This window comes from Adiantum capillus-veneris, chromosome 20 (genome assembly GCF_014529385.1).
Source record: "Adiantum capillus-veneris isolate H3 chromosome 20, ASM1452938v2, whole genome shotgun sequence".
Taxonomy (NCBI): Eukaryota; Viridiplantae; Streptophyta; class Polypodiopsida; order Polypodiales; family Pteridaceae; genus Adiantum; species Adiantum capillus-veneris.
Window position 1 is genome coordinate 128,587,231 of NC_140950.1, and position 72,089 is coordinate 128,659,319.

The 72,089-nt window shown below is 40.8% G+C and overlaps 1 protein-coding gene across 1 annotated transcript; it reads right to left on the reverse strand.

The window, feature by feature from the left end:
• Window positions 1-18,396: 18,396 nt before the first annotated feature.
• On the reverse strand, window positions 18,397-38,707 carry LOC147433223 (importin subunit alpha-1-like). The gene is made up of 10 exons (XM_086492857.1): window positions 38,356-38,707; window positions 21,311-21,407; window positions 21,140-21,231; window positions 20,925-21,056; window positions 20,553-20,738; window positions 20,302-20,465; window positions 20,146-20,224; window positions 19,423-19,551; window positions 19,221-19,348; window positions 18,397-19,142 (listed from the first exon to the last, which is right to left on the reverse strand). The coding sequence occupies exons 1-10, from the start codon at window positions 38,563-38,565 to the stop codon at window positions 18,770-18,772; spliced, it is 1,590 nt and encodes a 529-aa protein (XP_086348983.1). The 5' UTR covers window positions 38,566-38,707; the 3' UTR covers window positions 18,397-18,769.
• Between the last annotated feature and the right edge of the window lie 33,382 nt (window positions 38,708-72,089).

A 72,089-nucleotide genomic window follows, 5' to 3' on the forward strand; every position in this document is an offset into this window, starting at 1 on the left:
CTTATGAAGCATGGCATGATAGAAAGCCTTCTATTGAGCACATGCGTGTTTTTGGTTCTTTGGAATATGCTTTGGTGCCACAAATGTAGTGCAAAAAATTGGATGATAAGGCTGTCAAATGTATTTTTGTTGGTTATAGTACTAAAAGCAAAGGTTACAGGTTGTATCATTCACAAACAAAGCGTATCTTGGTCTCACGAGATGTTGTGTTTGTGGAAGATTTTGTTCAGCCCTTGTTGTCATGTACTAGAGACAGTTATGTAAGCTCACATGACATTGATGACACTTTGTTGCCTCTTTTTAGTGGTGGAAGTTCAAATGTAAATTCAATGAGACAAATGTACAACCTATGGGGGTTTTTGAAAATGTTAGAGATCATCCTATCACTAATGCAGATGTGCATGATGTACTTGATGAGGAAAGGGCTAAGAATGAGCACGCTAGAGGTATGCCTAAATAGTTGGTGCATACTTTGCGTGATAGTAAATTGGATGCACCTTTGTCTAGTCTTACTCGTTCAGGTTCTCACCATGCATCTTATGCATTAGATTTTTGTTCTTTGGTTGTGTCTAGCTTACATGATGTTGAGGAACCTTTGCCTTTTGATGAAGCACGGAAGTCAAAAAATTGAATGGCTGCCATGCAATCTGAATATGATGCACTTATAGAAATTGACACATGGACTTTATGTGATTTGCCTCCTGGAAAAAAAGGCCATTGGTACGAAGTGGGTTTACAAGCTAAAACCCAAGCCAGATGTTGAGACTGATTGCTATAAGGCTCAACTTGTTGCAAAGGGTTATGCACAACAAAAAGGTATAGATAATGAAGAGACTTTTGTTCCACTTGTCGTATGATTATTGTGCGTTTTCTATGTGCATTGGCATCTCATTTTGGTCGGGATGTACGTCAGGCAGACATTGTTACTTCTTTCTTGGATGGTGCCATATCTAAGGAAGTTTATGTAATGCAGCCTCACGGTTTTGTCATCAAGGGGTAGGCTGATAAAGTGTGGAAATGTAAGAAAGCTTTGTATGGGTTGAAGAAATCTCCTTGTTCTTGGAATGAGAAGGCTGACGCTCATTTGGTCAAACGAGGCTTTTGTAACGGTCCAATAGAAAGCACATTGTATGTAAAGCGTGAGGGTGATGTACTTCTCATTGTCATTCTCTATGTGGATGATTTATTGATCACTGGACCAAATGAGAGACATGTTTCTGAATTTAAGGCTGATTTGAATGCTACTTTCAAGATGAAAGATTTGGGGATGTTGCATCATTACTTGGGTATAGAGTTTAAGCAGTGTGATGGTGGTATTGCCTTGTGTACACATTACATGGAGACATTTCTATGTAAGTTTGGACGAGGATTGCAAACCTATTGCCACTCCCATGGAAATAGTTTTGAAATTGAGTCTTCATGATGCTGGTGATCATGCCAATGTCACTCTTTAACAATGGATGCCTCATTTATGTATGCAACATGAGGTGAGATATTCAGTTTGCAGTCTCACAGGTCAGCAAATTCATGCACAGGACAGGGTCTAAGCATTGGCATGCTGTCAAGAGGATTTTTTGCTACTTGAGTGGCATTTTACATCTTGGCTTGTTTTATCCCAAGGGGGGATCATTGCTGCCCAATTTACATGCTTTTTCGGACTCAAATTGGGATGGTTGTCTTGACACACGAGTGTCCACAAGTGGTTTTTGTTTCATGCTTGGAAGCTCATGCATATCATGGTTGAGCAAGAAGCAACCTATCGTGGCCACTTCCAGTTGGCAGCCTTCACAACTACGGTTGAGCGTGTATGGCTCAAACGCCTTATGGATGATTTTGGTGTTGGCAGGACACTGCCAACACTATCTACACTGACAATCAAAGCGCATTGCAGTTGTTGCGAGAAAACCAATTTTTCATGCTCACACAAAGCACATTGAGGTGCATTACCACTATGTCAGGGAGAGGCTCTCAACAGGAGAGATCAACTTGGCTTATGTGCCAACACAGAACAACCTTGCAGATTTCACAAAGGCATTATCTCATGAGAAGTTCAAAGCTTTCCGCAAAGCTCTAGGATTACTCCCCTTTGTGGACTAATCATGTCCTCAAGGCATGTCACTTCCCTATGCTCTATGTGCCAGCTCTCGTTCACCGCATCATTCCCAGGGGGATTTGTTACCATATACATGTGCTAGTGATGCATGTGAACACACTTAGGACCGCCGGGGCATTTTTTCCCTCACTAGGAGGTTTTTCCCCCGTGCATTGTATATACACCCATCACTCTAGGGCTAACTTATCTTTCTATTGCACAGTAAGTAATACAATCTCTGTTGTGTGCCTTGAGCTTCCTTCATCTTGTTCAAGCTGTGTTGTTTTCCTGCAACCCTAATTCCAACATGACCGGCCTCAATTTCTTTTGCTTCTTGTTTTTCAATCCCCAATACTTTGTGTGTACTCATGTTATAGCTTTTTTTTTCAATCTTTTAGACAATTTGTAAAGAGACCAATCAACTCCTAGACCAATTCTACCCTGATCTCTTGGCTATCCCCCAAAATGATTGGATAATCTGCCAACTTTGTTGGCATTACTTGCATATCTAGAATAGCTTCTTTCTTAGCACATAAACAAGAATGACACCCAAAAATTTTACACGTACACTATCATTCATTCTCACACTCAAAATTGATTGATGAGTGATGCATTGTAAATCCTAAGTCATTATGCAATCGTGGGCTCCATCCATACACATTTTTCTCACCTTTCTTCCATGGATCTGTGAATATGCAATAGGCAAAACATCTTCTACCTGGTGAAGTTGAACCACATGAGCATCACGCATCTTCACCTTTACTCTTTGCACACTTGCTTGCTTATGCCAATTCCTTCAAATCATAGAGTTCAATTCCAAGAACTGACCGTAGGTATTCTTAACCAACTTTTTTTTCAAATCTTCACAACGTTGTACTCCATTTTTCCTTGAACAAACTCAAAATTCTCCTTCCAAACTTCCTTGTTTTTGCCCTTGCCTTTTCTTACTTGCTTGACTTGCCTATTTCCATTGAGTCTTTCCCTTTATCTCCATCTTTCCTTGCTCTTCCTCCTTGTGAAATGTCCTGTGCCTTTTATTTTCATATTGTTAGAAATGATTTCTAATTATTCATCTTCTTTGATGACTTCCAAGACTTGCAAAAGCATGTCCTTGTTGTCTCTCCTTGCCCGTTGCATCAAATGTTTTGTTATATAGTCTGCACTACAAGATTCAAATTATCAAAAAATTTCAATTAATCTTTGAATTTCTTGATGAAGGCGATCCTATATCCATTCTTGCATTTGCTTTATTATCTCTCAAAGATCTAATCTAGCTACCATGCTTCTTTATCTTACTTCTAGAATTCCAATCTTTCTCAAAACCCGTAATGTCTGTGTCTTCCAAGTAAGAGCTAAAGGTCTCAACCTAATCCTCTTCTTAGACTTCTTTTCCTACTCTAATTTTATTCCTCATGCTACTAGATCATTGATACATTTGTTGGATTGATGACCTCAAAATCTTTTTGACTTGCTGTTAAAATTGTTGGAGCTATTGAGAAATCAAGCCCTCATGTCATTAGGAAGAGAATGGGGTCTAGAAGGGCCTCTTTATTTGGTAGTTTAAGGGAGTCAAACTTTTAGTATCAAGAAAGCAATCGAATGACATCTTTTGAACTCAAACAAGCAAAAACGGCTAGTTTAATTGAATTCAAATTTTCTTCCAAAATTGAAATTTTAAATCTAGTGATTAAAACCATATCATGTAGTATATCTATGGAAAGATTTTAACATGCAGCTCATAGATCGATAATCTCCATCATTCAAATTACAAATAGTATGTAGGAGTTATGGAGCCCACCACTTTTTCACACATGGCATGCACCTATTTGTCAAAATGTGAATCCCATACATAATCTCATGGAAAATTAAGAGTCCCTCCTATAGCCCACCCTCTTCATCATGTCTTGTCAGAAGCTACAAATTCCAATTGTTAGGCCAACATTGATTTTCTTGAGAAAGTAGTAACCAATTTCCTCGCATGATCTCACCAGTTTCATAGGGGTTCTCCTCATTAGATCCTTTTCATTGAATTGTTGCACAAATGTTTCTCACAATGTATAATAGCTACATAACTTGGATGTTAGATACTAGTAGTAACAATTCCTGGCTCTATCCTTCAAAGTCTATGGAAAGTAATCCAAATAGATTGATGATCTTATATTCTTGAGTGCTACCCATTTCTCAATAGATTGTAAATGAAAATCAAGTTGTGTATAGTAGCCACATGGTGAATTGGCTATCCCATTTCCCTCATGAGTATGCGATCTTTTGCTCAAGGCTTGTTGGATAGATCTTTAAATGGTTCCTTCAATATTAAAAATTCTCCTCTCTCTCTCTCTCTCTCTCTCTCTCTCTCTCTCTCTCTCTGTGCGTGTGTTGAAGCATGAGAGAGAGAGAGAGGAACCATAGAGGATAATGGGTCCACTTTGCAATCCAAAAGACTATCTGTAGCACTGGGCTATTACTTGCTACACACGAATGAAAATGGTCAAGACTTTACCTAGCAGCCTTTCACTTAAAGGCCAATGTGCCTTTAAGTGATATGTGTAGATTCTATATCTCTACACAATGCCCATAAGCACTTGATAACGAGCAAAATTCTTAGATGATAGACCTTTTGTAAGAAGATCTATAGGGTTGTCATCAATGTGACTCTTGACAAGGCCAATGCACTTGTCCTCAAGCACATTGCAAATGAAGCAATCCTTAAGAACAATGTGTTTCATATTTGCATGAAACATTGGATTCTATGCTACTTGAAGAGAATTTTAAGCATTGCAATGCAAGACTTGAAACTTTGTAGTAAATGAACAAATCTTCCACTAGATAGCTCACAATATTTGAGACAATAACCTTGTGTATGAGAAAATATTTTACTGGATGCCTCATAATATTTGAGACAATCCCCTTGTAAATATGGAGGAAATGGAGTCACTAATCAACTTCTCCCCTTCCATATCAAAACATTTGAGCACTCTGCATGTAATTCCCTTTAATGGAAATATAGCAATCGGAATGTACATGAAGATGGAGAAGATAGAAAAGCTTAAGAGCACACTACATAGAAAGTAATACTTATTACTGAGTGTGCTAATAGAAAGATAAGGCTTGATTTAATAAAAACCTTCTAGGGAGGGAAAAAGGTGCCCCCTGCAAACAACAAGGTTAACACACACACGCGCACACACACACACACACACACACACACACACACAGAGCATGTGTAGAAAGAAGAGCAAGAAAGAAGAAACAAGAAATGGGTGTAAAGTCTCCCCATGCAAAATTGAGCATGTCCTTCTTGCACATGTTCAATTTATAGATTAGGTCCATGCTGAAAATAGCTACAATTATTCACTTGGAACATAAAAAAGTCTTTGCTCATAATGCTTATAAAATTAATACTTTACTGTGAAAAACATTTAACTACTCCATTGGCATAAACTATGTATAGATGTGTTTGCCATCAATGTCCAAAAATTGGCTGCATCATTGTAAATTGGAGGCCATCGACCACATGTCCTGAACTTCACCACTCATTGATATGCTAAACAATAAGACCATGCAACGAGATCATAATAGACATATTAATCCTCATTGAATCATCAATAAAATATACCAAAAATAAAATAAAAAATCAAATATCCATTTCTATTACATACCAGTAAAAGACACTTATTCTTAGATTGTTACCAAAAGAAAACTAACAAAAGTGGTGGCCAACTATTGACTAGCTACTTGTCTAGTAATTGGTGTTGCTTAGACACAAAAAGCTACACCAATCAATGTGCTAACTAAACTAGTGAATCTACACTTATGCTCAATTTTTGCAAAATGAAGTGTGAATTGTAGGCAAATCAAAGCAATAGGGAGGTGTTGGTCCAAATTAGAAAAATTCTTAGTCGTATAAGATCTAACAAGGTCCATGATCGTACTATTGATTGTTTTAGTTTGATAACATTTCAAGGTGAAAGCAAAAGAGAAGGCTATCTTAAGTCTTAGTTCTTAGTAAGTGCAAAAGTGATTGCGGCCATCTTGGTCAAAATGAGTGACTTTGGGAAATCCTTGTATGGAGAAAATGTCTTAGGAAAAAATCTAAAGCTCGAGGTGAAGATAAGGTCTTCTTATAAGGCACATAATATGCTCGCTTGCTGAAACGATCAACTACGTTCTAGATCATGTCATTTTGATAGGAGTTTTGTGATAAAATCCACGAAGATTTTCTCCTAGGGACCACTATTGGGGCATTAAAAGGCCATAATTTGTACCATGTTATCTCCAAACTCTTATGACATATCAAACATTCCAAAAAAAAAACTACATCATGCTTTATGTCAAGCCAAAAGAAACGATCTTTACATGCCAAAAAAGTGGATTGAATGCCATGTTGACCCATGCAAGGTGGGATATGCATTTCATTTATTGCCCATTCTCTAAATGGCATTGTGATGTAAAGTTTCTCTTGAGAATACGGAAACCATCAAAGCCATGTTGGCACCCATAAGGTAAAGCCTTGAAGGTTAGCTCAAATATGTTGTAAAGGCGTCCAGTTTGTTATCTTCCGAACCTCAAGGTTCGGTTTGGCTTGAGGCCATTCTGTATTTCTTTCGATGATTACAATACAATTCACTCACGATTGTGAGTTTTGCCAAAGAAAAAAAAAACCATTTACCAATGTGTAAGACCCCAAGGGTAAACCATTATTTTGATGCATTTCAAACCATGCATATTCAAAGTGATATCTTTAGAATGGGTGTCATACTTGGAATGGAATGATTGAAATTCAACTACCTAAATATGATTCAAATGAACATGAATTAGTTTTTAAAAGTTTTGATTTACATTGGGTTTTCTATTGAAGATATCCGCTACTACATTAGCTTTATTAGGATGATACTAAATCATAGAGTGAAAATTTGGAATGGACCCAACCTATTTAATATGGCAATTTGAGATGCTCGATTAGGTCAACAAGTGTTTAATTGTTTGTTGTTGTATTTTATTTAGCAATTCAAATCCCATGAGTAGCATTTTCAATTGTTTAAAACATATACTAGGTTCCATAATTCTTTGTCATATGTACTATATTTGATGGTTTTGATTTTCTACTTTCAAAGGAATTAGGATGGTTATGCTACATGAGAATGTCTGAACCGCTAGCATAAGCGACAACCACAAAGGATTGCCTAATTGGCGTTTCTTGCAAGGCAAGGTGCTTATAGGTGAAGCACTATGTGAGATATTTATGATAAAAGACGACCAATTTTAGAAAAGCCAACCTTAAAAACGTACTAATTTTGGATGGAATCAATCTTTTTTAGATCAACACATACATTCGTTTTGGACACTATATGGCTTAAATACTCAATTTTGGTTTCCAAAAAAACTGCTTTCATTTGACTTTGCATATAGTTTATGGAATACACAAATGACCTTTCCTTTTTGATTGAAAATTGAGGTAGTGTTAAAACATACAATCACAAAGTCTTGACAATCAAGAAGATCATGTTAGTCATATGTGAAAATGTGGCCGGTGCATTGGTAAGACCAAAGTATAGAATGTTGAATTTGTAGTGGCCAAACTATGTCCAAAAGATGATCTTAAAGGTGTCATCAAGAATGCATGCATATTTGGTGATAGCCAAGTTTTAGGTTAATTTTGTTGCACATCTTTGAAGTCCTCAATCTATGAAGAAGGTCATCAACATGAGGTATGAGGTAATCAATGGTAGCTTTCTTTAACGCCCTACAATTGATGCACATGCAAAAAGGTTTTTTCTTTGCAATAGTAGGATAGGGGCACCAAAAAGGGAAGAACAAAAATGAATTGAGTTACTTTTCTAAGATTTTAGTGATTTATATCTGTATATCTTATTGGTGTAATGGACTATACCTAAATGGGGCTCTATCTGGGGGTTGAGAGCCTGCAAAAATGTTTATTGGTGTAATGGATTATACCTAAATGGGGATCTATGTGGGGGTTGAGAGCATGTAACAATATTTATCTTTTGGTCTATATGAAATAAAAGCTTGGTACTTCGGTGAAAGAGAAGACTCTTTTGATTCCAATTTTTGTGACACAGATCATGTACACTTTGTCATCTTTCCTAAGGGAACATTTCGCTTATGGATGCAAGATGAGAGGAAAATTTCAAGCAATACATCACTAAAAAGAGAAACATTCTAATGCTTAAGTGTGAATCTCATCACTGTGTGTACTACAATCAATGTGCGGTCTGTGTTGATTTGTAAAAATGGTATATGTTGACGGGATGACCTTTAAGTTATTTTTTCAGCAAGTTTTTAAGAAATGAAATCGTATGAGCTACCATCATCATGAAATATAGATACACTTGCCATTTTTTTTTCTTTTGGTGCAGCGAACCATGAATTAAAATTGACTTACGTGGATCTTCTTGTGGGTGTTTGTCTATCCAATGCACGATGAATTCACCAAAAGGTTCTAGGTGCTCCTCAATGTTTTTCATATGATCCACATGCGGTCTCATTGATGCTTGTTGCTTAAGGGGGACATTGTCTTGTATATGCCCATACTGACGACACTTGTGATGCATCCCTTTTCAAGTAATCAATACACCCGAGGTGGAAAGCAACAAAATATCCATGGACAATTCTATAAATCACCTAGTTAGTAGTAGTAAAAATCTTTAGAAAACTAGAAATTTATGAGCAAGCACTCTTATACCCAGTCTAGTACTGTCGACCAACAAGTTTTATTCTAAATTGCCAAACCCCCAAAAGCAACAAGAGTGAAGAAAAACTTTTGAACCTTATTTACCTTCTAGCTCTAGGCAGACATTCAATCATATAGACAAAAATGTGGTTCAAAAATTATCAGTGAGGAAACCAACAACTTCTATTGCGATAATCAAAAGATTTTCTAATTGGCCCCAGTAGCTTCTATGTAGTTTATTAGGCCCAGACATACCAAAGATGGCAACGAACCAGTCCATCCACACCTGAATGGGCAACCATATAGCAATAAGGAAACCGCCAATGTTCATAAAAATCACATATGCATTTCATTATTCATGTATATATATCCTCAAATAATAAGAGATAGCCAACTAATCCTATTAATAGGGTAAACAAAGCAATTAAAATTAGATAAAAAGAGAAAATCTTCACAATACAACAACATCTCATCTAGGTAGCCAACACACTATGGGTGGTAACAAACTGTGTGTTCATATAGCCAACCGACTCAAAAAACATGTCAAAAGAATTATTAGCAACTTTTGATTTACAAGAGCCCCACTAATCAACCAAATTCTTAATCAAGGTAAGCAACCCAAAATAGGTAAAATATGCCATCACCGTTTTTTATTTCAAGTTCAAGCCAAAAATTAAGAGTTATGAGGAGGGAAAGCTTTCATACTTTATATTTGAGTCAACCGATTAGAGAATCATAAACATATATTTAAGTTGTGAGCGTCCATTGGCAAGTACTTAATCTTTAATTGAATAGATAACCCATTCCATTAATGAAAAAATCCTTTCACAACAGCGTAACTAAAACCATCGCGTTAGTTGCCAACAAAAGCAGGGTTTTCATCTCATGATGTTTTATTCATGGTGACATCCTAGGAGCCGACAGGTCCATTCTAAGGGAAAAACAAAATAAACTGAGTATTTGGACAAATTCTCACAATATTTCCCACATTGTGACTTACCTCAACATCATGAGCTTCTGTGAGGGAGGCGCCGCATATCTAGCTGGGTACGATTGGGGGCAGGGGGCCACCAGCCTGGTGGGGGGGCCGGTGATCCCCTGCCCCCAATCGTACCCAGCTAGGTATGGGTGCCTCTCGAGCAGAAGCTCATGATGTTATGCATTGTATGAAAAACACTTGAGAAAGACTCGGTTTTCCTACATGAGAAATTTTCTAAATCTTCTTGTGATAGAGAGGGGTATGGTTTGCACCAAGCAGAGGTATAAAGTCCCTACATCTTAGTAGGCAACATGTCTCACCAAATACCACATGGGTATCGAGGGGAGGGAAAAATCTCCCCTAATTATGTAGTTCTTGGTATCATGAGAACATGCCAAAAATATTGAGGATTTCCATATACCAACTGGGAAGCCATAGTGAAACATACCCAAGCCATTGAAACCAAGTAAAGTAGTAGTAAAAAGGAGGCAATTTCTCGACCCAGTTGAAAGTGCATGTGTGTGTGTGTGCGCACGTGCACGCGCACATGCACGACTAACCCCTAACCCAACAAGAGGCTAGTCCACACAAGTGGAGCAGTAGGCTACCACTTATGTGGATAGCCTACTACCCACTCAAAAGGAAAAAGAAGAAAGAATGCTTTTTACCCCTTTTTTTTTTTTTGGGAGGGCGGGGGGGTTGTTTGGGAGGCGGCAGTTTAGGTAGGACAAACTATTATTTCTATTTCCTTAGCTCTATTAGCTCCCTTTTTCTCTTCCAAAATCCCGTATGTTTGTAAGATTGGTTCGCCCCTTTGAACAAGCAGTGGAATAAACAGTGGTTGGAAGCTCGATGGGTGGAGGTCATGAAGAACATTTGGAATCCATAGTGGCCTCATTTTATGAAGATATTTATGGAAGGTATTGTGGGGGGACTTTGCCGATAGGTATCAAGATTCAGGCACGTGGCATCGGGGGTCCGATAGATGTTCAAGGTGCAGATTTGCTAGCAAAGACCTCGCCCAGCTTTTCATGGAATGCCCGACAATTCGAGGTCTGGCAAAGGGAAGGTGTGCAAATGGATTCAAAGAACATGGAAGATAGGATTCTTAAAGAAGGATTTGTGCCTTGGTGGAAAACAGTTTCAAAGTTCAGCACTTCTAATTTGTACTCAAATTATCATCTTCGGGAGTATCAGGAAGGCTAGGAACTATCGCGTCTTTGATAGCGACCTCTCTGTGGCTAGCTTCTCAAAGATTATACAAGAAAGTAAGGAGATAATATATGTGGTAGGTAAAAGGCACAACTCAAATGATTGGCCTAGGGTGACCCTCTCCATCCGGTCGAGCCTTGCTGTGTAAAGAAAATTTGGGCTTTTGGTAATAGTTTGTTACTAGGTATGTCCCTCAAGGCTCGACAGGAGCTTGAGGCTTGCTGTGTAAAGAACTTTTGGGCTTTTGGTAATAGTTTGTTACTAGGTATGTCCCTCAAGGCTCGACAGGAGCTTGAGGCTTGCTGTGTAAAGAACATTTGGGCTTGAGGCTGATTTGTATTTTTCTTGGTGACATTATGATACAATCACTCACAATTGAAAGTAGAGTACATTGTGATTAAGTGGCGTTTCATTCTCTTGCTTGATGGAACAACTTAAGCTCCTGTGCAAATTTGAGCTTTCCAAAGAGAGCATAATGACCGTGGAGTACTCAACTGAGTGACACAACTGGGAAGGGAAATTGGGATATTGGCTTGCCTTCATTTTGCCAGTTGTCTAGTCCTAGTTTCTTATCGTCTCTAGTCTATGTAGAGATAGAAGACTTGCCATAGCTAGCTCAAGGATCCTTGGCTAGCCCCTTGGCTTAGTGTATTTGGTATCTAGGGACTGATTCATTGAGTGTATTATGCTAGATGAGTGGTGAATACCCAAACACTCCCATTGATGCGCTTTATACTCATATCCATAGCAACCACATTGATGGAGTCACCAATGGGCATTGCTCTTGGTGCAACAATTTCCTTATCCTCATGGCACACACATCCAATTTCCTCAAGCCTATGGCTAGTGAATTCAAAACCAATGTCCCAAACATGTGGATGTCTCTATTTTAGCTTAGCTAACATAAAATGATCACGGACACTAAATTTGGAGAAAGCTACTATATTTGGCACAGATCTTAGACATCATCTCTTCGCAGATGGGGGGTAGTTTGCATGCTTGTATTGAGGAATAAAGATCAAGGTTTAATTCCCAATGACATCTCTCTCTCTCTCTCTCTCTCTCTCTCTCTCTCTCTCTCCAGCCCCCCTGCCCTCCAGCCAATGTTTAAAAAAAATCAATTTCACAAAATACAAAATTGCATTTCAAATAGTAAACTATCTACATTTTTTACAATTTAACACTATATTCTTAAATATTCAGAGCGGATTTTCTCCTTTTCCCCCTTCCTTCAACCGGCTATTTTGATTTGTCAACCGGCCCAAGGCTAAGTTGAGGCTGTGAGGCACACTTTTCTTGGAAACCCCCCCTCCCCTCTTCCGGGGTCCCTTTCAAGCAGGGGAAGAGATAAGCCCACATCAGTCCTAATCCGAAGGAAACACATTTATAGACGCTCTAACAAGAGCACCAATAAAACAGACACAAAGAAACCTTGTAGACCAGCTGGACACACTCCAGGCCGGCAAGCCAAGTATTATAAGGCTCGCCTGCATGTCACAGGAGGCTGGCGTGTAGGTATAGAGAGCAAGAGAGAAGCCTCTGCATAAAGCCACAGAGAGCTATGGAGGAGGGTAATGATGCTCTGCCCGAACAATTCGATAGCAGTGAAGGCATCCCAACCCTGCTAAGCTTGATGATGAAGAGTGATGGCTCGCTGAAACAGTTAATGAGAGTCACCTCTCTGAAGAAGGGGGCTCATCTTCATGCAGAGAGTACTCAAAGCAGTCATACAAACGTGCCTGCGGAAGTGGAGCTGGATTACGTGGCTCCGACAACCTCAAGCTTGCAGGAGCCCCTCGCTTGCAATAGCAACAACACCCGCATGGAGGATAAGGGCAGAGATGCTGTCCCCAGGAGCTTCTCCATTAATCCAAGCTTGCAACCTTCCACTAGTGCTGCCTCTACCTCCATCCACTCTGAAGATGTGAATATGTCCCCTATCCCTGAATTGGGTTCACAATGCTATACCTCTGCCGACGACGTCCTGCCGCCCTCATCAGATATCGGCTCCTCCCATGGACCCATCACCACACCTTCCCGCCACACGAAGAGCTCCGCCAATCCTTGTGATAGGTTTCCACCGGCCTATCGAAGCCCCCGTATCCTCGACAAGAGACGCTTCTACATCGGGCGTAATAGATTCAAATCTCATGCTATCAGACAGCTCTTAAGAAGGCAAAAGAGGAAGTCCATGCGTCAGTTGATGAGTGTACTGAACAAGAAATCCTTGGATTCCAATGCTGGGTTGTCTCGCGCTATCTATCAAGTACGATGCTTGTGTTGCTTCTGTGTGTATCAAACTATCTAGAATATCTTTCTTATATGCCATTGGTGATCTTGGTCAGGGTGGTAGGTTATACTCATTGCAGTTCCCTACAATGGGTGTGCGTGCTAGTGTGTGTGTGTGTGTGTGTGTGTGTGTGTGTGTGTGTGTGTGTGTGTGTGTGAGAGAGAGAGAGAGAGAGAGAGAGAAGAAGAAGAAGAAGAGTATTTTAACGTCGTAGGAAACTATCCCAAGAGACGTTAATGATCTATCCGACTAGGAGAGTTGAACTCAAGACCTGTGTGTGTGTGTGTGTGTGTGTGTGTGTGTGTGTGTGTGTGTGTGTGTGTGTGTGAGAGAGAGAGAGAGAGAGAGAGAGTTGACATCTCTAAGAGGCCAATGTTGCTCTCTTTGAAGGGAGTGTCCCTTTCCTTGGAAGATGTACCTGTGTGTGATTGAGGAGCCTTGGCATCTTGGTCCTGTGGTGCTCAATAATATCTCCAAAGAATGGCAAAGCCCAAGACAATTTGAGAGCTTTTCTTGGCAAACTGATTGAAGTGAAGAGCATTCTACACTGCACGGACATTAAACTTTTAAATCATAGCAAGAGAGGGAGAAAAAACAAAAGGGAAAATCATCAAAATCCTCAAACTTCGTGGTAATTCCCAAAACACCCCTCAAATTTCAAAATATTCTTGTACTTGGATTGCTCCAAATTTGCTCATTGTTCATTCTTTTTGTGGTAGAGATTTCCCTTTCTGGGTCTTTGATGAAACTTTTTGATAATGAATTCACGAGGCATTTGTGTATCTCGAGAGCACACGTATCTGAGTGAACTCTAGTTCTATCATCTTCTATCGAGGGAGAACCAAACTTCTTACGAAGACGAAGAGTTGTTGAAAAGGAAAAAGTATGGTGATGTTTAATCTCACAAGGGGTTTTTTGGAGAAAAATTTGCAAAATATGAGGGGTAATGTTTCAAATTTGAAGGGGTAGTTAGGGAATTTCCACAAATTTTAGAGGTATTTTGGTCATTTTTAAATTAACGAGTACAGAGAGTCGTGAAGCTACCCATCTGATAAATATTATTGAATATTCATCAACCACATTGGCAAGAAGAAAGCAACAATGGAAACTACAAATTACAATAGTGCTCTTACTACTACAAGAACAATGTAACATAACAATATCTAGACAATATCTAGAGGTAGCCCTACAAACACGTAGCCAATCTGAAGAAACAAAAGACCCAAATCCGGAAATGTCCTCCATGGCATCAATAGCTTGCAAAGCAGGTATGGTTTCATAACATGTGAGCACACGTGCAGGCTTGGACAGGTGACGGTCCCCTATACACACGAGTGCTCAAGGTCAGAAGCTAATTACATGGCTCAATAACAAAAAAGCGTTGAGTATCTTGTGGATAACAATCAACACCAGTGTGCCTCAAAACCAAATCCATCAAACATCTTGCAATGCTTGATGCGTCCAATATCCATCTCATGGTTCTTATCATATATGTGGTAGTGATGTGTATGAACACACTTAGTGATGAGTATGTCCTAAGTGTATATGAACACACTTAGAACCATCGAGACACTTTTTCCCTCACTAGGAGGTTTTTCCCTCATGCATTGTATATACGCCCATCATTTAGCGCTAACTTATCTTTTTATTTGCGCACTAAGTAGTACACTCTCTCTTGTATGCCTTGAGCTTCTTCATCTTCTCAAAATTGTGTGAGTATCCCTACGACTTCAATTCCAACAATTGGATATCACAGCACGTTGCCTTCTCCCAAGCATAGTCGCTAGCATTGCCAACATCTCATGCTCACTTTCTCGGAATTGGGTGAGCTTTGGTGAGCACCAACAAGTCAAGTATTACTTCACGTAAACTCATTGAGCTTGGTGTGCTCAGGATTTTGCTTCAGGATTCTGCCGGCCTCTATTTCCACTACGAGCATGACTGCATAGACAATTTCGTCATATTGTGCAAAATTTTTGTTAGTGCAATTTTTTGCAAAACAGGTCTCTTATAGTCCTCTTCGGGTTGTGCTATATAGCATGTATTAGTCCTACTTCTTTTTTCCTCTTTCGGAGCAGTTTTCACATCAGGTGTAGTCACTCCCCATGGCTCACAACAACACAAATGTTTGCTATTGAGGACAAATTGGATGGTCTTGTTGGGATGTTAGAGATGCATAGGCTCATGCATTGATTGTATTATTTGTGAAGCGCACTATTACTCCTCACATTTACTTAGCAAAATCAACCAAACACGCATGGGATATATACTCTAATTGGTCTTTATACAAATTGCATTGCTACATAAAGAGTTGAAGTCCAAGATTATGCAAGAGCAAGATAACATGGACACTTTTCTTGATGATGTCAAAGATATCAATGAGCAACTCATTTCTGCACGTAAAGTTATTTCTGACAATTCACTTGTACAGTCTATTCTCGAGGTATTGCCGGACTCTTACTAGACTTTTGCTAGTACTTGGAGACTTATGACCCAAGGAAACCCTCAAGTTGTCAAGTTTGATGCATTACGCACATTGCTGTTACATGAAAGTCACTTTCAAGAAAGAACGGGACTAAAAAACATGCAATTGAACAGGCTTTTGTTGTTGTTCAAAGAAAAGGTGGTAATAGCAATGCAACCACTTCTCATGGTTCTTCAATGAGTAGTAGATCACGTGTGTTTAGTGCTTCTGCTGCCAGCAACTCGTTTGGAAATTCTAGTGAAAAAGGCAAAAAGAAGATGCATTGTCATTATTGCAAGGCTAATGATCACTTGATAAAGCAATATCTTAAGTTAAAGGCAAAACAAGCCAAGAAAGAGGCTAGATCTACCACTAGTGCATCTATAGTAAAATCTTTTGTTAATGCGATAGTGGATATTTAGTGCAGAGTGTACTTATGATGCTTCTGTCCATAATGCATATATGTTGGTTGTTACGGAGTCACATGTTTGGTACTTTGATATTGGTGCTACAAAGCATATTACTTCGCATCGGGATTTGTTTGTTTGCCTCTTTTCAAGCTATCCCTCACGGGAATACGGTCACTTGTACTAACAAAGCCTCTTATCCAATCAAGAGAGTTGAAAAGATCGTCCTACCTGCTCCGAAGTGAAATTCTTTCACACTTATTGATGCACTTCATGTACCAAGGATAAAAAAGAATCTTTTGTCTATAGCTGCACTTGTAAAACTTGTTCTTATTGTCAAATTTATGGATAATAGATGTACAATGTATGATCTCAATTTTGGTGATAAAATTGTTGCATCTGACATTTTGTGCCATGGACTGTATAAGCTCACTTTGAATGACAAGTGTGGGCAAAATTTTGCAAATGCATTTATGGATTCAAAGGCTATTTCAGATGCCAAACTTTGGCATGCATATTTTGGACATCTTAATTTATCTAGTTTGTTGCGTTTGCCGATATTTTATATGGTTGCTTCTTTGCCACCTTTTAAAGAACCTTCTAAGCATGTTTGTGAAGGTTGTATCTTGGCTAAGATGCAACGTTCAAAGTTTCCAAAGGATGGTTCAATAAAGGCTACATGCATATTGTAACTTGTGCATAGTGATGTTTGTGGGCCTATGCAAACTCCATCCTTGGATAATTACATATACTTCGTGACTTTCATCGATGATTACTCAAGGCATGGGTGTATCTGCTTAAAGCTAAGTTCGAAGTGTTCATGTGTTTCAATCAATTTGTGGTTATAACTAAAAATATCTCTAAATATAATGCACACCCCCTATTCGAATCGAGGAGGGAAGTATATGTCTCATGACTTGAATGGATTTCCGACTAGGCGTGTCACAAAGCCATTGCTTTGTGAGAAGTTTGAAGACGTGCTTCCCTTTATCTATTAATCATGTCCTCAATGCATGGCACTACTCAATACACTATGTGCCAACTCTTGTTCACTGTGTCACTCCCAGAGAAGATTTGTTACCATGTATGTGGCGACTAGTCGTGTATGAATACACTTAGACCGTTGCAACACTTTTTCCCTTAGAAGGTTTTTTCCCCATGCATTGTATATACGCCCATCACTCTAGGGCTAACTTATCTTTCTGTTTATGCACTGCACTAAACAATACTTTCTATTGTGTACCTTCAACTTCTTCATCTTCTCCAAGTTGTGTGCGCATCCTTTCAACCCTAATTCTAGCAATGGGAACCTTGCTATATGCTCTCTTGTTGCTACATTAAAGAAAGCACTGACACGCACATGAGCACATAACCAATTTTAGCTAACAGAAAATGTCATCTTCAGACAAGGAAATTTGCACATTTTAATTTTTGTTAAATTCCAAAAAATATTTGGCAAGAAAGCTTTCACTGAAACAAAGTAAGCGGTTTTGCTGGCGTACTACAACTTTAGCATCAACTTTAGATTCTCTAGTAAGATCACACATCAAGAATGCGATCTACCCAAACAACATCTTGACTGAAGCTAGTAAAAATTGAAAGCAAAGCAGCAATCTACAAACTTGCTGTGCAACAATGCGGTACATTTTGTGCATGAGGGATTACAACTCATCTAGTACCATTTTCCACAACTTTTATTCCAACCTTCAAGTGTAAGACTAGCACGTAAAACACATGATGCAAGAATCTGAAATCAGATCTATCACAACCCCCATGGCTTCAGATTTAACACTAGTACTTTTAAAAAAATAGCCACTTTTGTGGCTTTAAGAAGCTTTGGTTAAAAAATACTTCACCAACTATTTAGATGTCTAAGCAAATAATCCTCTCTGGAATTACAGCGAGCACATAGTATGAGTTCATAAAAAATGTCAAAAAAATAAATCAAGGGTTGCAATTGTCTTTGCATGGCCATCTCTAAGGACTAATTTGGTAAAATGTGTATAATTTTACTGAATTGACTCAATAGCTTAGACCCCTTCTTCTTTTTTTTTGAACACTCAAATTTCCTTTAAAAATCCCTCGATAGGATGCAATGAGCCTATCACACTTCTATGCCGCTTATATAAAGACTGGCAACATTTTCTACTTGCCCAAACTAAATAGTAAATTACAATTTTATGAAAAAAAGGGCTCTTTTTTAAAAAGTTAAAAATTATTTTTAGCATTTTTAATTCAAATATGACTGTCAGAGTCTTAGACACATCGTAAGAGTCTATCGTAACAAGATGCTTCAAGAAGTTTCATGAAGTTTTTATGTCATATGCAAAAGTTAAAACTTAAACTACTAGAATCTAGGCATGAGCCACTTTAGTGGCCCATTACAAGACTAGTGATATATATCTATAAACTCATCAATTTGGGCCAAAAACAATGGCCCTACATTGCGTCGCCGACTCAAGCTCATTGCAGAACCTATACCGAAGAAATTTTATGCACATACGAGCATACCCTCAACGAGTTCTTTTGAGGATTACAAAACTTATCCTGCTAGACAATCATTATCGCAGGACTTGGTCTGTGAAGTCAAAAGTGAGCCCATCTTAGTAGATCCACTGTAGAAATTAGACAAAATCACCCAAAATTGAATCCTTCGGATGGTACTGCTTGGGCTCCATCAAAGCTGAAAGTGGTTTGGCCAGCACCACTGGTTGCAGCTGTTTGATCTTCGTCCTCTTCAGACCAGTATGTTTCCAATAACTTGACAGCTTTTTCATAAATATCTGAATTGTCATGCATTTGCAAGTTTTCTATCTTCTCAAGCCCATCAGCCTCGTCAATATACTGAGCATACAAATTCACGCCACCCGTAATTCCTAACTCCTTGTCTGCTTCCCCAACTTTTAGTATATTCTCTAGCCCTTCCAGGCAGACCGTGATAATGCGTGTGTCAGGGCCAGTCAAAAGCTCACATAAGGGCTTGATGCAGCCTTGACTCACGAGATACCTGCCATAGAGAACCACCATAAGAACCTTGTGTTTTCTGTTTCAACAATTATAAACCAGCGACGACTGTAAGAGATACTTGATCTGCTCATTAGTTCCTCCAGAAGTCGAATTTGAAAGAGCCCAAGCAGCCTCTTTCTTGATTTCAAACTCTGCACTCCCCAACAGCGTCACCAAAGGAGGAACAATGTTTGCATCGATCACAGCCTACATTCTAAGAACCAGTCAGCCTTAATCCTACAGTCAACCATGTAGCTGACCTTGAAGCCGATCACTTTCACCTGAATCTGCTCCTTATTTCCAGCAGTAATATTTGAGATTGTCCAACAAGCCTCCTTCTTGATACTCTTGGTATGATTATTTGAGAGCAGGTTCAGGAGGCAAGGCAGTACATGATTATTGATCATGAACTGTAACAAACAAAGTATGCCATTACAAAATAATACTGTTTGCTGGAATGACCTATCCCACTGAAGTAATTACGACCCCCCTAGTCCAATTAGTTAATAATTAGTGTGTAAATTAGGAAAAATGACGTGTATTAGTGAGAAATTAGGGTGTGTCGTCGGAAAAACCACGCTCTTGCTTGGTTCTGGACCCCCTCCATAGGTGCACTATTGGCCAAAGAAATGGGTGGTCTAAACCAGGGCTCAAACATTTCTCCTAACCGAAGAAAATAAGGGCACACTTGAAAGTTGAAACTCTTCCGCATTTTAGGTCAAAACATGAAGCAATTGCTGGTATTTACACAAACTTGTAATTTTTACGAGTTTTCTTGAGGCAAGCTCAGAATCTAGCCAGGATATTGAAATTTTAGCTGGATAAAAATGGCCTCCGATGAAACACATGCAACACATGCCACACCAAGGAAACACAATTACAATTGCGCACGTGAACTCTGGCACATGAGCTGATTGATACACACATTTGCAGCAGGCATGTATTCGACCACATGCAAATAGTGTTCACACCAGTGCACAACCAAAGAGATCAAGCATACTCACCTGGGTTTGTGCATCATCTCCAGTGACAATATTGCCAACTGTCCTCAGTGCTGGCACCAAAACGGATGGAGAAGGATGCCTACAACACATACTCACTATAATGTGATTCAATCCTTCCCTACAGTTTCCATAAAAAGCAATACCAGAAGCTCTTACAGTAACAATTCCACCAGCCTACGACAGACTCCAGCTTCAATCACCGCTTGAATTTTATCATTTGTGCCGTCTGAGAGATACGAAAGAGCCCAACAAGCATCTATCAAGACATCCTCATCACTTGAATGAATCAGCCTTTCAAGAGCAGGAAGAGCAATTTTTGTCTGGACAAGAATGAGCCCTTCAGTTCTTTCCGCAGTTTAAGAAACCCCAAAAGAAATCCAGTGCTACAGTCAATCAAGTAACAAGACCTGTTCAAAAGGTGGTGGAGGCTTGCCACGACAAAAGTTTGAAAGAGTCCAAGTTGCATTCCGGAGCATTGAATGCTCAGCATTTTCATTCAATTGACTGAGAAGAGGTATCATCGCACCATGGCTGAGGACTAGATCTCTGCATTTGGGTGAGTCCCCAGCAACATTTCCCAATGCCCATACAGCCTGTAAAATATGCACATAATTAAGGGGAAACTGTATAGCAAGCACACGCTCTCAATCTGCAGGGTACAGCTAATCTAGCTTTTGTAGAAATAATTGAATATTGCAGGGTACAGCTAATCTAGCTTTTGTAGAAATAATTGAATATTGCAGAAAAAAATGCAGCAGTGAAAGAATCATGATTAATACCTGCTCACGAACATCATCTCCAGGTGCATGAAGAAGTCGCACAAAGATTGGAACAGCATTATGATCTATAACAACCCTAGTATGATCTGAGGTTCCAGATGCAATATTAGTGAGCGCCCATGCTGCCTCAAACTGTATACAAAGGAAAGTGAGGACAAAAGCCTTTGTGACAAACTATCAAAGGGCAGATAAAACATGCAACTTAGAAAAGAAACCTGCAACTGAGGGAGCTCGTCTCGAAGCAAAAACTCAACAAAACGAGGAACCACGCCTGAATCAATGACTTCCTGTATTGGAGGACTACGCACTGAACCAAACACTCAGATCAATGCTTATCAGGCCACAGATCTCTCTCATATAGCAAAAGGAACTTCCACTTTACTGACCTATTGATAAAAGCTTTCTGAACTGATAGGTAGCATCCACTTGTACACTGGGATCTTCAGACCAAACACCATTAACCATAGCTGGCAGACTCTCCAGCTGACACAAGCCAGAGAATGAATGTTCACCAAACAACACAAGCGCTGAGTACCAGTTCACATTGGTAAGACAAGAAGGTGAAGGTTCACTTTATCATTCTAAAACAATAAAATCAAAGGGAAGTCAAGCCATGTAAGGATGTGACATGAAGGGGTGACAAGGGACTCATTGACAAACTAAAAACAAAAAAGAATTCAATTGTTCACATGAAAAGGTAGGTCCAATCAGTGTAAGAAATATTTAATTTTAGATGTACGCCTAACTCTCTTCTCTGCTTAAGGCTTGCTTTAGAAGCCAACAAGACACTGTTATAAAGCTAGCCCACATTACTAAAATATAAAGTGCCAATTTCTCCACTAATGAAAACAACTAAAACTAGAGATACAAATACATTCAGCACAAATATGAACTTGCATTAGAAGTTTACTATCAGTACCCAATTTCCAAATAGCTTTTCAAAAACAAGTTGCCAATAGCTTTGCAAGCAAAATCGTACCCATCCCACATGTAAAAACAACTAGATCCATTGTTTTACGTAGTTTTCTTAAAGAGTGCAACAGGCCTTTACTCACTGTTTTTGTTTCCATTCTGGTTCCCCTAAACACAGAACGGGGCTTCAACTACTTTAAATTTTCTACCAGATAGGCATGAGGATGGTATTACATGACGGTCTCGACAACTTCAGAATGTTGAGCTAGATGGGACTTTATTACACGTTGTTGGGAAAACAAGAGCAAGGGGCACATCTATAGCACCGTCACCCAATAGCGCTCAATGACACAAATGCAACACCACAAACCGTATCAAAAGAACTCCCACAATACCACAAATCGAAGGTAACCAATCACACGCTCACCCAACAGACCACCATAGAAACTAAGAAGCACCTACCTTGGAATGGAATTATAGCACACGCCAACCAATGCACTTGAGAAAAAGAGCTCCCCCCTTCACCAATTGATTCTTCAAAAAACACAATTTCAAAGTGTACATAGGCCACAAAACATGCTAGCTTCCACAACTTAGCCTACACCAAATTGCTTGTGGGCTACCATATGCTGTACCTTGCAGGAAACAGACTGTATCTCCCAAACCACAACCTCAAAAAATCTTTGAATTTTTTGCAATAAAAGTTCTAAAGACCAAAAATTTCAAATATATGCTCCATGTGAAAAGTTGGCACAAACAGCAAGCTGCCATGAAGCGACTACACATCTAAAAGGCTAGCCCAGGGCAAAAAATTGCATCAAATAGCATGGAGGAGGCACAACGACCCAAGACCTGCAAAATTCTAATATTTGGCTGCACTTTTTTATGTTTGTACATGAGTTTTAGTTATATGCAAGTCATACTTCAAAAAACTCACTAGCAGGCACTTACAGCAACCCACCAGTTGGCGCTAGTCAAGCGACTTGCACTGCATGTACATGTGCTTGCTAAAAAGCCCACAAAAAGAAAGCCCACACACCCTTTTGACACACAACGTCATGTCCATATGTACACATTTACAAATATCGGCGGCGTGTCCAAAATGCGCACAACAACGTAAACTATGCTTTGATGTCCTCGGTAGCAAAGGGCAGAGAACCTCTTACAGTTGAGAAGACCCTTTCACAACCGAATTGGAAGAAGGCCATGCAGGTAGAGCTTGATCCACCGAGAGGAATAAGACGTTCCATGGACAACAAAGCGGAAGGTCATTGGTGTCAAATGGGTCTACAATATAAAGTACAAATCAAATGGCTCGTTAGATAAGCACGAGGCACGGCTGGTTGCCAAGGGCTTTTCTCAGAGACCCGATGAAACGAAAGATGAGAGTGGATCTACTGGCTACACGGACTGCCTACAGACACGCGTCAGACGAACCACCCGACCATAGCCACCATCCGGTAGCTCCCCCGTGTTGGGGCCAGTGTCCGAGGACGTAAGTATGCACATGTAAGACCGAGCGTCCAATACCATTCGGCCTCACCTCCTCGAGGTGACCTTGCATACTCCTAGCCTCGCGTGCTAACCACTGGCACTCTGCTAGTGGGGATCGATAACTGCAAATGAGGCCTTGGTCTCCCTTTCATAATAATGGCTGGCCACACTAGCCGAGTTCATACTACGTCCGCCCGAACACGGGACGCCCATCTCGACGGCGTCTGGGCTAGATCCTTTCTCCTATGAGCGGGACATAACATACTTCCCCCCTTAAGAACCATTGATGTCCTCATCAATGAAGTGGGGATACTGAGCTTTTAGAGCTCTAACTGGTTCCCAAGTAGCAAACCTTTCAGATTGACCCTTCCATTTAATTAAGTACTCGTCATAAGCCTTTTGGCGCGAATGACGGGTACGATGATCTAAAATTGCCTCAGGTTCTCGAGGAATATACTCAGTTTGGATATCTTGCCATACATTTTCCTCGATAGGCACAACAACTTCGGCTTCGCCCAGTTTTACTTTAAGGCGGCTCACATGAAACACTGGATGTGCACTAAAATCCGAAGGAAGAGCCGGTTTATAGGCAACTTGGACAATTTTCTTATCTAGCTGAAAGCTTATAATGCTTTCCTGTTCGCATGGTCTTGGAATCCTTGGGTATCTTCAGATAGACCCATTGTCCCACCTCTAGAGTCCTGGGAGATCTCTTTTGATTAGCATAAGTAGTGACTCGATCACGAGCCGTTCTTATATTATCCTTAGCCAATCCGAGCATTTCTTGCATGTCATAAAAGAAATCACGAGCCCGACGTTCCTTGACGTCTGATTCATCCTCTCAGTTTGTCCGTCGGACTCAGGATGGTCAGAAGACAACGTACTCAACTTCGTCTGAAGATGAGCAAACACACCTCGCCAAAATCGGCCAGTGAACTTAGTATATCGATCACTGACAATATCCTCTGGCAGACCATACAGCTTATAAAGCTGATCGACGAATAAAACCGCCAACTCATGGCTTTTTACTGTTGACTTCGTAGGTATAAACTTCGCCATTTTTGTGAGTCTACCGACCATAACCCAAATAGCGCTAAGAACATCGTGGCATTTGCACAAAATCCTTTGTCGAACCTCATCGATTTTCGGCACGCAGACTTTTTCATTTATGAACAATAGTCCACCTTTAATGGAATATTGTCGCTATCTCGTCTCTCTAGCACGACTCACTTGGGTCTCCAGATCACCCAAGCCTGTACGCGAGTCATGCCCCGCTTCGACCTCGTTCCATATCTTGCCAAAATGGCCATTGAAACGACATAGCCCTCAGAGAGAGAGATAGAAATCCGTCGAGATTTCAGCCATAGACAAGGCATTAACCTCAGAATCCTGCTGAGTGCATCGGCAACTCGATTGCTGAATCTTTTTCTATAACGGATCTCAAAGTCAAACTCTTGCATAAGCTCAACCCATCTAGCCTTCCAGCCTTTGAGATCACCCTGATCATAGACATAGCGCAAGGAGTGATGATATGTCCATGCAACAAACGTAGAGCCATACAAGTAGTGCTGCCATTTCCTCAAGGCGTGGACTACGGCATAAAGCTCCTTCTCATACGTTGGAGTAACGCATCTCAACGTCAGAAAGCTTCTTACTTTCAAACGGAATAGGACGTCCATCTTGGTATAATGCCGCACCAATGGCATAATCACTAGCATCCGTTTCAACCACAAACGGTTTGCTAGGATCCACAATGTGCAATATTGGAGCAGTAGTCACCAAGTGCTTTAGTGTCCGAAAGCTCTCGTCGAGACGCTCATTCCAGACAACGGGGAGATTACCTTTACAATGAGGACCCGAAGTCTTCGACCCTTTCACCCCTCCCTTTAAAAGTTGCGTAAGCGGAGCAGCAACTTTAGAGTAATCCTTGATGAATTTGCGAAAGAATCCTGTAAAGCCTAAAAAGGACTTTACTTGGCGCACATTCTTCAGAATGGGCCAATTTCGCACTTTATCCAATTTTTCAGGGTCGACGCGAATTACATCGCGAGTAATGATGTGACCCAATTACAGAAGCTCTTTCTTGAAGAATTCACACTTGGAAGCCTTAGCATAAAGCTTCTCAGTTCTCAGTACTTCGAGAACTGCACGTATATGAGCTAAGTGCTCAGACAAACTTCGGCTGTAGATCAAGATGTCATCGAGAAATACAACAACGAAGTTTCCTAGAAACGGTCTCAGCAGATCATTCATCATCTGCTGAAACGTAGCTGGAGCATTGGTCAAACCAAAAGGCAAGACCAAAAACTCATAGTGACCATAACGCGTATAGAAACTTGTCTTAGGAATATCTTCCAGTTTGATGCGTATTTGGTGATAGCCTGATCGCAGGTCTATCTTCGTAAAATACAACGCTCCATGGAGCCGATCTATCAGATCGCCCATGCGCAGGAGCGGATACTTGTTCTTGACAGTGAGCTTGTTCAACCCCTTGTAATCCACGCAGAAGCACATAGTGTTATCCTTCTTTCGAGAAAGTAACACTTCTTTCGAGAAAGTAACACTGGCGCTCCCCACGGCGATTTACTTGGCTGAACAAAACCTCTGTTGAGATAATCTTTCAGCTACCGTTGAATCTTGTCCTCCTCGGTTTTACTAAACTGATAGGGTTGCTTTGAAAGGGCTAACTACCAGCCACCAACTCAATGCCATGATCTACTCCTCTCAAAGGCGACAAGCCAAGAGGTAGATCATCGGAAAAAACATCCTTGAAATCAGTCATGATTTCTCGGATAAGGTTAGATTCGTCGGAATCCCCAAGTTCAACAGAAGAACATGAAACATTTTTACGAAATTCATTAACAGAAGTACCAAACACTAATGAATCAAACTGAGCAAATGGTACACATTGATAAAAGTCAACATCAGAAGACTTTGTATCTTTATACATTTCCAAAGCAATAACAACTGGTATTGCAAAATCATTATTTACAGAATTTTGATTACAAAGCGACAGATACATGAGGCATGTCCTGCTTAACAAAAACAAGAGAGGAATGTACATAGTCTATATACAATGAGTCTTGTTTATCATAGAACCATGGAATTCCTAAAATAACATCTGCTCTATCCAGGCGCATGATGTGGAAATCCAGGTTCTCTTTGTAATCAGATAGCTCGAGCGACAAATCTGGAACCATCCGATTCCATACATCCGTATCCTCGCCACGAGCCATCTTCACGCGATACTCATGGTCACTGTCCCGCGTCCACAGGCTCAGTTTCTGCACCAATTTTGCATCCACAAAATTGTGTGAGCTTCCATTATCAAGGAGTACGGTCACGTGGTGACCATTGATCTTCTCGGGAAAACGGAGAAGATCGTGCTTATCAAACACTTTGGTGCTACACATACAGTTAGTGCATGAACTGTGCGTTAAATGATGGATTTCAAATAAACATGAGCTTACCAAAAATTTGGATATTAACTGCTAGAAAGGCTGCTAGTGGATGGGTGGGTACAATATTACTTTCTTCTCTTATCTTGTAGAGCATCGTGGCCTTAGCCACAGTATCTTTGACATCTGTCGAAGGTTTACCTCTGAGTAATACCCTACGGTACTCCTCATGTAGGCCAAGGATATACATGTGGACAGCATGTTCAGAGTCCAAATTAGTAAGGCAGAGGGCTTCCTTGAAGGCGGTAGTATATTGGTCGAATGACATTGTTTTCATCGACAGGCTCTGAAGCCTAACGTATGTCTTCAACGGATCCTTTCTGGCGAAGTGATTAAAGAACTTCGCACAGAAATCAACCCACGTCGCGGGTCTTTCTATCATGTTACACCACCAAATGAGTGCGGCACTCTTCAAGTACTGAGGGTGGCAAATTCAAATTTTAAAAATGGGCGGCAGATTCAAATTTTAAAACAAGTGGGCGCGAGGCCGTTTGGGGGTGGTTCACACTAGAGCTTGCAAGACTCCTAAGAGGGAGGGGGTCTTTTTTTCTATAAAAGCTCACCCTCACCCCTCACACTTTCATAGCACTCACTCTCAAGCTTGAGCCTTGAAGCCACTCTCTCGAGTCTCACCCTCCCTCTCAAGCCTGAAGTGTCGAGCGGCAAGCCACTCTCGAGTCTCACTCTCACCCTCTCTCTCAAGCGTGAAGCCACAAGTTCTCACACTCCATCCCTCTCGCAAGCTCTCAAGCTTCATCCCTCTCTCAAGCTCTATTCCTCCATCGCATCCCTCTCTCAAGCTCCATCCCTTCATCGAACATCCCTCTCTCTCGAGTTTCAAGTCTCAAGGCTCAAGCCTCAAGCCTCAAGCGCCATCAATATGGCACAAGCTTCCACATCACATGAAGGTCCCTCGGTTGTTAACAGAGGAAAGAAGGCTGTGTAAGGTGCAAGGGAATGAATGTTGAACTTTGCTCAAGATGAGTGCTCCGAATTGTGCTCAAGGATTCCTTTTACTTACGGAAGGGAGAGCCTTCCGTTCCTTTAGTGAGAGAGTGCAATGAACACAAACAAAGTGAATGGACATTGTGCGTGCTAGTGTATGAGACTGAGAGATAGAGAGAGAAGAGAAATACGACACCAGAGACGTTGTAAAACCCTCCTCCGAAGGCCCCACTCTCTATGGCGAGAGCAGTCTACTTATGATTGCACAAATCTCTACAATTCTTGGACTTGCCGACGATGTCGACGACGATGAGGACAACGACGAGATGGGCTGAAATCTGAAAGTGCTAATGGCTGAAATCTGCAAACCTTTATCTGCTGAGGTCTGACTCTATGTCGATGACAATGTCGATGGCGACGATGCGCTGAAAACGCAGATGCTGAAATCTGCGTTTTACGGGCTGAAACTGTAAACCTTGATGGATCCCATCGTGCGGCGAGGAACTGCTGCGGGAAGGTGAGATCTGCGAGGTTCAAGACTTGATCTGCAGTGTCTAAGGGCTGAAAGCTGAAAACGCTGATGGTTCTTGAAGTTCCGTCGCGGAGAATCTGCAAAACGCTAGAGTGTGAAACAGATGCAAAAACGCTAGGGCTGAAAATCTGCAATTCTGACGCCGGTTGTCTTGCAAATGCAAAACGCTAGGCTAATCTGATGTTCTGCTGTTGCCGGAATCTGCAAGTGCAAATCGTTGGTTGATCTGGTCCAAAAACGCTAGGGCTTGGGGTTCTACTGAGAAGTTGCCTATTGAGCGTGTGCTCCTGCTGCCTTTTCTGCCAGAAAGTGCTAGCGCTAGGTTTCTATTTATACAAACTTACTCAATTTGCCCTACCTACTTTCCAACAGAAGTCACTTAAAAATAATAAGTGAAAAATATCAAAAATAGGAAAAATAGGCCTATGCACTGTAAAAATGCTACTGATGGGATCTGACTGGAATCTGATGGTCATGCTGTGTGCAACCAGAGGATATGCATCTAATCTAAGTGTCTGAACATGCACGGTCTGCGAACAGACTCACAAAAGTGCCAGATCACTTCCTATTCTAGACTGACTTGACTAAACTGAACCCTGGTCATGTTGTAGCTTGTCCACGGACACATAGGGTTGGATGTGTCACGTGACAGGATGAGCCTTCATGGTGGGATGAGGTGCATTCCGAAGTCTTGGGCAAAGACGATGGTGCAAGATCATAGACGTGCAAACTATATGGCTTCCTCTGCAAATCCGGGACAAGCAAGGTTCGAGCACACCTCCTTCACGTAGTGGGGGAGCAAGTGAAGCATTGCAAGAATGTGACGGTTGAGAAGAAGAAGGAGCTTGAGACCATTATGAGAGCCAAAGCAAATAATCGACCCAAACGGCAAGCCATTGACCCCAATCACTTGGTTTTTCCTTCTTCTACCACTCATTCGCAAGCTTCCGTTGGAGGTAGCAGTGTGGCGGCTCAAGCATCATTTCAAACAATTTCACCCTCTCTTCCCACCCATTGTCAACGAGCTCTAGATGCGTCATGGGATCCAAAAACGAAGGAGGATGTGGATGCCTCCGTTGCCTGCTTTTTTTATCACGACCATATCCCTTTCATAAAGGCTCGGTAAGTTCCAAGTTTTCAATGCTCATACATATTATGACCATAACTAGTATGTCCGTTGTCCATTCAACATTGTCTTGACTCTTGACCTTTGTGACATGTACATTGTATAGGTCGGACTACTTCAAGGCCATGTGCACAAGGATTGCAGATTACGGGCCACCCTACGTGCCACCCACGTCAGAGGCCCTCCGTACTACTCTTCTTGATAGAGAGAGAGTGGGTGTCTGTCGTAGAGATCATTGGCCCAGAGGTGGTGTTGCAGCTTGTCACGGATGGGGAGGCATCAAACAGGGCAGTCGGCGCCATTTTGGAGGGCATGTATCCCCGCATCAAAGTGTCATTTTGTATGGCACATTGCCTTAACAACCTTTTAAAGGATACAGGGCGCCTACCTTGGATTTAGCCACTCATTACAAATGCGTCCAAGCTAGTGTCCTTCATCAACAATCACAATCTCCTTCGTGCTGCATTCTTGAAGCGGTCAAGGGGCAAGGTTCTCTTGAAGTATTGTGAGACCCAATTTGCCTACAACTACCTAATGGTTCATCGCCTATGCGAATGTCAGAGTGCAGTGCGGCAGACCCTCATCAGTACGGAGTACACTTCCTCATCCTACGCAGGTTCAGTCACATGGATCTTATGTGCACGCAAGACAAAGGATCCCCAATTTTGGGAGTCATTGAAGACTATAGACAAAATGGTGCAGTCTGTACTCCACTTGCTTCGAGTAGTTGTGTCACGTGCACATGGCTCTTTGTGCCACGTGGACATACTTCATCGACTTCCAGAGCCAGTTTTCCTCTTCTTCCTAGATAGGGATGTCTAGAATCCTAGGAGAATTAATACCGGCAATTTTGTGAGTCTGTTCGCGGGACCTACATGTCCGGACAAATCCATTAGATTAGGTTTTCAAGTTTGGAACCCTCTTGCATAAATGGTTTGTATACGCGTTCAGATGTTATTACACTACGGTGGGCATCTGGCATGACGAGCGTGTAGTTCTAGGTTAGAGGAATCTGACGTGCCAGACTACACGTCGATCGGATTCCCAGGTGGGCAGATGTGCGACAATCTCACCAAGTTTGGACCAATTTTTAATAAATCGTTTTATGATTTATTGTTGGGAAAACTGGTGGACACTTGCCCTACCTAAGGCCTAATAATTACTTAAGGCCTATTCTTTCCCTATAAAGACACCCAAGGAGCTAGCGCTATTCTCATTCTCTCAGGGACTGCACAACAGCCAACGTTTTAAGTTTTCAGCCCATCGCCGTCGCGGTGTGGGTGAGCTCTAACCTTCACGGCTGCGGTCCGATACTTCGGCAGCCCATCGAGCCTCCTCTCAGCCATTCCCTCGCCAGCATCGAGTGCTCACATTGCTGCCCATCATTGCCGTCATCGAGATCTGCGTTTTCAGCCTTGCTCTACACGAGAGATCTGCTGCGTTTTTCGTCGCAAATCTGCGTTTTTGCAACCATTATTCAGCCCTTTATTCCTCTCACATCGGGAGCGCAAATCAGTTGTAACAGACTTGGACACTCCAAGTCAAGAATCAACCGCGACAGCACCAAATAACCACTTCAAAACAATTCACAAATCACAACAGATTTGCACTGGCCCGGCGGAGTTCCGTGCCTAGAGATATTGGCCCCAAAGACTGTCGCCCCTTTCGGTATTTCTTTTTATATTAATCAGTTCAAAGTACAAGAGAGTGGGTCGGGATTCACTCTCAGACTCTGCGTCCAGATGCTCTGAGAAGTGAAGCCCTCACCATGTATTTAAAGGTACAAGGGATGCCCAAAAGCAAAGCCCCAAAAGCTTTCCAGTTAAAAGCATAAGAGCTCAAAAGCTCTTCTCTCTCAAGCTCTTCTCTCTTTTTTTTATTAAAAAAAAAGCATCTTCCTTTCTCTTACGTAGAGTAAAAAGCAAGATTCGCGTCGCCCATCATTAAAAATAAAAAATTAAAAAAATCTTTTTTTTTTTTTTAAGCCTCCGCGATTTCCGAAAATTAGGGTTTCTATTGTCCGCCACGTCATCACTTTGTGACATACCCCCCTCTTGAAAGCATTGTAATTGACCGCGATTACGCCTGCAAAACCGACAAAAGCCATAAACCATCTTAGCAGACACTAACTGTTAGTACCTACGTACTAGGAACACACATCTAGCACATGTACAAAATCGACAGTCACATCACAGGACATCACATGACATTCAACATTCATTCGGATCTTAGACCATGATTTATCGGCAATGTAGCTAGCAATCACATCTAGGTCCAATCGGGACCTCATCGATATCCGATTGACTAACCCCTATTGCAACCATGTCTATTCGAGATCAAGTAGACCAAAATGCTGCAGTCATTTCGTCTATCAGTTCCTGCACTCACAAGAAGTCAAGAACAAATCAGTATCATAATCAGGAACTCCATTTCATAAAGTCATCCAGCAGAATGCTGTCAGCTCTCAATATCCCTGAAGCTCAAAGAGACATCAGTGACTTTTAGTATCAAAATCAAGGCATCTGTTGACAAAGGAGCGGAGTGACTCCCCTCTTGTGCATCCCACTGCACCAGATCTCTGGCCAAGCTGAATTCTGGGTTCCGTTTGGAGTAGACTATGCTAAACCAAAACATCGAGGTAAAGTTTCACAATCCGAGGAGTATCTGCTAGGTCCTCCTCCTCCATCCACTTCGCATCAAATGCAGGAAAGTTCTTGAACTTAACCAAGAACCGCCTTTGGACTTTACCTTTCTTCGTATCTGTATGTGCCAAAATCTGTTCAGGAACAAGGGTCTCCTCGTTCTCTTCCACTGCAGGTTGCTCATGAGGCTCCCCATCATCAAGCACATCACCCTTAACAGGTTTCAAGAGACTCACATGCAATGCATTGTGAATCCTCCAAGTATCTGGCAATTTCAATCGAAAGGAGACATCATTTATCTTGTCAGTAATCTGGAAAGGTCCGTAGTATCACATACTAAGCTTTGGAAAAAGCCTCTCCTTTCCCTTTTTCTTTCGTAGGCGTGCCTTCTCAAAACGTAAGAGCACCCAATCATCCTCCTTCAATTTCAAGTCGCGACGATGGCGATCCACTGCCTTTTTTTGTTGTTCTTGAGACTCCTGCAAAGTCTCGCGAACCTTGGCAAAAGCCGTATCCAAATCTCGCGAATATTCATCCGCTTCAAATATCTAATCTTTCGTGCTCAGGAAGGATGGAACCTTCGTAGCACTTTCAACAATCTCACATGGCGTCTTCCCCGTCGAAGAGTGTATCGTGTTATTATAGGCAAATTCCACCAAAGGCAAGTTCTTTTCCCATTGAGTCTTCTGATCCGAGATACAAGACTTCAATAAATCTAAAATCACTGAATTGGCAATCTCAAATTGCTCGTCAGTCTGCAAGTGGAACGATGACAAGAACTACAGCCGCGTGCCAATGTTCTCCCAAATTGCCTTCCAAAACAAACTCATAAATCTGGGGTCTCTGTCGGAGACAATCGTCTCAAACGTGCCATGTAATCGGAAAATCATCATGATCATTCTGTGTTCTCGGGAGATCAAAAATGAAATCCATTTCAATATTTTCCCAAGGGCGGGTGGGTATGGGTAAAGGCTTCAACAATCCCTGTGCCTTATGCCTGTCAAAATTGACTTTCTAGCATACTAAGCAGCTACGCACAAACTCTTCCACATCCTTTTTGAGTCTTGGCCAACAGAAGTATCTCTCTACCCCCTTCATGGTGGTAGCAATGCCGCGGTGACTCGTAAAAGGTGGACAGTGGCATTCAGTCATAACCTTTTCCCTCAACGGCTGTGTAACGCTCAACATAGTCTTTCTCATTAAGTAGCCTTCCCGAAGGGAGTATCCGATTACTGTCTCCCCATCCCGTATCCGTGTGAAAATATCTGCAAAATCTGTATCTGTGGCATACTGATCGACCATATCCTCGAAGCTCCTATGATGTATCGCGGATTCACATGTGTGGTATTTTGACAGTGGTGCTACAAAGCACATTACCTTACATCGTGAATTGTTTACCTCTCTCGAGTCTGTCCCTCATGGGAATTCGGTCACTTGTGCCAACAACGCCTCTTATCCAGTTCAAGGAGTTGGAAAGATTGTGCTCACTCCTGCTAATGGCAGTTCCTTCACACTTGTTGATGCACTTTATGTACCTGGGATCGAGAAGAATCTCTTGTCTGTATCCGCACTTGCTAGACTTGAACTTGTAGTCAAATTTGTGGATGACAGATGTACAGTTCATGATCTCAGTTTTGGTGATGAAAGTGTTGCATCTGGGCTTTTGTGCCATGGGCTGTATAAGCTCACTTTGTATGACAAGTGTGGACAAAATTGTTGTTGCAGATTCAAGGGCTATTTCAGATGCAAAACTTTGGCATGCACGTTTTGGTCATCTGAATTTTGCCAGTTTGCTGCGTTTGCAGAAATCTGATATGGTTGCTTCTTTGCCGCCTCTTGAAGCACCTGTCAAACATGTTTATGAAGGCTATATTTTGGGTAAGATGCAACGTTCTAAATTTCCAAAGGATGGTTCAGTTCGGGCCACATGCAGGTTGCAGCTTGTGCATAGTGATGTTTGTGGGCCCATGCAAACTCCATCCTTGGGCAATTACCGGTACTTCGTGACTTTCATTGATGATTACTCCAGGCATGCATGGGTATTTCCGCTTGAAGCGAAGTCCGAAGTTTTTGTGTGCTTCAAACAATTTCTGGCTATGGCTGAAAATGTCTCGAAATGTACTATGGGCACCCTCCGTTCCGATCGAGGGGGGGAGTATATGTCTCATGAATTTAATGCATTTCTGGCTAGTCATGGGATAAAACACCAATGTATAGTGCCTTATACGCCTCAACAAAATGGTGTTGCTGAGAGGAAAAACAGGTCACTGACGGAAATGACACGATGTATGGTCAAAAGTCAAGCTTTACCGCATTCTTTTTGGCTTGAGACCATCATGTGTGCCACTTATGTACTTAACAAGTGTCCTACGAAAGCTTTGCAGTCTATTACTCCATATGAAGCATGGCATGATAGAAAGCCTTCTATTGAGCACATGCGTGTTTTTGGCTGTTTGGCATATGCTTTGGTGCCACAAGTGCAGCGCAGAAAATTGGATGATCAGGCTGTCAAATGTATTTTTGTTGGTTATAGTGCTGAAAGCAAAGGTTACGGGTTGTTTCATCCGCAAACAAAACGTATTCTGATTTCTCGGGATGTAGTGTTTGTGGAAGATTCTGTTCAGCCCTTGCTGTCATGTACTAGAGACAGTAATGTAAGCTCACAGGACATTTATGACACTTTGTTGCCTCTTTTCAGTGGTGGAAATACGAATGTAAGTTCCAATGAGGCAAATGTACAGCCTATGGGGGTTTCTGAAAATATTTTAGATCAGAATATTACTGATGCAGATGTACATGATGTACTTGATGAGGAAAGAGGTGAAAATGAGCAAGCTAGAGGTATGCCAAAATGGCTGGTGCACACTTTGCGTGACAGTAAATTGGATGCACCTTTGTCTAGTCATACTCGTTCAGGCTCTCGCCATGCATCTTATGCATCAGATTGTTATGCTTTGGCTGTGTCTAGTTTACATGATGTTGAGGAGTCTCTGTCTTTTGATGAAGCACAGAATTCAGAAAATTGGATGGCTGCCATGCAATCAGAATATGATGCACTTATAGAAAATGACACATGGACTTTATGTGATTTGCCTCCTAGAAAAAAGGCCATTGGTACGAAGTGGATTTACAAGTTGAAACGCAAACCGGATGGTGAGATCGATCGCCATAAGGCTCGACTTGTTGCAAAGGGTTATGCACAACAAAAAGGCATAGATTATAAAGAGACTTTTGCTCCCACTTGTCGCATGACTACTGTGCGTTTTCTATGTGCATTGGCAGCTCATTTCGGTTGGGATGTACATCAATCAGACATCGTTACTGCTTTCTTGAATGGTGACATATTTGAGGAAGTTTATGTAACGCAGACTCGCGGTTTTGTCATAAAAGGACAAGAGGACAAAGTGTGCAAATGTAACAAGGCTTTGTATGGGTTGAAGCAATCTCCTCGTGCTTGGTATGAGAAAGCTGACACTCATTTGATCAAACAAGGCTTTCGTAACAGTCCAACAGAAAGCACATTGTGTGTAAAGCGTGAGGGTGATGTATTTCTCATCGTGGTTCTTGATGATTTGCTGATCACTGGACCAAATGAGAGACATATTGCTGAATTTAAGACTGATTTGAATGCTACTTTCAAGATGAAAGATTTGGGGCTGTTGCATCATTATTTGGGTATACAGTTTAAGCAGTGTGATGGTGGTATTGTCTTGTGTCAGAAAAGTTACATAGAGACATTGCTATGTAAGTTTGGACTTGACGATTGCAAACCTATTGCCACTCCCATGGAAAGAGGTTTGAAGTTGAGTCTACATGATGCTGGCGATCCTGCTGATGTCACTCTTTACCAAACTGCTGTTGGCTGTCTCATTTATGTATGCAACACGAGGCCAGATATTCAGTTTGCAGTCTCACAGGTCAGCAGATTTATGCATAGCCCAGGGTCTAAGCATTGGCAGGCTATCAAGAGGATTTTCCGCTACCTTAGTGGCACTTTACATCTTGGCTTGTTTTATCCAAAGAAGAGATCATTGCCGCCAGACTTACATGCTTTTTCGGACTCAGATTGGGCTGGTTGTTTTGACACGCGAGTGTCCACAAGTGGTTTTTGTTTCATGCTTGGCAGTTCATGTATATCATGGTTGAGCAAGAAGCAACCTATTGTGGCCACTTCGAGTTGTGAAGCTGAGTACAGGGTAGTCTTCACAGCTACGGTTGAGTGTGTATGGCTCAAGACGCCTTATGGCTGATTTGGGTGTTGGACAGGACACTGCCAACACTATCTACACTGACAGTCAGAGCGCATTGACAGTTGCGAGGAACCCAGTTTTCCATGCTCGCACAAAGCACATTGAGGTGCATTACCACTATGTCAGGGAGAGGCTCTCAGCAGGAGAGATCAGCTTGGCTTATGTGCAAACACAGGACAACCTTGCAGATCTTTTCACAAAGGCATTGTCTCGTGAGAAGTTTGAAGCTTTCCGCAAAGCTTTGGGCTTACTCCCCTTTGTGGACTGATCCTGTCCTCCTCAGGGCATGGCACTTCCCTTTACTCATGTGTCAGCTCTCGTTCACCGCATCACTCCAGGGGGGATTTGTTACCATATACTTGTGGTAGTGATGTGTGTGAACACGCTAGGACCGCCGGGATAATTTTTTCCCTCTTTAGGAGGTTTTTTCCCCCGTGCATTGTATATACGCCCATCACTCTAGGGCTATCTATCTTTCCATTGCACACTAAGTTATACACTCTCTATTGTGTGCCTTGAGCTTCCTTCGTCTTCTCCAAGCTGTGTGTGTTTCTCTGCAACCCTAATTCCAACAATCATGTTGTGTGCAACCAGAGGATATGCATCTAATCTAAGTGTCTGGACATGCACGGTCTGCGAACAGACTCACAAAAGTGCCAGATCACTTCCTATTCTAGACTAACTTGACTGAACTGAACCCTGGTCATGTTGTAGCTTGTCCACGGACACATAGGGTTGGATGTGTCACATGACAAAAGCAATTTCAGATTTCAGCCCGTTAGCTTCGACGTCGTCATCATCAAGCATCACAGCATTTAAAACCATTGTACCAGACTTGGTGCAATCTAAAGCAAATACCTCTCTAATAGAAAGGGGGACCCTTGGAGGGACGTTTGGGACCCCATCTGGTGTCGTATACTCTCTCTCTCTCTCTCTCTCTCTCTGTGCACTTTCTCACAGTTTTCCACTCTCTTGTTTTGGTCATTGCAGAATCTCTCATTAAGTCAAGGAAGACTCTCCCTTCCCTTCAGTAAAAAGAACCTTGAGCACCCATGGATCACTCATCTTGAGGTTGCACCATCATTCACTTCTACTGCACATTACAAAAGGGGCCAATGGAGCCACTCCATTCCTCTGTCACAAATTACCTAGATTAAATAAAGTCATTAATTTTTCTAAGAGATTTTACGAGAGATTTTAGGAGTATTGATAGGTTGACAATACTCTGCAGAACGACTTTATGAAAAGATGTACATTGAATTGGAATTTCTTAGATTGAACTTGTTTACATGTGCTCTTTTATGTGTGTTTGTTAAGTGTATATATTGGAAAGATGAAATGTCTGCAACCTTTTGTTTGATGAATGATTTGATAAATTTAGTGCATCTAGACATCTGTTACAAATCAATGAGATCTGGATGTGATGGCTTATTGAGTCTAGAATGTAATTCTAGTGCATCAAGATTTCTATTTGGATGAGATAACTGGATACTGTTGTTAGTGTATCAAGAGTTCTGGATGAGATGAGATGACTAGATTGAATGTTTGCATCTCGGTATTCAGTGTCAACTAAGTATTTGATTTGTAAAATTCATGTACTGTCTTGTTCAGAATGGTCATTGGCATGTCTGCTGTCTTTTTTGGAATGGTCATTGACATGTCTGCTTGAAAAGTGAAAATGGATACGAATCCGATACTGACGAGATTTAGAAGATCAAGACATTCGTGAAAAGATCGACGCGGTCTGTGGTGTATAATCACCATCCATCTCTACCAAAAATACTTAAACTCCAAAATCCGTTGCCCCGACTAATCACCAGGTCAGTCTCTAGTCCAGAAAAACATTAGTACCCAAATCTAACGTGAGGTCGGAAGCTGATGCCCTAATTTCTACAAGCCTGGTCCCATAGCCCAGATCAACAGCCCACCTCTAACTTGAAATAGAGGAAGCTTGTGAGCTTGAAAGTAGCTTGAATCTGGAATTCTATCACCAAAACATACATTTGGCAGAAACAAAATATCCCACCAATCCGCAAGAAAAGGAACAAAATTTCCTTGAAAAACCAAATTACCCTTTTCTCTGTTGTGCTAATCTGCGAGCTGTTGACGAGTTGTTGAGGTGGCAAACCCTCTTTCCTTTTCTTCAGAAGACTTTCTTCTCGTTTGCTCTTGCGAATCTCCACCATATTCTCTTCTCTCTTACGGCGGGCCTCATCAGTATCCACCGCAACCTTGTATGCCTTCTTCCGCACCTCTGTGCGAGCATTGGGCCGGAGAGACATGACTGCGGGAAGGAGGCGACCTTCTGGATTGAAGAGCTAGAAGATCGTAACAAGTGCTAAGGAGCAGAGAAAGTAATTACGGTCATCAGATAGCTACCATGAGCGATAAGAGTCTCTTCCTTGCCCGACCAGTGTGAAAAAACATGACGTGATATTTCACACGCTTTTTCGAACTTCGAAGTTCAAAGAAAATACATGCAGAAAGGATCATTTCGATAATTTTGGATGCTCGTTTTAGGTACGTTTCTCACGCTCGCAGGGCAGGGTGAATTCCCTGCATGCGAACGCACTCTTACACAACCTCCATCCAAAGTGTTCCATTAACCTAACTCTCACGCGCTTTTCAATGAAGCCTAAACCGTGGCATACATGATCCGTCGGATAGGGTCAAGTGAGATTACTTTTTTGGTCTGAGTTTACCTTTGCCTACGCTATATGAAAAAAAAGGGGTTGTGTTATGATGAGTGCATGGCTAGAGCATCAACCACCGAGGGGGGGTTGGGCTCAAGTCGGGGCTCGAGTCAATTGGTTGGGGGGGGAGGGGGGGGCAATTTCGGTACCTTTTTTTGTTATGTACCTCGCTCTCGAGGTTTTGTGCATCGATTGTGGCAATCGTAGATCCTATGGCTTGGGTCTTTAATAGTGACCAAGAGTGCTTGGCTAGTAGCTATAGATCCTATGACTATAGGCCTCATCCCTTTAGTGTCCAAAACTGCCCACTGCTAACTAAATCTGTGTATGCTTGATTGACCTTTTTGCAGCAACTATGGTACATTTTGAAGATTTCTCTCTAAGAATCATTTTTCGTTATAATGTCGAATTAAAGCTCATATAACCGAGAAGTCAAACCCACTTTGGCAAAAGTTAAGAAATTTTTTGTTGATGTATGTTTATCACAGTGATCAAGGTGTCTTTCAAATTACTTTAACCATATGTAGCGATGGTATTGTATCCACTTATGCATGGTTTCTCTCGTATGTGTGTTGGAGGTAAGCTTGTACACGTATTGATATGCTCAAAGATGAAGTAGTCCATGACATATTTGTATGTTCACCCCATTTGGCTACGAGGGGTATAGATCATCTATCCTCAACTTATGGCAACTATGCACTCTCTATCACATCAACTCCTCCGATCATTGGACATTACATGCAACAAAAGGAGCCATGGTGAACCTAAAATCAACAAAAATGCGCGCACACACACACATAGATGCAACATGTGTGGGCATGCACATAGATGAGGGCATGTGTAGAGACACAGAGCAAGAGAGAAGACACAAGCAATGGGTACTCTCTCTCTCTCTCTCTCTCTCTCTCTCTCTCTCTCTCTCGCTCTCTCTCTCTCTCTCTCTCTCTCCAAAAAAAAAAAGAGTGAGCCAATCCCTCTTGCAGTGTTTTTAATTTATAAGTTGGGTCCATGCTCAAAATAGCTACAATGATCACTTAGATATAAAATAGCGATTGCTCATAACGAGCTCCCAAAAATGATAGCTAATGATCCAAAAGTTCTAACTAATCCAATGGCATAAACTATGTAAATGTGTGCTCATCATCAACATCCAAAAAATGGTGGCACCATCACAAGATAGAAGCCATCATCAACATGTCAAGCACATAGCCACTAATTGATATGCTAAATTACAACACCATACCATGCGATCATAATAGACATATCAATCCTCATTGCATCATCAATAAAATCAATTCAAAATAAACAATATATAATTAATTAAATATTCTTTTTCATTACATACCTGGTGATTAAAGGACAAGTGTGCTCCATTGTTACCAAAACCAAACTAACAATAGTGGTGGCCAATGTGAGGCCAAGGGTCCAAGCACGACCTAGTGAGAACCAGTGCGAGCCCCTCTATTTATTATAGAGGGGAATGGCTAGGTGGAGCATAAGGTTTCTAGATCCCTAGCCTTATATTGGTATCAAAGATCATAATATCAAGAAAGTTGGGCTAGGGTGGATCAACGAGACTAGCATTCACGATTGTAGCATTGATGATCACACTAGTAATGTGTGTGTGTGTGTGTGTGTGTGTGTGTGTGTGTGTGTGTGTGTGTGTGTGTGTGTGTGTGTGTGTGTGTGTGAGAGAGAGAGAGAGAGAGAGAGAGAGCGTGTAGAATCAAAAAGTAACTTGATTAATGAGTAACTAACGACATGCATACAATCATTGATTAGGGTTGGAAAGTGTATGCAAGAGGTTGCTACTTATATAGTAGTTGCTAGTGGCTAGGTGCACCTCTCAAGGGTCACAGGTACCTTTTCCCAAGGCTCAGGGGCAACTCTCCAAAGGTCAAGAGTGGCTCCATACAATGTGGAAAAGCTATGATGATTGGGATGGCATTTGGACTCTTGTCCGACTCGGCTGCCACATGCCAGCTACGCCCTCACATGCTTACATTCTTACTGGAGTGCTTACTATACAAGAAATACTTCTCACAAGGCAATCGTCGGTGCACACCAAAGGCCACAATCCCAACAAACCTCTCAGTACACTTTGGACTAGACTAGTGACCAACTACAAAGAGATCAACTATCTCGAAGACCAGACCACATGGGTTATAATAACTCTTTGGACTATGATGCCAGAAGACACCTCCCTGGACTAGGACCAAGATGTTCTCCACAAACCAAGCTGTCCACCAAGATGACTCCAAAAAATGAGGTTAGGGCTCACCCATATACAAGTCTCCATTGTCACTGCCAAGTCATGATACATTGGCTTTATGTTCATCTCTTCTATGGCGTTGTTGTCTGGATGTTCTTGTTGTTGCTACATGGTTTAATCTTCGAGCAATCCTTTGCTAAGTGTTGGGGCTTTCTACACTCGTAGCATTTCTTAATACCTTTGTTTGATGAAAAACTAAATGCAGAGGTTGGAAAAGAAAAACTATGTGCAATGGAAGTTGATGGTGGTCCTCCCCTTACAAATTGCTTTTTCTTCTCTCACATAGTCCTTGATGGAGCGGTCTTATCACTTGGAGACTCTCCAAAGACAGTGTGTGTCTCCTCACATAGCACATGGTGATATCATCTCCATAAATGAAAATGCGTGCTTACATTGCAGTGTAATGTGCCATGGGTGCAAAGATTTAACTTTAGATTACAAGAAATTTGGAAAGAGAATCTTTTGAAGCTCAAGAAGATTTGAGGCCGAAGCTTTTGATGCCTTTGAACTTTGAAAAGAAATTTTGAGCTCCCTTTGATGCTCGAAGTTGAAATATTTGAAGATTTGAACTCCCTCAGGTGCTCAATGTCGAGAAACCTATCTTATTTTGTAGCTTCAATTTGATGGAAGCCTTATTGCTTGAATGTTTGAGACCTAATACACCAGTAGGGGTGGATCTTCTTGGAGTATCCCTACCAAGCGGTCCATGACCTGTGGCCATGCCACCCTTCCTCACACTCCTCCAATGTTCATGACCTCCTCATGTCCTACTGTAGAACCAGAGCCTAGGGGTGCATTGAATATTGTGAGAAGGCAATTGAGTTTTATGAAGTGGAAGTAAATGTATTTTCCCTTGATAAGAAACTAAGGGAACTCCAATAAGTTTTCTACATGCCAAAAGCACTTCATCTAGGTTAAAATAGATCGGCATGCCTCAAAGCACTTTTCTTAGGTTAGTAGCATGCACTTGTGCCAACAAGAAAACTTTTTTCATGTGAAAAGCCTTTTGACCAAAGGATTTTGTCCTCGAGGAAAATATCTTTTTGATTGCAAAAAAACACTTTTTCTAGTCCAAAATCACTTTGACTAGGAAGAAGCACTTTATCTAGGCAAGAAGCGCTTTCTAAATCTCTTTCTTTTGGTTAAAGCACTTTGAAAATGCGAGGAAAAGCGTCCAAGCAAGGGCATGGCAAGGGGCTATGAGCCCATAGGCTGGGGAAAGGGCCTTATATATCCCAAGGCTATATAAAGGCGTGGTTGGGTGGATAATGGCAAGCCACTTCCTTTGTCCTCTCGCTAGCATTAAAGCCAAGACGACCTGGGAGAGAAGGGGACGTGGAAGCTTTCCCAAGAAGAGGAAGTTTGCATGCATGCAAAGCAAAAGAGTGGTCGAGGAGATTTGAAGTGGAAAGTAGGTGGAGTAGGGGTAGTGGGAACAAGTTCTTACACACACACAAAGGTTGATTGCAAATGGTGAGTTGAGAAGCTCACGGAGGTAATCCAGAGTAGGGGAGAAAACTTTGTAGCAGCAGCTTGCTCACAGAAGGTCGCTAAAGGGTAATATCAAGCTCTCTCTCTCTCTCTCTCTCTCTCTCTCTCTCTCTCTCTCACACACACACACACACACACACACACACACACACACACACATGCACACTATGCCATTGATAATGGGAGCTTGGTTTTGCACTCTGTTTGAATTAAACACACTCAAAGGTGCCAAATTCACCCAAGAGCCATTCTTTCCAAGAAAACAAGGCTGAGCCTTGGCAGGATTGAACCTTATAGGCATTAAATTCACAACAAAGCAAGCAAGGACCAATTCTCATAACTAGAAAAACACTCAAAAACAAAAAAAATCGTAGATTTGGATGTTCCTGCATTGGAATTTGACTTTTGAATTCAAGTTTGAATTTTTGGAATCCGATCGACATTGGCGAGAACCTCGCCAAGCCAAAGGGATCCAAATTGGAGGGTCACCATAGCTACAAGTTGACTTTTAAGTGAGGAGTAATTTTTCCAACATTGTGATAGCAATTGATATGCATGGTGTTGCAAAAGTTCTAAAGTACAACCAAAGCACTACAAATGACATTATGACTCGCATGAAGGAGTCGATTTTTTTATTTCTACATCTCCTAATAGTTGCAAACAAGGCATGCAACTATAGTGGACATAAAAATCTATGCAAGAATGCTTCTACAATGCGTTCACAATTACGTACGATACTTTGTCAAAGACATTGGCTACTAGATTAAGGTAAGCTTTTGGTAATTTACACGTCTGGCATGGCATAAGATATTTCAGTAGGCAAGAATTTGATTTTGAGAATCAATCTCTTGATCACCAATTGACATGAAACCCTCCCAATGTGTCTATGAGGCATGCCAAAAAGAACTTGCCATTGGCTAGTGAGAGTTGGTTGATCAACAAGGTTTAAAATTACATGTTAGCTCGCTAAACCACATTATAGAATAATTTGGCATTATTGAAGGCTAATGTCACTACATTAACTTTATTATTGAATCAGTTTATGGAAAATATGGCTGCACATGGTGCACTATTACCAATTCCTATTGCTGGGCAAGGGAAAGGGAGTTTAAGGGGTTTTGTCCATGGGCTTGGTCCACAAGGAATTCCCCCTACACCTGTTGTTGATGCACCAACCAAGGGTGTGTTTCCCTCTTCTTCCACGAATGCTGACAATAAGCTTAAGATCATGACACCTCTAGTTTACAAGGGAGAAGAGCATGACTAGAATAAGGATTCTATAAGTATTTTTCTCCATAAGTGGAGTGATATTCATAGGCTTAGACACACACCCAAAGAGGAAAAAGGGATAGAGACTAGGCTATCTCTAAAGGGCAAGGCGTAAAAGTGGTGGATGAGTCTTAAGAAGCCTAACCAATTGGGCAACCTTTGAGACTACATTTTGCCCGGGGGATTCACCATGGAAAACTTACCACACCACATAAGTGTAGGGGAGGGGGGTTTTTTCCAAGTTACATAAGCGCATAAGTTAGGGGCAGACCCCCAATAATTTGTGGAGCTAGCTGTAGGAAGCCAATAGCTTTTCTCATAGACATGGCTATGGAGAAGTGAGATGCCGAGAGAGAAGATAAGGGAGATAAGGGTAGCAAAAGTTAAAGAGGGTTATCATTAAGTTTTCTTAGGCCTTTATAGGCTTTACAATATGTTCACACACTCTTGGCCGTCCAAGTATGGGCCGACCCTAACAATAGCCCCCTTTAGCCAAACTTGGCATCATCATCATCATATGCACCCTTGATTTAAGTTTTACACTCCCATGACACCACGAGTTTTTGGTATACTCACCAAGGTTTTCTCACAACCTGGTGCTACTTCTGAGCTACCATCATGCGGGGTTTTTGGTTTACGCCCAAACCTCAGGTTTAGGTTTACCCGTTAACCTCGTGAGAGTGGGTTACAATACAAGTTGGGGCATTTCGTACTCTGTGAGGGAAGGTCTTACCACTGGCGTTATTGTACTCGCCGAGGCAGTGCCTACTCCCTTTAGAATGTAATCTCACTGAGAGACATCTAGACAAAAATAAATAAAAATTCATCATAATCGTGGGGACAATTGATAGGGTTTTATCCAAACCATTTGACATACAATTTATACATCATTCTCAAATGTCCATAACTATGTGAACCTCCTCTACACATAAAATAAGGTGATGAATATTTTGATGATAAAAAAAGTTCAATAAAACAAAAAACCAATTTTGCTATCGTCGTCAGCCATGCCGTGTGTGTGTGTGTGTGTGTGTTTTGTTGCTTCAATGCTTATGTCAGCAAGGTTACCACCGCTAGAAACTCCCACCACCGCCCCTGACGGTGGCATTTCTCTATCCATGTTATTCTCGATTGCGCACCTGTCGGCCTTGAATGTTGCTACATGACACTGTTGAGCCGCCAAATCGAATACTTCAATATCAGAATACTGTGCTTTGCCTATGCTTCATTGTCCATGCACGCATCTTTTTGACCCATATCAACCATGACACCTATGTGTCGGGGAATCCCCACGTCAATGCTAGGGAATATAGCTCGAAGTGCATCATCTACAACAAACTCAGCCTTCTCCACTGCAATTGTGGCATCTTCCATAAGGTTATAGAGAGGCACCAACCCCGTGTTTTTGAGCCATGCCTCCACATACTGAATGCCAACACGAGTGTTGAGACGAAGTCCATCCAATGTTCGCACTTAGCTAGGCTTTTCAATGAAACCTGCCTCTGTTATCTTTAGATCTTCCCTCTTCCTCGACTCAATTTAATTCTCCTTTTTGACCTCCTCAGCTATTGCAATCCCAAGCAAAGTCCTTTGCTGTGATACCACTTGTGGAGCTGGCAACAGGAAGACAATAGCTTTTCTCATAGACATGGCTATGGAGAAGTGAGAGGACGAGAGAGAAGATAAGGGAGATAAGGCGTATAGCAATAACAAAAAGTAAAGAGGGTTATCATTAAATCTAGAAAATGTCTTGCATCGAGTGTTCTTCTTTCTTTATAGTGTTAGTCTCCTTGCATAACAAATAAACGAGAAAAAAATAGATGAGTGATTGGTTCTTAGTAGAGGTTTAATTACACATATTGAGTCATTATCATGTTTTGTAGGTTCTACACTACAAGTGATTAGGCATCTTGGAAAAGAGAGAGAGATTCTTTTAAGTGTGAAGTCATCCTTTGTAGCTTTGGAAAGCTCCTTGCTTTGAGTGCTTGAAATTCTTTAGTTGCGGGCCTGGCTGGTTGTGTGAGCACTCGTGACTTTGGGAGAATGCCCTTACTTGGTGGTGCCTTGGTGCAACAGAAATGTGGGATAGCGCCCCTTGTAAGGGGTTTTGGGAGGCTTATGATGTGCGGTGTTGGGGGATATGTGTTTGAAACATGAGCCGAGAAGGCGTCGGGCCTCTGGCTGTGGGAGGTGTGAAAGAGAGAGAACGAGAACAACAGACATTGAAAGCTTCAGTAATCATCATAATCATCAATTAATCAAGTCAAGCTTTGACTACATTTTGATCAATAGCCAAGACGGGCTGTTAGCAGCACCAACACTTGGGTTAATTGAAAGCTAGGAGTTTAGGCTCTCTTTACAATTACCCGGGCCATTAATGACACCAAGATTTACCAACATGAGTATTCAAGTTTAAATTGATGACGAGGATGCAAATATCCTCCATGTTGGTCTTCCTTCTTTGATTGCCTTTAATTGCTGTCCACCTGCTTTACGAGATTCACTCTCCTCTTCTTGCTTTAATTGCCCTTAAGAGCTTAACAACTTTCTCCCTGTGGCGTTCTCTGATTGACTAATCTTGCCCTTGGTGCTTTCTCTTTCCCATCTTGAGAGAGAGAAAGAAAGTTTCCCTGTTTTATCTCCTCCTTCCTTCTCTAGGTCGAGAGATTCTTGCTTATGCACTTTTGTGTCATCCTGCCTTCTTGCTTCAAGGTCCCGAGAGAGAGAGAGAGAGAGAGAGAGAGAGAGAGTTTGTGTCTTGCTTTTCCTTGCTTAAGACTCGTGAGCGAGTTCGAGAGATAGAGTCTCCCCTTCTTCCTCCCTTGCTTAAGCATGAGAGAGAGAGAGAGAGAGAGAGAGAGAGAGAGAGAGAGAGAGAGAGAGAGAGAGAGATTTCCTTGCTTACTCCTCGACTCCTTCTTTACTTAGATCCAAAAGCGAGAGAAAAGATAGACTCCTCTTTGAATACCCTTCCTCTCATTGCTCTCCTCCACTAGCTAACTCCCTTCTTTCATGCACGAGAGAGACTATTGCCTTCCCTTCCTTGAGCTTCAAGAGCTAGAGAGAAAGCACCTTGCTTCGTCTTCTTCTTCCCCTCCTCTCCCTTGCTTTTTTCCGACTCGCCCAATATCCCCCATCGTAACCCTTTTTGTTCTCCCCTATTTTTGCTATTCCCATCAGTCACGGCGTCGTGACTGATGTGGCATATGAACCCTCTTGATGATGTGGCAGGGCGGATGGACGTGCACCGAACACGGCGGGAGCTGCAGCAAATTTGGTGGCCAGGAGCTGCTCGTCAATTTTCACTTCGTGAGCGCTCCCATCTGTAGCTTGCCATGGGCGCTATCATCCCATCTCTTCCCCCTGCACTGCTACTTACTGCCGCCCCCTCCATCTCCCTCTCTTTTCTTCCTTTTCCCACTCTCATTAATTATGGGGGGCCATTCCTTGGTTGCCTTTGGGCGGCCAAATTAATTCTTGGGCGGCCTTAAGCCTCAATTGGGTGGCCTAGCCTACCCTTGGGCATTGGGCGATCAAGCATCTTTGTAAGGGCAGCACGTTTGACATGCATATCGGCCAAAGCATTTCCAAGCACAGCATCTTTCTCAAGCAGTCCTTGACTAACAATATCATTGTGGATTTTGTTGCCCTCTCTAGCATCTCAGATAATGGAACATGTCTTTAAGACGCTCGTATAGGTGATTACATTTGCCAGAAGGTATTCCCTTGGCACTCGGTGAAAATAGCCCAGAGCTCCTTGCCGCAGCCGTGTTGGGAATTCTTGCAATTATTGTTCTGCATAAGATGACATTATGAACAAACCTCACCACTATTAAGTCATTGTCACCCTATTCAAGCATTAATTTCTTACAACTACGTACTCCGATTGGAAATCTGTAAATTCCTTTATCCTTCACTCATCACATAGTCTCCATACAAACCCTCACCGAGGTGACCGACCTGGCACAGAATTGGTCCCCGGGGGAACTTAAATTGGTAATAACTTGGCGACCAGATCTCCGATTGTTGATCTGAAAAGACCGACACGATTCATAAAGTGAGCACTTCAGGCCCATGCATTCATTTCATTTCTGTCCCCTTAGCTGTAGTTTCCCAATTCGGTACGGATCTATAATTGACTCAAACTTCAAACTGCCATAACTTTTGCACCGTATCTCCGATCGACGAGCCATAAAGACATGCCGGTAGAACACTTCAAGCTCGACAATTCTAGATCATAATCTCCCATTTGTGATCACCTCATACTCCTTTTTAGCATCATCGAGGCATCAACTGGCCCTTTAAAGCCGCATCTGGCATACATTACTCATAGAAGTAGCTTGTTACCAAGCCCTGAACACTAATCAATAATCAGGTAAGCTTCAAATAAGCTCGATGTGCATCTTCCTGGTTTTTTTCTTAGCATGGGAGCAGAGCTGCAGGACATCCACCCCCTCTAAAGCTGCACAACCTCCAGTCTGTGCCAACTGCACTTCAATCTGCATGTGCTATAGGTACCTTAAGCTCTTTGCCATCATCAGACTCACATAACTGGTAAACATATGAAAAATAAAATAAGGCTTATAACCTATCATCAATGTTCTAGCTTAATCATTAGGTAGCTGCCCATCAAAAATCTTTTAACCTTATCTATCGTATCTACAAAGCATTCAATTATAGAAAACCTGTTTAGTGAACCCCACTAGACTCAAGTGCTCCAATTAATGATGCACACGGCTTGACCATCAAGCTCGCATTAGGGAACCCTGTCAAGCTCAAGTATGCCTTACTCTATCTCCACATGGAATGGCTATCAAGTCCTTTACTTCAAGTTCTGGTAGGAGGACCAACTCAAAAGATGTGAAGCTACTTCATCAATTGTTCAAAGAATTCAACTGGAAGCCAGCCGTGTAATCTTATTGAACGCATAACCAAAAGCTCTTTTGACTTAGCATAATCTAGAAACCAAAACCTTGTACCATCCAACCTGCTACAACAGATAATTGGTACTCTTCAAATCTGCAACTTGCACTTCAGTAGCCTCCAGGATCAAATGGGAAACCAATTATTTGCCCCACTATGAGCATTCCTTTAAAAAATTTGCACCATCCTCCAGGATCATAGGGAAAATACAAGAATTTCCAATCAGTAGAGCATAAACATAAATTAACCCACAAATCTTCATGAAAACCGCCTTGATCATATGGCATATAAGTCAATTGCCCCATACCATGCATATCTCTGTCACCTCCTGGGTCAAAAGCTAGCTCAAAATCAGGGTAACATCAGATCCCATATAGCATCAGGTATCACTAGATATTGCCATATCCCCTGTGCAACTGGCTCATCCAATTATCGATCATCAATCACAAGTAAAAGCATTGGTAGTGCATCTTCACTCTCACTAGTATTGGAATCCCAATCATGCATATCTGAGTACATCAAGTCTCTGGTAAAACTCTCTTCATTAGGCTCGCAAGATGCATCAAAAAACAATTCTCTATCTTGTAGAGTCTCAAAATCAAGTAGAGCATCATCCAAAAACTACGTAAGGTCATCATCAACTGCATCTGAACAAACTTGCTCATGCATGAATCTAGATTGATTGGTATCCTTAGCATCTGTATTTGAGAATCCTTCCAAAGCTTCGTCCAATAAGCACATAAGAATATGCTTGAACTCATTCACCTGCACAATTTCTTCTTGAGCTTTATCCACTTCGTTGTTTTGAACCCCTGATTTCTTTTCCTCCTGTACTGCATGCATATGTTCTTTGCAAAATTCACACTGTGTATCTTGAGGCTGTAGAGCCTCATCCTCAAAGACTTCTACTTCATGTAAGGCATCTGCTAAACCCAGCTTTTCATACATAGCTTTAGCTATATCTTCATCATTAGCCTGTAAGAAGGTAGCATCTTGTACAATACACTCATCAATCATAGCTTCTAATTTTGATCGTACTTGTCCTTCGAATATCTGTGTAGTTTGGTAGACTTGGACTCTGTTCTTGATAGCTTGCATAATGCTCATAGCTTACTTGTACAATAACTTCTTTGAAGTATTCCTAGTCATCATTGCAGGCTTTGGTAACCTCTTGAATCCGCTCCTTCAAATCTAAACTCACTAACTGCTCAAAGGATCTGATCATTAACTCTTTTGATATACCTCTTAACTTGGTTTTCAACTCATAGCACTCTAGGTAGCCCTCTGGATCATAACCATCGAAGACTCGCCTCTCCTCGTATACCGCATCTGATTCTGCTTCTTCGTGGTCTCCATTTCAAGCAGAGATCCTTGAACCAATTAAAACATCTTTGAAAAATCTGGAACTGTTGCTTTATCATCAAAACCATTTGCACTAAACTCTTCAATCAACTTCATTATCTGCTCTAAATCCTCTATCTTTGCCTCCCACCCCGGCTCCATGTCGCGTTGGGTTCACCAAAGATGTCGGGAGATATGTGTTTGAAATGTGATCTGGGAAGGTGCCAGGACTCTGGCTGTGGTGGGCAGTGTGAAAGAGAGAGAACGAGAACAACAGACACTGAAAGCTTCAGTAATCATCATAATCATCAATTAATCAAGTCAAGCTTTGAGTACATTTTGATCAATAGCCAAGACGAGCTGTTAGCAGCAGTGACACTTGGGTTAACTGAAAACTAGGAGTTTAGGCTCCCTTTACAATTACCCAGGCCGTTAACAACACCAGGATTTACCAAGATGAGTATTAAAGTTTAAATTGATGACGAAGATGCAAATATCCTCCGTCTTGGTCTTCCTTCTTTGATTGCCTTCAATTGCTATCCACCTGCTTTACGAGCTTCACTCTCCTCTTCTTGCTTTAATTGCCCTTAAGAGCTTATCAGTTTTCTCCCTGCGGCCTTCTTTGATTGACTAATCTTGTCCTTGGTGCTTTCTCTTTCCCAGCTTGTGAGAGAGAAAGAAAGTTTCCTTGTTTTATCTCCTCCTTCCTTTTCTAGGTCAAAAGATTCTTGCTTATACAACTCCCCTTTTGTGTCATCTTGCCTTCTTGCTTCAAGGTCCCGAGAGAGAGAGAGAGAGAGAGAGAGAGAGAGAGAGAGAGAGAGAGAGAGAGAGAGAGAGAGAGGGTGAGTTTGTGTCTTGTTTTTCCTTGCTTAAGCCTTGTGAGCGAGTTTGAGAGATAGAGTCTCCCCTTCTTCCTCCCTTGCTTAACCATGAGAGAGAGAGAGAGAGAGAGAGAGAGAGAGAGAGAGAGAGAGAGAGAGAGAGAGAGAGAGAGAGAGAGAGAGAGAGAGATTCTCCTTCCTCCCTTGCTTGTCCGAGAACAAGAGAGAGAGATTTCCTTGCTTAATTTTGAGAACGAGAGAAAGAGAACCTCCTCTTGATTACTCCTCCACTCCTTCTTTACTTAGATCCAAAAGCGAGAGAAAAGATAGCCTCCTCTTTGAATACCCTTCCTCTCCTTGCTCTCCTCCGCTAGCTAATTCCCTTCTTTCATGCACGAGAGAGACTATTGCCTTCCCTTCCTTGAGCTTCAAGAGCTAGAGAGAAAGCGCCTTGCTTCGTCTTCTTCTTCCCCTCCTCTTCCTTGCTTTTTTCCTGCTCGCCCAATATCCCCCATCGTAACCCTTTTTGTTCTCCCCTATTTTTGCTATGTCCATCAGTCATGGCACCGTGACTGATGTGGCATATGAACCCTCTTGATGATGTGGCAGGGCAGATGGACGTGCACCGAATGCGGTGGGAGATGCACAAAATTTGGTTGCCAGGAGCTGCTCGTCAATTTTCACTTCATGAGCGCTCCCATCCGCGGCCTACCATGGGCACTATCATCCCATCTCTTCCCCCTGCGCTGCTGCTTACTGCTGCCACCACCATCTCCCTCTCTTTTCTTCCTTTTCCCACTCTCATTAATTATGGGTGGCCATTCCTTGGGTGCCTTTGGGCGACCTTAAGCCTCAATTGGGTGGCCTAGCCTACCCTTGGGCATTGGGCAACCAAGCATCTTTGTAAGGGTAGCACATTTGACATGCATATCGGCCTAAGCATTTCCAAGAACAACATCTTTCTCCAGCAGTCCTTGACTAACAATATCATCGTGAATTTTGTTGCCCTCTATATCATCTCAGATAATGCCACATGTCTTTCAGACGCACGTATAGGTGATTACATTTTCCAGAAGGTATTCCCTTAGCACTCGGTGAAAATAGCCCAGAGCTCCTTGCCGAAGTAGTGTTGGGCATTCTTGCAATCATTGTTTTGCATAAGATGACATTCTGAACAAACCTCACCACTGTTAGTCATTGTCACCGAATTCAAGCATTAATTTCTTACAACTTCGTACTCCGATTGGAAATCTGTAAATTCATTTGGCCTTCACTCATCACATAGTCTCCATACAAACCCTTGCTAGGCTGTAAAATTCTTAGATGGAACACCGATCGAGGCGACCGACCCGGCACGGAACTGGCCCCCAGGGAAACTTAAACTGGTAATAACTTGGCGACCAGATCTCCGATTGTTGATCTGAAAAGATCGAGGCGATCCATAAAGTAATCACTGCAGGCCCATGCATTCACTTCATTTCTGTCCCCTCAGCTGTAGTTGCCCAATTCGGTGCGGATCTACAATTGGCTCAAACTTCAAACTGCCATAACGTTTTCACCGTAGCTCCAATCGACAAGCCGTAAGACAGGCTGATAGAACACTTCAAGCTCTACAGTTCTAGATCATAATCTCCCATTTGTGATCACATCAAGCATAATCCATTTTAGCATCATCGAGGCATCTGTTGGCCCTTTAAAGCCGTATCTGGCATACATTACTCATAAAAGTAGCTTGTTACCAAGCCTTGAACACTGATCGATAATCAGGTAAGCTTCAAATAAGATCGACGTATATCTTCTTGGTTTCTTTATTAGCATGTGAGTGGAGCTGCATGATAGCGGGAATGGGCCCCTTTTTTGCAGGCTTGAAGCCTTTAAGCTACGTGCACGGGAATGGATGCCTTGCAGAGCCAAAAAGAACTAGAGCCCGATTTGATGAGGCTTGGTGTTGTAATTGTAAGGATCTGTTATTTTGCCTCCCCTTTCTTGTAAGCTTCCACATATTTAGTAGTCTGTAGCTTAGATGTTAAGATATTGTTCTCCTCAAGTCTTGCCTTGCGTAGCCTATGACTTGCAAAGTGGCCAAAGAGGGCATTAGAGGAGCTCTTCAAGCTATGTTTGCAAGGTCTCCAATTCAACAATCATCTTTTTGTTGCAGTTGCAACACCTTCTTGGTGGAGCACACCGTCTCTCTTTTTTATCATATTTTGACTTGTAGGGCCATGCTAACTCCTACTTATCATCTTTCACATTCCTCGCTCGTTGGTAGATGGCATTGACATGGGATGCCAACAAAGAGGGAAACGACCTTGACTTGGGCACTGGTAATGTAAGACATCTGTGTTCGTCATCTCCTCCACTCTTTTTATTAGATATTGCACTTGCAATAGTGCAAATTGGACCATTTTTCTTTTGATAGCTATCCAAATTCCTCCCCAAACCCCCTTAACCTACATTGCCAAGTAGAAGTACATTGGCACGGAATTGTGCGCAAGTGATCTTATGCTCATGATTTTCTTTATAAATAGTGCTCCCACACAGATCCTTTTTTCAATCTTCATCAAAATCTCCCCGTTATTCAATATGGGTCCTGATGTACCTTTGGGTACAACACACAACACTTTGAAAAGGAATCCTCACTATGTAACACTTCACCAGCTCATGCACATTTCACATTGATTCTGCATTTCAATGTGCCCAGTCAGCCATACTAAGCCACTCTCGCATTAGAACCAACAATTGAGTGAAAATTTTGCTACAAGTAGCAGACAAGCCCATCATTTCACTTTCCACAATTGCCATTACTATGCGAACTCTAGTGCCATTGCCACTTTCAGTCTATCAAGAGTCATTTTGTACTCTTGAGTGGCACATATCATTTGGAAGAAGGAACCTCAAATGCTACAAAGCTCAACTTTCCCCCCCACAAAAGTGGTTGCTCACAAGTAAGGCTCCTTGCTTTGGCATCAAAACCATGACCTTGCTAGCTCTTACCACCATGCCAAGCACTCAAAAGACCCCAAGTTGTCCACCAATGAGTAGCCAAATAACTACTTCAAGCACAAAACTATTATGAAGGGCAAACCAAAATCAGGATCCCCAGATCGTACAATCATTGACAACAAAGAATTGCCTTCTCAATGTAAAAACCCAAGCCATTCAAGCAACCCTTAATGGAAAATTCTACTCTTCAATGAAAACACATCACTGGCTAGCTACAACCAAGTACCAATGGGTCTCAAAACAACCGGCTCTATCAGAGGCTACCACTCAGATAAGCAATTCCACCCTTACAATCTTCCAATGAAGGCAAACCCTACCATCTTGGAACATGCCAAAGCATTGAAAATATTATTCTTTGGTAAGCATGCCAATGTAAACTTAGTCCAAGCTACTTCCCTAAACTTGGGACAACATAAGAGTCAATAGTTGGGTCACTTGTCCCAAAATGCAAGTAAGTTGTGAATCCCATCCCATAGTTACATAACCAATACTCTTCAATTCTGTGAATGTGCCTACTTTGCAATTTTTTTCTATAATATGGTATGCTCTATATACCTAGATGAATGAGCAAGTGTTGGAATATTCCAACTTCAAAGGATGCCAGCTTAGGAAAATGAGGTATCCAAGAAGATTTTTTGGCCTTTGTAATAGAAAATGATTGTAATTATCTTGCTCAAAACCATTAGTTATTTGTTCACTATGTAATCATGAAGAATTTGGGATTATGACTCTCAAGTTGTAAGTTATGCTAGAAGTAAATCCAACCCTAGTACATGAAACCCAGAGCCAGGGTATAAAAGGAGACTCTTGTCAAGTTTGAGGTATAATTATAAATAATGAAATTGAGCAGATAAGGCTTTCTTTGTCCGTCATGTGTTCTCTCTTTCTTTTGTGTCTTTATCTCTTTGCACCACACTGCACGATCATCGTATCGAAATTCCAAGAGCACCAATAGGTTAGTCTCATTATGCATGGATATCTACATTGCAAGAATTTTGCAAGAGCATTGGCTTCTACAACCTTCCAGGTGACATATCATAATATTTGAGTGTTGTTTTGAGATTCTACCAATTGTATCACATTCTCAGAACTTTGAAGCACCTAGTAGGCTTGTCCAACATCAAATTCGATAACCTCCAAAAATGTTGCTGGAAGAAAATGTGTTTTTTTAATGTGAGTAGAATTTAGGTTTGATGATCGGGATGTGTTTTCTACCATGCATGGATGATGTATGCTAAGTTTGGTCTTGTTTGAATTTGATTTGCTATTGGTTTTGCATGCGGAAGACTAGGCAACCACCATGAGGTATGTGTATCGAGACCAATACCCAAAAAAACGCCTTGGTGCCGATACAATTGTATTAAGAAGAGGATAGTTATGGGTATCACCATGCATACAATCCTAATCTAACAGTGATTATGGATTCATATGACCACGAGAATTCTCAATCAAGAATGAATAGCGTATCTTCGAGTGAAGGGCTTACGCTGAGTCAAGGAACATTAATGTTCATAGCTAATCATAGAGAATCTAAACCAAATGCATATCCTCAGAGACCATATGCCCAACAACCAAAACAACAAAGAAACCCTAAGAAATTGTTTCAAATATGACAAGACCATTTGGCCATGAATTGTCCAATCATCAATCTAATGCTGCAAACAATGTTCCTAATGTGACAAGTAATGATTGTGGACATTGTAGTGATTGTGGACAAATTGTCCTCAAAACCTAGATAAAAAAGGGAAAGTGATGGGTAGAGGTCATACCCTCTTCAAGTGGCTCTGAGTCAGATGCAAAAGTGCCATTGAAGGTGATGATGAGAGCGCAAGAGAAGCAAAAAGCAACAAATGAGAGGAAATGTCACGGGAACCGAATAATAGATATCGATAGCAAAAGATAGAGAAAGAGATCTTTGTATTGATGAATCTTTGTAGAGTTTTGATACAACAGAGGAGCAAAATATATGGGCGCACTCCGTTGTACGGAGCTCGAACCTCCCGACCACCCCCGAGCTTCAGTTCGCTTGCATGCAGCGTCTCACTCGCACTCGCACTCGCACTCGCACTCTCACTCTCACTCTCACTCGCACTCGCACTCGCACTCGCAGAAGAAGAGATCGGTGAATGATCCCCAAACGCACCACCCGTCGTGCTTTTATCCTTCTTTTTCTCGAAAAGCCTGCACGATTTTCGTACCAAGTATACCTTCGAGAATAATATAAGAACGTGATCGCTAAACGATCCGTAAAGGTTAGATTTCTATCATGACACTTTGCACAGATCGTGTTTCACACATTGATTTCTGCATCGCCTACAAAATAGCCAAAAGAACATACTCGTGCAACCAATTCAACATGATAATCAAAGTAAAAAACATAATTATATACCTTCATAATCTCAATTTCCATACTCTACCATGAAAAAACAATCCACTTCTTGGTTGATAGCAGGGAGAACTGTATGATGTTGTAGGTCTGTCTGTCCCTGTGTACATTACACTGCTGCTGCCTTCTATTTGTTTTCATCATAACTTTTACAAACGAACTCAGAACAGAGCAATCCAGGTACTCAAAACGACGGGAATAGGTCTGGTCTACAAGACAACGCGGACAGAATTGCGAAAAAACGTCTTTGTTTGGCTAAAAACGCAACTTTTAGGTCGCGACTCATAAAACCTCTATTTTTGGGTTTCCACTACTTTTACAACTTATTTTAAGCCTACCCATGCATTTTAAGCTAAAACACATAAATATAAAATATTGATATTAATAAAAATCTCAATTTTACTCTTCATAAACAGACTATCTGTTATTCATTAATCTTTATCAAATCCATCTTTAGTGTATTATTTTTTTTTTAAAAAAAGAATATATGTTCTCTCTTAATATCTCAACTCATTCGTATAAGCTCTATTTAATAGACTATTCAACAATCTTTCAAATCGTACTAACGAAAGATATGCTCTGCTACATTCTTTTCGACTTTAAGAACTTTAAAGACTAGTCCTATTACATTCTCCCCTTATCAAAATTAACTCTGTCCTCAGAGTTGGTCTAAAGAGAGGAAAATTCTGTTTGCAAAACACTAAGATCAATCCATGATGCATCCTCTACTGGATAGTTCTGCCACTTAACCAAAACTTCCACAATGTCTCTATTTCTCAGATGTTTAAAACGCCTATCTAGTACTAAGTATAGTTCTATAGTCAATGGTCCGTCATCTTTCAACTTAGAGTTGTCCTCTAAAACATGATGCACATTAGGAACATACTTTTTCAATAAACTCACATAGAATACATGATGCACTTTAACATGAGAAGGCAATTCCAATTTGTAAGCTAATGAACCAATGCACTTCAAAATTTTGAATGGACCAACAAATCGTGGAGACAATCTTCTATCATTTCCAAGAATCAAATGAGACTTCTCAGGAATAACCGTTAAAAAACCATATCACCAGTTTCATACTCCACAACACGATGTTTCTTGTCATAATACAGTTTATGTCTCTTTTGAGATTCTCTAATATTCCCCCTGATTTTGGCCAACTCGTTATCCATTTTCTCAAGCATCTCACGTGACAGTTCTACCTTATTCCTCGAGCTAAGAAAATTTATAGATGTGGGACAGTTATAGCCATACATTGCCTCAAACGGAGTCATCCTAATAGATGAATGATATGAACTGTTGTATGCAAATTCAAGCAAAGGCAAATATTCATTCCAATTAGATTGGTTTTCATTGACATACATTCGTAACATATCTTCTAAAATACGATTCACCCTCTCCGTTTCCGCATCGTTTTGAGGATGGAAAGCATTAGACATGCGTAACTGGGTACCTATAGAGTCAAAAGTCGCTCTCCAGAAATGAGAAGTGAACTTAGAATCTCTGTTAGACACTATGCTCTTGGGCATGCCATGCAAACGAAATATCTCTTTCATAAACAAGTATACAATGGTCAATGCAGTATAAGTTATTTTTACAGGAAAGAAGTGAGCTTGTGTTGTGAGTCTATCTACCACCAGAAAGATCGAATCATACCCTCCACGAGTAGTAGGAAGTCTAATGATAAAATCCATGGATATAGACTCCCACTTCTGTAAAGGAATGTCTAAGGGTTGAACGTCACCAGGCATCCTCTTATGTTCAATTTTAACTTGTTGACATTGAAAGCATTCACGCACATAATTCTTAACATCCAATTTCATACGTGGCCAAAAGAATGAACTTTTAATCTTTTCATATGTCTTACTCAATCCAGGATGACCAGAAAAAGGTGAGTTATGACACTCATGCAGAATTTGACTCTTAAAAGCAGAATTTGCAGGAATACACAAGCGGTCATAATAATACAGATTTCCCTTATACAAGTGATATCTGTTCTCATACATCTCACCAATATTCTCACGCAAGAATTTCAAAATAGGCATGTAAAAAGAATCGTTTTCAACTTCGGTATGTATCTCATCAACCAAATTGGATCGCACAACAGTCAACAAGTTACACATGGGCCTACGACTCAATGCATCTGCAACTTTATTTTCTTTCCCACACAAATACTTCAAATCAAAGTCATACTCAGCCAGCAATTCAATCCATCTTCTTTGTTTGTTATTTAACAATGGCTGAGTGAAAATATACTTCAAGTTTTGATGATCAGTACGCAATTCAAATTTTACACCAAGCAAGAGATGACGCCAATGCTTCAATGCATGAACAACAGCAAGCAATTCTAGATCATGTGTTGCATGGTTCAATTTATGTCGTCTTAATTTCCTAAACTCATATGCAACCACTCTTCCTTCTTGTGTCAAAACACAACCTAATTGTTAACCACTAGAGTCACAGGACACAACAAATGGTTTGCCCATCTCAGGAGCTTTTAAAACATAACTTTCCGCTATTTTAGCCTTCAAGGTCTCAAAAGCAGTCTCACAGCTAGAAGTCCACACAAAACCCTTGTCTTTCTTGGTCAATTCGGTCAAAAGACTTGCTATCTTAGAGAAATCTTTAATGTGTGCTCTCTCATATTGTGCTAGACCCATAAAGCTTCTTACATCTCTTACTAACATAGTCTTAACTTTATCAAGATCAATGTGAATCCCCTCTTTAGAAATCACTCTTCCCAATTACACAATCTGATCCTTTGCAAAAGAATACTTACTTGCTTTGGCATACAATTTATGTTCACGCAAAACCTCAAATATTTTCTTTAAGTGCAATGCATGATCTTCTTCATTCGTAGAATACACAAAAATATTATCCAAGAATACCAGAATGAAGTCATCAAGATACGGGTGAAAACTATTATTCATTAAGCACATGAAAGTTGTTGGTGCATTAGTCAAACCAAAAGCAAGAACTCTAAATTCATAATGTCCATAACGTGTACGAAAAGAAATCTTTGGAATGTCCTCGACCTTAATGCGGATTTGATGGTAGCCAGAACGAAGGTCAACCTTTGAAAATATTGTGGCACCACTCAAATGACTAAGCAGTTCATCTATGTGAGGAAGAGGATATTTGTTCTTAATGTTCTGTTTGTTTAATCCCCTATAGTCGATGTATAACCTATATGTACCATCCTTTTTCTTTTTGAATAACACAAGACTACCCCAAGGAGATACACTAGGCTTAATGAAACCCTTTTTTCAACAGATCATCAAGTTGTATCTTGAGCTCTTTAAGCTCATCAATATTGAACCTGTATGGAGCTCTTGAATAAGGTGTTGCTCCTGGATATAGATCTATGGCGTGGTCTACCGCTCAAGGCGGAGGCATACCAGGAAGATCGTCCGGAAACACATCCTTAAATTCATGTAAGAGATCCTCTATAAATTCTGGATTTGTCTCTTTATATTTATCCCCAGATTCTCTTTAATCTCATTAGCAAACACAAGCAACGTCTCACACAAGCAAACACAAGCAACGTCTCACACTCTTATCTAAGTCACCTTATCAATTCCATTGCCAAAATTAGATTTAGAATCTCTTTCTTTCCACAAAGAGTGTGACTTATCATCATAAAATGATTAAAGATATATATTTTTTTCTTAACAATCAATCAAAACATGATTTTCAATGATCTAATTGATACCAATGATAACATCATGCATATCAATGTTTATGTTATAGAAATCATCTTTATGATTTCGACTCTTCAAAGAAAAAAAAACAAATTTTCTACTAACTCTTTCGTGGAACTATTATTATCACTAGTTAAGTCCACAAGTCTTTTAACTTCTCGATTTAATTTCAAGTTTAATTTCTCAATCAATTTAGACGATAAGAAGCAATGAATACTATCCAAATCAATTAAGAAATTCAAATTTTAATCTCAACTTCTACGCATAAATTCGATCTCACAGAAGCTTTCAAAGGACGTATCAAAGACATAAAACATCACAAAGAAGAGGTAGATGACTTACCTTTATCGTACGCATCGCCAAAAGTCTCCAATTGAGCCATCTTGGTACGTATTGTCTTATCGGTCACCTTGCTCGAGCATTCGAAAGTCTCGTGGTCGTGTTCTCGATATTGAAAGTATAATCCAAATCTTTGAGTTCTTCAATCCACGCTTTTAAATCTTCGCATATCTTTCTTATGCCATCAAACTCTTTAAGCTTAACCTTCGTTAAGAATGATTTGGTTGTCGCTTCTCCCATATCGTCATCGTTTCTTTTGGCGGTACCCCAACGCCGCCACGATGATTATTGTTTTCAGGTGGATTAGCATGGTTTTCACCTTCATGTTGGCCATCAAGGTCTACATAGATATCAAGCTCTCGTGCTGCTTTTCCCCGCAGAGCCTCAGCACGCTCCAGATTTGCAATTTTCATATCTTCTCATAGTCGCCGAATCAGGTCTTCTTGCTCCTTCATCCTCCTCTCGTATCCTTCCATGTCCAGAATCAACCGCTTGCTCTGATACCAATTGTCACGGGAACCGAATAATAGATATCGATAGCAAAAGATAGAGAAAGAGATCTTTGTATTGATGAATCTTTGTAGAGTTTTGATACAACAGAGGAGCAAAATATATGGGCGCACTCCGTTGTACGGAGCTCGAACCTCCCGACCACCCCCGAGCTTCAGTTCGCTTGCATGCAGCGTCTCACTCGCACTCGCACTCGCACTCGCACTCTCACTCTCACTCTCACTCGCACTCGCACTCGCACTCGCAGAAGAAGAGATCGGTGAATGATCCCCAAACGCACCACCCGTCGTGCTTTTATCCTTCTTTTTCTCGAAAAGCCTGCACGATTTTCGTACCAAGTATACCTTCGAGAATAATATAAGAACGTGATCGCTAAACGATCCGTAAAGGTTAGATTTCTATCATGACACTTTGCACAGATCGTGTTTCACACATTGATTTCTGCATCGCCTACAAAATAGCCAAAAGAACATACTCGTGCAACCAATTCAACATGATAATCAAAGTAAAAAACATAATTATATACCTTCATAATCTCAATTTCCATACTCTACCATGAAAAAACAATCCACTTCTTGGTTGATAGCAGGGAGAACTGTATGATGTTGTAGGTCTGTCTGTCCCTGTGTACATTACACTGCTGCTGCCTTCTATTTGTTTTCATCATAACTTTTACAAACGAACTCAGAACAGAGCAATCCAGGTACTCAAAACGACGGGAATAGGTCTGGTCTACAAGACAACGCGGACAGAATTGCGAAAAAACGTCTTTGTTTGGCTAAAAACGCAACTTTTAGGTCGCGACTCATAAAACCTCTATTTTTGGGTTTCCACTACTTTTACAACTTATTTTAAGCCTACCCATGCATTTTAAGCTAAAACACATAAATATAAAATATTGATATTAATAAAAATCTCAATTTTACTCTTCATAAACAGACTATCTGTTATTCATTAATCTTTATCAAATCCATCTTTAGTGTATTATTTTTTTTAAAAAAAAAGAATATATGTTCTCTCTTAATATCTCAACTCATTCGTATAAGCTCTATTTAATAGACTATTCAACAATCTTTCAAATCGTACTAACGAAAGATATGCTCTGCTACATTCTTTTCGACTTTAAGAACTTTAAAGACTAGTCCTATTACAGGAAAATTGAATCTAAAAAATTTGTGAGCGTGAAGTTTGTAAGGAAAGCTACGAGGGACAATATTAGAGCCCAATATCATTAGAAGTTAAAGGTTGTTACAACTGAGCTATCACAAGATCAAGAGCAATCACAACAATGGAAAAAATCTTCAGCTAGCGTCATGCTAGAATAAATACCTGTGACTAAACAAAAGACAAGCAAAGTAGAGCCAAAAGATGCAAGTTCTAGAGGCTCAGTCTTAGTTGATAAGAAGTTCAAGCCATTGGAAGCAATCCTGAAGGCTTATGAAGCAAGGCTAGACAATCAACGGATGATGGAGCATTGGTGAATGACTTATCTTGATGCAGAGATAGGCCCAAGCTGAGGTTGGAGATGTGAAAAAAATTGATTGAAATGGCTTAAGTACTTATGGAACCTCAAAAAGCTATGCCAAACCAAGCTAGGATAATACCTCAACCGCCTATTGACTCTGAAGCAATAAACAAGAGTAAGGAGGCTGAGATTTCAACTGACAACAAGGTTAGAACAAAGAACTCAAACAAGAGAGAGATAAGAAAGACAATAGACTAGGATTCCAACATCTTCAAGGGATTAGTAATGTGCCTACTTGTGGAGATGGAGTGACTGAACAAGTGGTAGCAAACACAACATATGAATCTGTCTACCATATACCTCCTACTGTGTTGGAAGTCAAAGGTAATTGGCCTGAAGAACTTTGGGATGCAGTTAGGAAGGCTAGAGATGGAAGTCGTCAATGGGAATCTGCACCTATTGCAAAAGTCAAGCTTAATAAGGGCATGATGGAATTTGAAATGCATTCCACGTATGGTGACTTGGGAACCGCATGATCATAAGATAGTAGAGAAGAAACACTTAGGGAGCTGCCTTCCCACTTAGTAAAAAATGAGGAAAGATCTGATGTCATGATCCTACCATCGCAAAGAGGAACTCATAATCTAGTCATATATTCTCTAGGATTTTGCAATAAAAATGGTATGGACTTAATTCCATTTTGCATGATAAATGTGATTCAAGAATAAGACAATTATGGTGAAAAAATGGCTAATGATGTAGCATTGGAGTTAGAGACTAGTGTACAATGTCTGTGCATATAGGACAAGATTTCTATTCGAGATCTTACCATGAGTAATGACAGAGAAAATATTCTAGAAAAGACTAAAGAGCAAGAGGATGAGTGTTTTTATGATTGTTGACGAGACTGAACGCATGGAGTGGTTGCATGCAAGATATTAGGTGAGAGTCCATAAGGTAGTGACCTCTTGGTAAGTAGAGTGTGCCCTATGAGTTTTGTGGCATTTCGAACACATTTGGTTTTGATTCGGAGAGCGTGAGAGTTGTAGGTTGAGTTGCATTCATGAGCACATAGGATGTTCATGTTGATTTCCTTGAGTAGTGATTGTCTTAAAAGGTCGAGTAGGTGATTGACAACCACCCACTTGTTTCCATATGCATACAGATCAAGCTTCATCCTTGGCTGACATTTAGTTTGTTGGTCTCGTTCTTGTTGTGCTAGCGTCTTCTTGTGGCATATCTGCCAACATTGGCGCTACTACCAGGGGTGAGAGCCCTAGGCAGGTGACCTTTAGACTAGTCCTACGAGGCGAAAGTCCCTCTGGTTCACTAGAGTCTTGTTATTTGATTTTAGGTAGGATCTGGGAGTTGAACTCTTGAGATCTAGGAGAGGTGGTGGGGAGCGTGTGACTCACTTGGATTTTTCACCATAGGTAGTATTAGTTGTGTTTTAAGTGTTTTAATGTAGATGGTGTGTGAGCGATTTGTGAGGTGATAAAAACGATAGCTAGTCCGTGTGAGATAGTGAAGAAATTTTCCAATCATAAGTACAACACCCCATACGATGTGTAGGAGTAGTTTTAGGTAAGTGATCTGATTTTGATCTAGAGCTATACATCACATAATTTTTTGCTTGTATGCTTGTTTGCATTTGTGATCTCTGAAAAGGTGATTTTAGTAATAACATGCAATAAACAAGTTTCAATGTATAATTGTCCATGGTTGAATGATGTTGGGCATAAAAGAACACATATGCAAGAGATTTGGATGACAAGATTAAAATTTTTCAACTCTAGACATCATACACATATGATGTCATAAGGCTTAGCAAAAGACCAAATTTGGCAAAACAGACTGCACCAGAGTGTTCAAAATGTTTGTTTTACCCTAAGTACACACTGAAACCAAAGTTTTAACCAACATTTGGTACCCAAAAGACAAAAGATAGAGTGTCAAAAATGAAAAAAAATAGAAAATTGTGATTCTAAGCATATCTTTGCATGAAAATTGGTAAAAGTGCTTGGAAACTAGTGCTAGAGACTTGGGGATGCTTGTGGGGAAAAGTTCTGTGAGTTGCTTGTGTAGTGGAAGACCTCTAGAGTGAGTTTCACTTCATTTGGATCGGATAGACATCATACACGCATGATGTCTACATGGAATTTTTAGGGACCAAAGCTGACATCAGAGCAAACCAGGGTGTTTAGCACCACAAATCAAGCTTAAGGATCATGTTTCATCCAACTTGGATCATTTTTGACTTAGTTAGCCTCCCGGAGAAGCTGGAAGCAACCAAGGCCTACATAGGGGAGATTGACCTACCTACATGTGTTCGAACTTTAAAGTAAGCTTAGATTTGGACAAAGCATATCAAGGAGAGTACAAGATTCAAGTTTGGGCTGAAGCTGAGCATTTAGACATTATATATGTATGATATCTAAAGGCCTAGTTTAGGAATCAGATTGTGAATTTGGGGGTCCAAAAGTCTTCCTTGTGACCCTAGGATCCCGTCTGTCCTTTCAAACCAGTGCATAGAGGGAATCAAGTCCTTATATACAATTGTTTGATTGAAATTAACTCTCTATTTATACCAACCAACACTATAGAGCACTTAAGTGAGAATCACTAGTTTGATAAAGAATTGCAGAGTCAAAGTTTTGAACAAATAGCCAAAATCAAGGATTCTACAAGTGGATGATCATTTTGGCATGAAAATTACCTTACAAGTTGAGAAAGCGGTTGGAAATCAAATGGGAGCAAAGAGTAGCTACAAGAAAATTTCTAAGGTAAGAGGTTTGGGTGATAGTTGTGTGTGTGAAAGATTTGATGAATTTGAGATCTGGTAGGTGTCTTCAAAGAGACCAAAGAGTGGTAGGAGATCAGGTTAGTTTAGTGTCGACATGAGAGAGTGTAAAACCAAGCAAGGATAGATCCGCTAGCACCAATTATAGAAGAAGGCAGTGATACTGACACCTCTTCCGAAGGATCATATCAGTGGATGGCTAATCAGCACCTTGGAGGTTTTCAATAGCAAGGGACTATGGGGGGTAGCACCTCCCAAAAACCCTTAAACATACCAAAATACACGGAAATCTTCCTAAAGGGAAAAAATGCCCATGGAGCCCTAATGTATGTTGATATTCAAGGACGTCAATGCATTTGTATTGAAGAACAACCAGCGAGAGAATTGGCAGTAATCATGGTAATTGACGATGGTGATAGGCTTTGTGATGAGGAGGTAAATCACTATCTCATTGTCAAAGACCCAAAAAATTACAATCGGTATGGAGACCTCCTAAACTCTCTTTCCAAAGCCTTCTACATTCATGACAAGAGAGTAGAGAGAATGGCTACAATTCAGGAAAATATTGGTTACAAGCATGAGGAGGGAAGATTCATCTCTTACTACCGGTGCATGGAGCCCCATGTGAATGAACTAAGCATAGAAAAATCCTTATACTATTTTGTATGATTTGATAACAGGAACCCATATTATTTTTGTTGATAAGTACAAATGAGAATACGAGCCAATTCACTCAGAAGATGTAGGGAGAGTGATAATGCCATAACTGATGGCGCACGCTTTGGAAGAGAAGCAAAAGCCTATAGAAACCCCCAGCAAGTCTACAAATCCCTTCTCAGAGGATTATGACACCACAAAATGAAATAAATAGCCATTGCCCAACCCTCAAAACTCATAAACATTGCCACTATCATTTCAAGCATGGCTCGAACAGTTTGAAACACCAGACCTAAATACAAAAGGGATGGATATCAAACCATGTTAGGGCTAGAAGCACCACCAAAACCACCACTCCATCAATAGTACCAGGATAAGAGTCAAACAAGAATGCCAAATCCAACCAAGGCTGAAGCACCACATCAAGAACGAGAGCAAGAAGAAAGGATCTGATGAGAAGAACAACCACTTGTTAGGCCAATCAAGAACTATGGACTAGGAGAACCCCTAGGGGAGGAACATGTACCCTATCCTAGGCCAGAAAGTGCACATAAAGGAGGAATGAGGGATCCTATGTTTAGAATGATGGATCATCGAAGGATCATACCTTCTCAAGTCCAAAAATGGGTTAACAGGAAATATTCTTGAAATAGGGATCCAAGGGATCACCAGGCAACATTTGTGTGTCATTAGAGTTGAGGAAGTCCTATACTTTCTTATGCAGTTTGCAAGATTTGGATTAACTCTAGAAGAGGATGCCACCACTTGGTTTGATTCTATTGAACAAAGAGATTTGGAGTCAATGGTGGAGGTATTCGACGAGTTTTTCAAGGAATTCTTTCAAAGAGGGATAGCTCATAATATGGTCTCACAAATCCATAAATTCAAGCAGAAATAAAGAGAATCAGTCAGAAAAGTAGCCTTAAGGCTAAAATGTTAGGTAAAACTCTACCATATGTAAGAGTTACCAACTCAATCTCAACTCATGTTGATATTTATCCAAGGACTGAGAAATGCGGAACTATAGAAGGATTTTCATATAAAGAAGAGCTCATTTCTAAACAAGTTGACCAAGGAGGCTCTAATGTAACATTTAATGCAGTAGTAACTTGTGTGTAGCGGAAATTGAGAGCATTTCATTAAGAACAAGTTCCTAATGAGCATAGAGAGAGTACTTAATTTGAGAAAGCAACATAGCAATTTACACCTAGCTAGTTTAGCGTAGACAATACTTGAAAAGAGAGAGAAATAGAACAATCGACAACAGTTGAGGACCGGATTTACATGGAGCCGGTTCCCCCTCCAAAAAGGCTTTGTATTATAGCTTCTCCCATCAAAGGAGACTTTTGTACAATACAATATTTGTGTTCCTTGACAAAACTCGTTGATTCAATGAAGATGGAATCTTCATGCACCAGATTATGCTTGAAAAACACACCTAGTGTCCCTAGCCTCAGTCCCAAGACCTCACACACCTTCAAAAATGGTGAGAGCTAGTAGGGAATGAGGAAAGATTGAGAGGAAAAAAAATGTATCTTGCGAGAAAGAAGTATTCTCCTCACATAATTACTCTATTAGCATAGCTTAGCTTAGTAATTAGCATGGTAGAGGAGATGAGCATGCCATTGAAGCTTGGCTCTTGGTTGGATTTGCATTCCATAGCCAAGAGTTGTTGGTGTAGGCCTCCACTTCTCAATGCTTGGAGAAGGAGATGGAGTTCTTGCTCAACACATAAGTTGTGTGTGTGTGTGTGTGTGTGTAACAAAGTGTGTTAGACTAAAAATGCCAACTCTCTCTCTACTTGGGCGATCCCTCTTGCTTTTAGCACTTGCTGGATTCCCATTGGCTCCTGCAAAGCTTAGCCAATCACAAACTAGAAGCATAATTGATAGCCTTGTGACATGTGTCCCCCTTTCCCTTTTGTGAGAGCTTTAGGTAATTAAATAATTTATTTAAACTCTCATTGTACCTTTTAGTCTTCTGGCCAATAAGAATCAAGCAAGCCATTGGGTTGTTGGATGCTCATTGGACCCCTTGGTAGACTGTCCAATAGTCTTCTAGGGAGCTTAATTTCTATTGGTTCTTTTATCAAGCATTTTTAAATTGATTAGACTAATTTTACTCTATCCTAATTCTCATTGGTCCACCTCTATGGCCATCCAATAGGATTTGAGGGGAGATTGGGGGCAATTGGGCTAGAGCCTGCCATGTGTCCATTCTTCCCTTTGGGGAGAGCTTGGGAATGTGTGTGTGTGTGTTTCTCTCTCATCCCCTACCATTAGGGGTCGCCCCCTCCTTCCTAGGGATGTGGGAAGACTTTTTAGTCTTCCCATAACCATCCAATATTTTCCACCTTTGGCCATTGGACTTATTAGTTAATTTTTGGAACCTTAGCCTATGGAAGTTTAATGGAGCTGAACCTTAGGTCTTTTAAGACCCATTGAAGCACATTGCTCTTTTGCAGGCTGTCTCTCTTTGGATCCCTATTTTCCCTCCTTTGGATCCCTGCTGAGATCGGTCTGGTATCATTACCAATATTCTAGCTTTTACTCCCCTGGTACTTCCCCATATTAAATGACCAGTTTAACATGAAAAAATCATTTGGAAGAATTAGATCTTAGTTTTTATGACATTACCTCTCTCTTAAAATCATAGTCGTCCTCGACTATGAGGTAGAGAAGATAAAGCCTAGTCATTAGTCCGTTTGCTAGCGAGTAGAGGATCCCTATTTTACCCTAAGACACCGTTCCAGAATGGATGACTAGTCCATTTGGTGCTTGAGAGACTTAGCTGCCGCAAGCATGTCTGCACATTAGTCTGTATCAATCTTCCATATAGTGGAGTGATAAACTCTACTTGGTGTTCGGGAGACGTCATCTCCACAAACATGATCCTAAGCATGCATACTTATTAACATTTGCACACCATAAAGTAAAGAGAGTCTTATAAGACAGAAACTTTGGTCATTTATACGTATTTACATTTGCTTACTCTAGGGAATCATTGTAAGCATTGACAAGGTTTAGGTCATCCTTTAATTGTATGCATTGCATCCATCTAGCATCTTCAAAAGGATAATTTTTAAACTTGATAAGATATCGTCGGATAGTCTTATTGCCTCTCAATACCTTGTCTTCATGTCGGAGAATGGACTCGGGCTTCTTGGTCCTTGATCTCTGGTGGGCACTTTGTACACGCCAAAAGCGGTCTATCAGTGGGCTGCTTATTAGCCAACAAAGAGGAGAGGGTAGCCGCTGGTAAGAAAGGTGGAGTGATGCAGAGAGATGGGATATGCCATGAATGAAAACAATATAATCCAACAACAATAGCAACAAGGAGCACAATTAGGGACAATGGAAGCATACAAAAATCAAACACTACACACTCGTGACATCCAAAAACACACAAAATCATTCAAAAATAAACAAATAAGTTGTATAGCAAAAGCTCCTAAAAAGAGTCCGTGGCGAGCGGACTGGTTTTGAGGATTTTGAGAACCACATCACACCTAGTAGTTTGAAGCTTTAGAAGCGTTTGAAAGTTGGGGGTATAGTCGTTTGAGTCCAAATTACAACACATAAGGGGCACCACATAGGCTTTGAAGTAGTGCAAAAGTAAGATTCTAGTGAAATTTTATAGCGCAATGGTATGAGAATCATGTACATTAGAATACATCAGTCAAAACATGGATCTAGGGAAATATTGACATGGCATGTTAGATTTGTGTCCCATCAAGCGTGTGGGGAGCTCAATGCTTACAAGGAAGTAAAAACAAGGTGTTAGTGAGAGGATTAGTACTTGTGGAGGCTCAATGAAACACCCATAATTTCCAAGAGGGTTAAATCTTGTTGCTAGCTAGTATTGAAGGTTTCAAAGCTTCAAACCTACAATGATATGGTTTGTAATATCTTGGACAAATTTTTAATGAAAAATAAAGGTAATGCTGTATCTAGTAACTCTTTTTGTAGAGAAAAAATGTGGATTCATAAACACGATGTGACCACATGAAACTTAGAGCAATTGACTAAAATTCCTTCTCCAACTCCCATAGGGGTTAAAAGAGATGCAACTCTTATTTTTTATTATTTATCTAAAAAACTTCGCTCTTAAATGCAATATTCTCTAGATATTATGAGTGTTAATTAGTATATCTAGTGCATGGGTACAAACCATGAAATTGCTTTTTGGAAGTGGGGTTTTTGCTACATGACAAGTAAAATAATCATGAGAGTGGGAAAAATAGTAGAGGATATACCTGCCATGCAAATTTTATTTCCTCAAAAAATCTTGCTTGACCATTGAAATCCCTTGTCTATGCCCACTGAGTTAAATCCTTTTTAAGGTCATTTTTCACTAAACTCTTATATTTTCTTGAGTGTTGCAAAATATTAATTGAGATAGTAAGGCTATGATGATTGGTTTGTCTTGCTCGATTATTGGATTGCTAAAAAAACCTTGCTCGGTCATTGGAATTCCTCATGTGTAGAAGGAAAGAGGTCTTACTTGATGCTTACAAGAGCCTACAATTGCATAAAGGACAAGGTGTCAGAGAAACTTCCTCCACTTCCTCAAGAGAATAGTTCAAAGTCTAAAAGCAAAAGGCCGCCCAAGGACATGTCTAAGACAACCAATGACTCGAGTGATCCTCGATGGACAAAAGTTGACAATAGAAAGAAACATAACGATTTGAAACAGACCTTGAAGGAGGTGTGATGATGGAGATGGAAAGTGAGAGAGAGAATGAGTTAGGGAAGGATGAAATGAGTGTACCCTCCCACTATAAAAAGTACACTATTCACGACTACAAGATTATTACTGAGCAACCCATTGGGGAAAAGGCAGAGCCAGTAAAATATTATGATGGACCTGAGGATGCTAAAAAGATAAACTAGCAGAGCCAGGTGAAAAGCCCAAGCCAACATATATTTCTATTGATCTAGCTCCTGATGAGGAAGAGTTATTGATCAAGACACTCGAGGAGTATAAGGATGCATTCTCTTGGACTTATAAGGACTTAAAAGGGGACGATCCAAAAATTTGTCAACATACAGTTTGCCTTTATCGAGATGCTAAGCCAAGGAGACAATGTCCATATACTTACAATGAAACCTTTGCAAGGAAAATCAAGGAAGATATCGATAAGTTGAAGGAAGCTAAGTTCATTTATGAGATAGATCACACTAACTGGGTATCTCCAATTGTTGTAATGCCCAAAAAGAACGATAATTTAAGAGTCTGTGTGAATCTCAAAAAAGTGGACACATCCACTATTTGCGATAACTATCCTTTTTCCATTATAGATCATGCCTTGGAACAAGTAGATTGCAAACATGCATATAACTTTTAGGTTAGAAACAATTGGATATTAATAGCAAAAGATCAACACAAGAAAACTTTTTCTATCCAATGGGGGATTTTCACATGTTTTGTGATGCCATTCAGGTTGATGAATGCACTTGCCACCTTCCAGATAATGATGGTTCATGCTTTCAGGGAATACTTTTACAAATATTTTTAGAAATCTATATAGATGGTCTATGTGTACGTTCAATGTTGCGCGAAGACCATAGAGAATATCTAAGAAAGGTATTTGAGAAATGTCGCACCTATCAAATCTACCATAACCCAGAGAAATATGTTTTCATAGTAAGGCTAGGCAAGATTCTAGGGCATATTGTATCATTGAATGGAATATCCCTTGAATATCCGTGGATATGGATAGAATCAAGGTGATTGTAGAAATTTTACGTCCAAAATTTGTTAGAGAGGTTCAATTGTTTATGGAACATTGCAGATATTATATCTACATGTATGCGGTTATTGCCTAACCTCTTTATGACTTGATAGTGGCCTTTGATTGGACAGAAGATTGTGAGGAATCATTTCAAAACTTGAAGCAGACATTGGTATCAACACCTATCCTTAAGGCCCTAGATCAGAATAAGATCTTCCATGTGTATGTTGATGCCTCTGCTTTTGCCATTGGATGTATATTTGCACAACCTATTCCCAAAACATTAGCCCTTTGTTCACTATGTAATCATGAAGAATTTGGGAGTATGAACTCTCACGTTGTAATTTATACTATTCTTGAAGTAAATCCAGCCCTTTTACATAAAAACCCCGATC

Coding starts and splice junctions, on each gene's coding strand:
- LOC147433223 (XM_086492857.1), bottom strand. CDS start 38,565: ATGTCTCTCCGGCCCAATGCTCGCACAGAGGTGCGGAAGAAGGCATAC. Junction 21,057..21,139: donor ACGAGCTCCCTCAGTTGCAG/GTTTCTTTTCTA, acceptor CTTTGTATACAG/TTTGAGGCAGCATGGGCGCT. Junction 20,466..20,552: donor CTCCACCACCTTTTGAACAG/GTCTTGTTACTT, acceptor ATTCTTGTCCAG/ACAAAAATTGCTCTTCCTGC.